This window comes from Galendromus occidentalis, unplaced genomic scaffold (genome assembly GCF_000255335.2).
Source record: "Galendromus occidentalis unplaced genomic scaffold, Mocc_1.1 scf7180000077086, whole genome shotgun sequence".
Lineage (NCBI taxonomy): Eukaryota > Metazoa > Arthropoda > Arachnida > Mesostigmata > Phytoseiidae > Galendromus > Galendromus occidentalis.
The window spans coordinates 1,021,460-1,086,158 of record NW_003805074.1 but is presented as its reverse complement, the minus strand read 5'-3'; the positions used below and the strand labels follow the sequence as shown (position 1 = coordinate 1,086,158).

Genomic DNA, 64,699 nt, shown 5'->3' with positions numbered 1-64,699 from the left:
GGAAGCTTCGACAGGGTGCGAGCCCTTAGTCTACAAGACTCGTTCTTGTTCCAATCGGCGCAGCAGCGGAGACGACGATGGAAAAAAAAGAATGAGGATATAAGAACAGCTCGTTGTGGACTAACGACCATTTTTTAACGGATTTTTCTCCGGCTCTGTATGTGGTCACTAGGTGTCGTTTCCCCCAATTCTTCCCGTGCACTAGTCTGAGTCGAGAATCGAACAGCGACGATAGTGGTGGCGGTCAGAACAAGCAGGCGCACCGATTCACAAGTATCGGGTGGCACTTTAATCGCCCCCCTTGAACAAAAAATTGAGAATAAGCGTCCTTGTTCCCCTCATCGATGTTTCCGATTCGGCTTCTTCCACGAGGACTCAGAAGCTCCCGATCGCGAAGACTCCGTGAGCGCGGAACAGAAGAGATCTGAGAATCGAGCTTTTCGCTCCGGTGGTCGGATTCGCTCGACAGCTCATTCCTCCCGGTTGAATCCGTTTTGAAACTGACTCTTTCTACCAGTACGAGCGCTCCCTGAGACGAGCTGTCTCAGTGTGGGGAACTCTTACTTGAGAGTTACGGATTCGGGTCGAGCGGCCGGCCAACGAGGATTCGGGGTCTAGATCGAGAAACAAGAGCAGGCTCGGGATTCTCTCGGGAGCCCCGTAATCTCCGGCATCAGATTTCGTCGACGGGAATAACAGCCCGGGAGCGGATCATTCGAACTTCAGGGTCTAGCGAAACACGAAACTCACGCGGCGTTCAGCTCGACTCCCGTGAAAAGCGGGATTCATCATTCCCCAGGGGAAAGCAGCGATGGAGACGAATGCCTCAGCTTCCACTGGCCTTGCGAGTTTGTCCTCACCGACCGACGAAGATTCGGTTGTCTTCATTCGGAATGATTCTGGACGGACATTCGAGTGTCGTCGTGCGTGGAGCGCTCGATGTCACAGCATTGGTTTCGCTTGGGGGAGCCTCGCAGGAAACACGACTGGCTGGACTGAGCGAGGTGACGAGCCCCCGGGGCCAAACACGGCTAACTCGGCAAGGTCGCCGCTCATTCGATGAAAGAGACTTTCAACATGAAGCTCCGGACCTGTGTATTTGCGTCTCTCAAGAAAATGACAGCAGACATCAAAGTCGATGAGAAAATATCTGTCTTGCGCGCCATGCAACACTCCCGGGAGAGATTCGGGTCCCATCATTGAGTCGATGACAGAATCTCTGAATGGCGAATGAAAATTGGACTGGAAATCTGGTTGCATCTATCGCAGCTCGAATGCGGAGCGAGTCATTCACGACCCACCGTTGACGTCAGGCGTGCCGGAGAATCTTTGCCGTCAACAGCGGAATGGCTTCTTTCGAACCATTATCATTTAATCCGAAGCTTCTTTTCGAAGAAAGAGAAAGCTATGCTTCCCCAGATACGGGCGTTCGTAGTCGCGGAAAGCCTCTGCTGGAATGGAGAGTTTCCCTCTCCTCCGACTGAACATCGCACAGTGGGAAAATATCGTTGAGAGTTCAGCGACAAATATCGAGATATCCCGCAGACATGTCCGACGAACGGCAAACAGGCTACTTCCTACGCCCAGCTTAGTCGGATCCATTTCTTCCGCGAAGAAGCGTCTCGTTGTGCTCCTTCTTTCTGTCCCGCAAAGGGAAACCAAGCCAAGGAAGGAAGAGCTCAGAATAAAACGACAAAAGATTTGCTTGGGCTGGTTACTACAGAGCTTCCCAGCTATACTTTGTCAATGAGCACCGTGGAAAACCCATGGAATAAAGAGGATTCTATTTTCTCGGAATTGTCGAAGCCATCATCTGATGTTATGAATACGTAGTACCACCGCTGGCGAATAAAGGATCCTCACGATCCACAATACTTCTGTTCGGTAGGTATATTTGTATCGAGTCCGCCAGTTTGCAAAAGAAGCCCCTGGCGGAGGCTTCTCGCTCACTTTGGACAGAGCCCCACAACCTTGAGGGGCCTCTGACCCACTTTGTGACGATCGAGCAGAGAATCCAATAAATTCTGAGCCGGGCCTCGCGACCCCTTTGACAACGAAGAAAATTCGACTCGGAGGAGCATCGAACAATCGGTCCTTTCTCCAAGATCGGCCCTTTTGCTTGGAATGGAACTCAATTACTTCGCTTCGAGTATCGTTTTTCCTCGACGCGCCCTCATAGAAAAAATGCTCTGAGGCAGCGGACACAACTTTCACGGCGAAATCTTCAGAATATCAGGAGTGATCGATGGGGATCGTCTCGATCCCCTCCTGTGTTCCGGATGGAGGGAGACGCCGATTTCCGAATACCTCTCACAGAGCTAATTGGAGGGCTATATCGATAGAGCCATCAATTTCTCAACGGATGGAGGGTCCGACGAGAACTTGCTTTGTCTCGGAAGATGAGTATTTAATACTCAAATATTTAATCGTGATTCCTTATTTTTCTTAATTATGAAGCACGGGCTCGGAGGAAAACGCTTTACATCCATTATAGATCAGAAGAACTGTTTGTTTACAGACATTATCAGCGCGATCGTGGTCTGAACTTCGGATGGCTTAACATCTGTCCGGTCAGTATTTTCGTCATAAGAGTGCCTTTCTCAATCGGAGTACTCTGCTCGGAGAGATAAGAGATATGGCATTAGATATGCAAGCGTTGCTCCATGAAGAACCAGATTGAGGCAAAGAAAATGCTTTCGAAATCTATTCCCATCTGACGCCGACCCCGTGCACGGATATTTTCTGCTATGTGAAATTTCCAGCTTTTGCTTTTGGTTCTCAGTTCCTACCCGAAATGCATCAGGCAGAGGAAAGCTTCGGGAATTCGAGAGGCAGCAGGGTGCAAGCGACAGCTCTCTCCAACTCTCATGATCGTATCCATATTCTTCGGAAATCGCCATCGCCATCCGGAATTAATTCGATTCCGGATATCGTTATCAGCTGGGGCGCTTTCTCGCTTTCAGTATTGTGTAAATATGCACATACTTCCGCATCTCGAGCAAGTAGTCCTTAATCGGCGGTCGACATCACCGCGAACATCGTAATTATCGTGTCCGTGACCGTCAGATGTCCTGGACATCCTCGAATATGACGGATTTCCATGTACGATGACCCTTCTAGGCGTACGAGGTTAGGTTTGCACCGAAGTCCCGCGGCTTCGACGAAAATTCATCCATCTCAATCATTCTGTCTCGGATCATTAGCGGGCGTTAGATATCCCGTCGGGCGAGCCTTTGCAGACACAATGGAGGCATGAAATTCCCAACATCAGAGTGACACTTTTCCTCAAGTCTGTCTCGTGGAAGGCTTGGTATCAGCACGTGACTTGTCTTCCGCTTAACCCGAAGAGATCTTGTTGATGAGGTCTTGTAGCGCCGCCACATTGACCGCTGAAAAGCGACGAGAACTGATGCGTCCCAACGCTCACCCTAATGGATGAGTAGAAGCGCGAATGAGTGGCCGACGGACCTTTCAAATAAAATCGTGAATATTAACATGAACATCACTGGAGCGAGATAATGCGCCGTCGCAGACAAGGGAAATATCATCAGCTCATCTCAAGATATTCCAATGCAAAGCTTCTCGTACTTGAAATCGTAGCCATCCGCGGGAAACTCTCGAGGAAATCCAGCTTTCCTATCCGAATCGAAATCGACCGCCACCAGCGGGCGTAGGAAAATGCAGGACGTTCATGAACGGATCAGTGTGAGCGAAGACGCATCACATGTCGTAACGAGTGAGCGAATGCGGAGCACGTTTTGGTACAAGTAGCGAAAGTCTGCATTTTCCGGTGATTACCTATGATCACGAACGCGCAGTGCCAAACAGAAGGTCGAGCACAACCGCAGAAATTATAGAAAGCACATGGCATGGACGCGCACACATGGGAATTCGCACACGCACACATTTGCACGAAAATAGACGGACTAGGTGAAGAAAAGTTTTTTAACGCGGATTTAGAACTCGGACCATTCAGCGCTTCACGCTTGACAACATTTCTCCAAGTCGTCAGCCGCAGAGCTACCACCGCGAAACACACCGGAATGCGATGCCATGCGGGTCGCGCCGAAAGCTTTTGCTATATCCAGGTGATCGAGTGAGTATTGATGAGTACTCCAGTTGCCTCGAGGCGAACTACAATCAAGCCGGCTCGGAGCGATACGCTCGATAAATTTCTGATATTTCGCTGAGTGAATGAGACAAGGCGTCACCGCAGGCTCGCAGAAGGGACATGAATAGTCGATGCACAGAAACGGAGGAGCTTATGAATCGTCCAGGCGCAAAAGCTCGGGCGACAGCAGAGTGACAAGCCGATGAGCGATATTTTCCAGGTTGAAGTAATGATTTTTCTATGCATGAATTGAGGCGCCCGGTGGACCATTGCCAGTCGCCACAAGTCAAGACAACGAGCCTCGGTCACCTTTCACCCGCGAAGCGGCAAAAATGAGAGCCGGCGGGGGCAACGGCAGCGAGAAATAAAAACCTGACGGGTTAACCTCTGCTGCCGGTGTCGTTCCATTATTATGATTATCAGTATGAAGAGAATCGGATTTGATTCACTCACTGAGCTGGATAGACGAGCCGCAAGCGACCACTGTGTGAACAATGACCACGATTAATCAACTTCATTTTCACTTCTCCCAGATAAGAGGGAAGAGACACTGCAGCGGTAGCTCGTTCTGTAGAATGAAGCCTGCTGAGCCACGTAGTCGATGACGAATTGATTTCATTGCTCCAGTTTGAGGAAATCCACCAGACTGAAGCTCCGGGAAGGAATTCCCCGAGGAACTTCTCCTCTCGAGTTTTTTTCTCTTTTCCCCCCCCACTCGGTCAATCTTCATGACACGTTTCGGAGGTTCAGGTCATCTGACAATAATCGATGATCGCCTAATGGCCTACGAAGCACTACCATTTACAAACGCCAGGGAACGATCGAAATTTCGACAATCGAATCGGGCAAACCATTAGGATAATCGGTCAAAACCCTATAAAACCCGTGAAGATCTCAAGGTTCCGGCTGCCCTTGGATTATCCGATCCACATTGATTTGGTGGTCTTTGGCAACTTCTCTCATTGTTGCTCGAGTCGCTAAGAGTTTCTGAATGCATGAAAGAAAGAAGACAAATCTGGGAGACAAACCAACAAAAGAACCATAGTGAGAACATGGGACCGCACGCGGATCGATATCACACAAAGTGTCGGGAACAAGGGCATCTACATCGCTTGGTCGACATTTGTGACGTAAGAAGAGAGAAAAATGTCTTATCGCCTATTCATTGTTACGCATGCATTGAAGTCGAACTGACCAAGCGGCGGTGTCGGGGCGGCTCGCATGGTAAACAGTAAGTCAATCAGTCATTCAGTCATTTGCACGTTTCAGGAGAAAGTTCGCCCGACGCGACTACGCGACATTATCTCGCCCGAGAATCACTACGATCCATGCCGTTGAAGCATGAGCCAAAAGAGCTCCTCCCTATCTGCGAGACGCGAAAGTGAAGCCGAGGCGTCCACCGTAACATTCGATACGTTGTATGGCGTAGGTCCGACGTTGCGCTAATCCTGGGCGCTTCACAGATCGAGTCATTGCAATTTTCCTCTTCCATTTAGCCAACGGGACAGCAATTTGATCAGAACGACAACAATCGGTATCGCGAGAATCCACGCCGCCAGTAGTCGTCAGTACTTTGGCGGGATGCGGATGCATTGGTTGCCACACTCAAGTGTCGCTTGCCAGGTGTATCGTCTATGCGAACGCCTGTTGCTTTACCTAATCGCGCGACGTTATTCCGCTCAAAGCAGACAAATCCCTACCCGAACAATATTCCACGGAGAATACCACTCCCAAACAATTGGACAACACTGATACCAGTTCACAGCCACCCGGTGAGCAACCTCGGAGAGGACATCCGATTATTGCGAGGCTCAATGATCGATACTAGGCGTACAGGGAAGGGATCGCAGTCCCGTGATAGCGCAGAGGGCCCATCTCGCAGCAAAGTCATGCTCTCCATATTCACTATCCACACGAAGGTTATCGTAGATACTTCAACATCTCCCTCGATCTGATCGTTGAAGTATTAGAAGGGTAACCCGAGAAGCCAAGCGCGCAAGCGAGAATATCTTGGTGAGTCTTTGTGCCCGAGAATCGGACCGCACGAAAAACAAACGAAGTTGCCAAAGCTCTGGACTTACATCTTTTGAGAGTTCTATCCGCGCACAGCACTCCGTCGAAGCCGGCGGCAACACAGAACACGACGACGAGAAAACTCTTCATGCTTCAAGCAGGTAGGTTCCGCACACAAGCATCGGCGACAACTACCCTGCGAAATTATTCTGCCTGTGAATTCTGAAGATTCCGAACGAACAACTCCGTCCCGAGGTAGATAGGCCGAGAACCGATAGGGCTCGGTCACTTGACAAAGCACACACCAGAGCTGAACGTCGACTCCGGCGCGGATTTCAAGCGCCTGCCGATGTTACAGCGGTTCTGACTACCAACGAATCAACCCACTGCCGCCTGCTCAAAGAGCGCCACAGCTTCTTATACCCCGTAGAGGGTAAGGGGTTCCAAGGTCTGTTGATTGTCTGCAGTACAAGACGCTATTACATTTCAATATATCAATGGATCAGTGAATCCTCCCCGTAGTTTCTCGAGCGCGATGTACAGAGAGCACTCACTCAGTCCGATGTTCGACATAATTCATAATATTTTCCCGAGAGAAAGTTGCGCACACCGGTGCAGCATGAGAAGCGGGCCGGACAGCGCAGCCGGTTTGGTGACTTACGCGTCGAGGTAAGACTGCTCGTGACAGAAGAAATACTTTCGCCGATGCGAATTTCGAACGAGCAGAAGAAGATTTACAGAATCACCCGCTAGATTATTATCGAAACAAACAACGGAGAAAAAATGAGAAGGCTGAGATCTTTTTCGAGTGAATAATACTGCGAAACTGCTAGCTGTCAACGTTTTTTTTTACACCATCAGGATAGTGGCTAGCCTTGTTGTTTTCTCCAACTCAATGGTGCATCTGACCGATACAGGGCCGTAATGTGCATCGAATGCGTCCTATTTCGGTATGCACGTCTTGAGTTCGGCTAGCTTTTCCGTCTCGTGGAGCACTCGATAATACTGTTTGGTCCGATGGGACGAGATGAGCGATGCTTGAGCCGATCCAGAGACGGGACTCTTCGCTGGGAATTCCAAAACATACGAAATGGATGAAATGCCGGGAATGAAGGAAAAGGCAAGCGAAACGGGGAGCCATTTAACCCCTCGCAATTCAGAATTGGGGAAGCTCCGATCCTCAAACATTCGATCTCGGGATTTAGCCGGTTTTTTTGAATCCTTGAGCTAGAGGATCATCTTCCGAAGATTTCTAATAAACTGTATACCTCCCACGCAGGACTTGGGAGTGTTTTTTCGACGTCGACTCAGCAGCCCAGTCTGTGAGTGATAGTAACTTGAATAGAACGAGCCCACCCACCATGTGTCATTGTCGATCCTCCCAGATAGATATGTCGTGTGATCCGATTGAAGCCATATCATTCGGAGTATTATTCACGAGAATTCGCAACGGAAAAGCTCAGCGCCACAGTCTGGGTCCGAGTCCCAGGATTGAGCTTATTTCGCGCAATGACGCGGATTGGAAGAACGACGCAAAGATCGGATGCATTTTCCTGCGGACCCTGGGCGATGGCGATTTTCAAGTCTGAACGGACACAGGGAAGGTGGAAAGCCGTCTAGGACGTCGAAAATTACATAAGAATCTGCATCAACCAATAATTCGTCATCCAACGCCACGGTTCGTCAGATTCCGGTCAAGTTCACTGAAGCCAATGAATACTATGGGCTGACGGGGCTTGTTATACTTCCTGTAGAGCTGAACTAGGATCGCCGACTCGTGGTCGAATACGGCGAAGCTGAAGTCTACGATGGAAGTCCGTGAATGAAAGTTCACGAGCATCTCCGGCCTGACGGGAGTGTGATGACGACGCATCGATTTGTTTCGGGTAGCTTGGCGCTCTTCCCCTGTTTTGGCGGCCGCTAAAATCGTGAACGTTTCGTCGGCTCTAGGGTATTATATGGTTCCAAGATCCATGGCGTGAATCAGATCCTCAGGTCAGGAAATTCACTCGTTGGAGAACGATACAATTTTTTTCAATCGTTCTGCCGAGAAAGTAGCATCAGCATCGAATCGAAAAGGTGTTCTGGCTCATAAAGTCGGGACATCCGGTACGTTAGACGCGACTTGAAAGAATGCTTTTCAGGAGATGACCTGTGTCTTCAAAGCCAGAGCAGCGAGTTTCCCGCCTAGTATTCTGTTTCACAATAATCAAGCTGAATACCATAACTATAGTGATAATGCCAACGAGGAAGACTTTGAGCAATGTCATCTTTGCGCTGGTCCGGCTCCGTGTTGAAGTGGCGCTGGTCAGCATATTGCGACAAGCTCGTTCCAGCTCCCGCAGTTTTGAGAAATCCGAGACTGTCCCCTCCGTTTGCGTGACTCCGGCTCGACATCTGATCGTCAAACCTTAGCGACGATTCCCAGGATTAGCCAATGCGCGATAGGGTCCTCGATGGTACTAGGAATGGGGGTCTCCAAGTCTCTACTCCTCCGAAGCTTGGGACTCGAAAGAATGGGTGACCGAAGACTCGGCGCTTCTTGCTGGTTTCGGACTATAGCGGCTACTTCCATCCGAACAATGATTAGGCTCATTTTCTGTTGTCTTGGGGACCCTCGAAAGCGACTTCTGAAACCTTGTATCAGGAAGCGTTGTTCTTGGACTACCCGAATGCCTCGATACGAATCTATGCATGTAGATATACTTGCTTGCAAAAAATATTCATGATCCATGTACCTACTGACGGAGGATTGTCAAGAATATTTAGGATCGCGAAAATCAAGACAAGCTCCGCATAGGAATCTATCTGATGTCCTTTCCGGGGGAGCATATGCGGCGTGCCGCCCCGCGCGAGTGGGGTCGGCATTGTGACAAACAGACGACCGCGTCAGCAGATTGACTTTTGCGAGTTTTTCCGCCGAAATAACCACGGAGCGGCACTGCGCTGCGCTCACCGAGCGGACACCTCCTAAGAACTCCAACAAAAATGTTCTCAACCCGCATGTGTCGTAGTTGAGCTGTAACAAGGCTTCGCGGTGCGTGGACAGTCAAGCGCTGTCCAAGCGCTCGGCCAGTTTTCTCGCGCGCCTTCACAGTGAGTCCCAGCGCGGCGGCGAGAGCAGCGAGAGCTTTTCTCTGGTCTGACTTCAGACAAACACAATCGGTTGTCGTTGTTCGCAGCTCGGCCTCCCCTCTGACCGTCTGCATATGTCTCCGTGCCCACTGTTCGCTCCGAGGAGATGTCTGATCCACAGTGCAGGGTTCTTTGGTCGGATGAGAGGCTGAGAGCTTACGTAACCTCTCCGTTTTTCTGCCGTCACCCCAATGCATCCAGTCATGCCCGTGACTATCTGGGCGTCCTAGTAGAAATTTTGACGGCAAACTGGTATGTCTTCGCTCACCGTGGGATGAGAAAACGTCGTTTCCATAATTGAGCTACTCATGCTGGTTCTCCTCGTCTATCAACGATAACGATTCAATCACACGAGGGTCAGCTGCGGGCGATCGCGGGTCAATCCTGGCAAAGCTACGAGTAACAGATTTTCCTCTCGTCTAGATCTACGCCGATGACAGTGCTAGGTAAATGCATTTCGTAGGTTCCTTTTCTCGGACGACCCCTGACGAGAAGGTATACTATATCATTCTCTGGGAAATCACTGGAAGCCCTTCGGTTCCACGTAACGGTATCGCTCGTGTGAACAGTAAATCGGAACAGATCTGATTCCGTTTAGCCAGTATCGCGAGTTGCGAAAGCGCAGAATTTCCTCAAGCGGTGTGTCGACGCTGGGAGCCGCTCACAAAAATGCTCCGGCGCAAGTCGCTCAAATAGAAACAATCTATTTTAAAAAAGTGTTTGGAAAGATAAAAGCATTAGCTGAGAACCACTGGACAAAATAGCTTCTCTTCAGAGAAACGAACACTTTTACTGGGAACAGCTGAGCTCTCAAGCCGGAAACTCCTGACACAACGATCACAATGGGAGAAGGTTCTTTTCTGCCCCTGATCCGTAATGAAACAAATCCAAACTTGCGGAACCGTGTAACACTCTCCGATCCTCGGGTTCACTTCGTAATTGCGCTGTGTTCGGGCTTTTACTAAGGATCCGACTGACTGAGACATCTGATCTGAATCCATTAGCTGTCAGAGCGAATCAGACACACCGGCTTCAAAATCGTGACACCACGCGCTCCCCAGAACCGACTTGATTGGCGCTCCGACGCGATGCGAACAAAGGAGCGGATCGATTCCCACTCTGTCATTCGATCAATGATGTAATCTCATCATCCTGGAATAATCTAACGCGCGATTCCAATGTCACGGCTGGCACTCAATGGTATTTGGATCGTCGAGGACTCGTGCCGGGCCTGTTGACTCGTTTGGAGAGCTTCAGTCTTTGATTTCGTAAGCATTGATGAGCTGCAGAAAAAAGTCGCACACGATGAGGACTTGCATAATTCCCTCAGTGATATTGAGGCTTCATCGAAAATTCTCGCTGAATGTGTGGGGGAAGAAATATCCTCTTCAAGGCGACCACAGTCTGCCTCTTCTTCCGCAGAACCGTGAGAAGAAGGCTGCCGATGACGGAGTTCACCTTGGGCATCTATCTCGATCATATATTAAACCGCCTTGCCATTCTAAATGCGGGCCTGATGAACTGATGAATTTGATCGAGAATCTTGCTCATCCTGCTCAAAAGCTCATCCTGTATCGGCTTTCTTCGAACTTCACGTTGGCTTCCACTATCCATGACCAGGAAGCTCCGAAGAGGAGCACGATAGCGTTCGCCCCCAAACGAATCCCGCCTTGATCAGAGCGGAGGAACAATCAGGCCGGTGGTCGGACGAGCGAATCGTCCACCGCATGCGTGATTGACAGAGAATGCGATATTTGCCTTCTTTGGAATTAGCGCGGCGTTTCACTCGTCAGGTGGTTCAGGCCACATACTCCCTCTAGAGTCAAGCATGACTGCGCTCGAGGATTCGATCGAAGGTTTTCGGGGAACGATTCAATCCTCGATTTGCTGTGATGGTTACTTGGTGCATTGGTCGCGAAGAAAATCCAAAACGTTGCCACACCGTTGGGAGTAACACCGTTTGAAGAAGCATGCGTTCGTTGACACTTTTGCATTATTTCGTACGGCGAACAAACTCGCTTACAAGCTGCTGAACAACAAGACACGTTACCAGTAGGCAGGCCGTATGGAAAACGCGGGGGCCGGCGTCTATCGGTGACGACGGACCCACCGAGGGTGTACATTAGCGATGAGAACTGTATTTATAATGGTCTCTCGTGAACGCCTGTGTGGTGGGCGTTCATTATTCTTCCCCAGGACGTCGATACGATTCGCGGCCTTCTCCTCCGAGCGTCAAATTATGTAACTCCTGAGCGCTCCGCTTCCGCTTCGGTCATCGATTGCCTAGCTTCGAGCTTTTTGGAAGTAGCTCGTTCTTTGGTTTAGTGCCCGCTTGAGCGATCAGGCGATTCTATGTCGCCGAGACGAACTCAGAACGTCAGACGTTCGTCGCGTCGTTGTCAAGGTAGTCAGCGAGGACGTTTTTCGGACAAATCCAGCTCCTGCGCAGCTTTCCGGAACCAAGCGGTGACTAGTTCAGCGTATTGTTGGTGTTTCCATTCGTGTGATAACAGGTCAGATATCTGGTGAGCCGTAACTAGTCTTGGTTATAGGGCGAAAACTCCGTGAAAAAACTTCCTGGATCGCAGGAGTCGCAGAAGTACCATAGAAATGGGCGAGGCTAATTCCGGAATCTTCCGCAGATCATTGCGGCCGCAAGACTCACGTTCATAAAAGAGCGAGCGTGATTCCGTCGTTGCTTTTCTGTTGACATGCTCTTCGTTTTCCCAATTCATTCGGGTGCCATTCCCGATTTGCATCGGAGATCAGGTTTCAGTTTTTCAGGTTGTGTACGTATACCCTAGAACCTTGATGTCCGAAATCGACTTTGCATGAGATAATGCCCAAAGAACCCTGACTTCTACGCCTGACACTCCTGCGGTACATAGGTATGATTAAGGAAGCATCGGAGGAACTTTCGCGGCACGGCGGAGAAACTGAACGAAAAGTTCCAAACAGATGTTCCCTCGCCGGTCTGCCCCAAACGGAGCTAGGAGCTCTCGCAAAGCGCTCCGTGTATATTAAACCACAGTGGAGCGAAAATTGCATGTGCCTACTTCCTCCTGAGCTCACACCACTGATCGTTCCTCGATAGCCGGGCAGGAGTTCGCGGATGTATCGTTGAGCTCGCGACAAGAAGATGAATCCATATTATACAGATGTCATTCCGTAGATATTCTGACAGGAGGACTGTCTCCATTGAACGGGCACCTTTGAGGCTTGGAATTCGGGAACCCGAGTCGCGAAGATCTGAACCTCGTCGCCCGTTCGAGTGAGTATGCAATACTCCTTGATTGATTGATTGAATGAAATATACTACTATGAGTGACGTACTCTTCTCCCCCGCCGGTGGACGGATTGAATGGACGGGCGGTCCCGAATAAACGAGCAGCTTTCGGATGGTCGAACGATAGACATGCCCTCCACTTGGAATAATCACGATAAGTTCACATTCGATGTCACGGATCAATGTACGGCAGTATGAGGTATATGAAAAAGTTCGACGATGAGAGAACGAAATATTCCGTTGTAATGGTGTACCGCTCGCAGGCTTTTGTTCTGACCTTGGATAGCTATACCATAGCGATAAAACTACATTTCTTCCCCGGACGAGGTCATCATGCAACATGCTATGACGTTGGCTTTGCAACTTGAGCGCAGGCTGGGAATGTGTTCGATGGAGCTTCTACGGGCGGTTGCTAACTGCACGTGAATCCCCCTCAAGGAGCCCAATACCAATACATCCTTATCACGAGGGTGTGCCCCAGAGAGAGGGAAGACACAGAAACCCTGCTCCGCCTGGGGATTATCTAGCCGCGAGGAGGGGAGATTCCAGAGGAAGAGCTTTAAGAGAGTAGTCCCTGCCTCTGCCTCTACCGAAGCTCTGCATGCAGCTTGGCGATCAGAACGTCGAGCTCAGACGGAGAGAGAGAAGAGGGAGCGTGTTCCTTCATCAGTGTTTTACTTAAGGAAAGATGAACATTCAAACGGAGCATCACCACCGAACCGTTTCGAACGGATGAAAAAACCAACGTGGCGTGAGGAGCTATGAAGCAGAGTTCAAGTGGGCGATAAATCGCTGTATGTAAATGGGTCATGTTGCGTCGTAAAGCAATTCCGATGGCGAAGTCGTCAGCGCACCGAATTCAGATTTCGGTCTTCGTCTCCAATCGTGCAGACTTCTGAGGCGATTTCGCGGATCCATGAGACATAGTGCGAGATTCGACTGTAGATTCCTGGCGTTGCGGGCCTCCCGCACCCGAAGCCCCAGCTGAGGAAATTCGATTGCGTCTGAATCCAAATCGAGTTCGCCTTCTCCGCGTTCGTGTCGCGGTGCAGACTCGTTTTATTCAGAAGGAAAATCTGCGTCTTGTCACCTGACGTACCTGACAACTCCAATTTGGGACCAAACTCTATTGCTTGCGTCATTCTCCATCAGAGGACCTCCCGAGTCTCCCTGACAGGCATCTTTCTGATTCCCGATTGCGCACAGCACCGATGGCGCTCGAACGATTTCAGGACCGAATTTGGATTGACCTGGAACGTGCGGAACAGAGTAATACATAAGATGTTCGACGAGAGCGATCGGGATGACAGCTCGGAGAATACCGGCGAGAGAAAATCTATGTGACGGGCTCCTCACAGTGTATCAAACTGGCTTTGACCAATTTGGCGATTCGTAAGTCGTCGCTTGTGCCGCCATTGCGCTCACTCGTCCTTCCCCAACCGCTAACGAACACTAGGTTCGTTCCCGAAGAGCTGTGATACAAAATAGTTCCAAGCATTTATGCTGATCCGAGAGTCGCGGGACGCTTGATACATTCTCAGAGAATTGGAGGCCGCAAAACTGTCGTTATCAAAGGCAGGCATTGGCTCACTTCGAAAGACAGACGGGTGACACGTGTTCGGAGAGATTGAGGCGCTCTTTCAACTCAAGCAAGGCGATGTCGTTGATTCCCGAGCTTGGAGAAAAATCAGGGTGCATGATACACCGTGCCACTCTCAGCTGAAACGACAGGGGTCGGCTCAACATGGGCGTTTTTAGGCCGTGCCAGAATTCCGAGAGCGTCTGGGTGAAGCTTCTCCCTCACGATAACCAAAGTACCCACTAAGATAATTCTCCAAACGAATACTTGGGCCTTCGGAGTGGATGATGATGATTATTATTACCTTCCTGAGGTGACTATTCACATCTGATTCCTTGATAGAATTGGAGCCGAAGAACGCAGTCAGGTCTTGCGGGTTGCTGCCAGAGCAAACGTGAGCAGCGGTCAACAGATACCTGGAATAGGAGTCACGATGCCATATCTCGAATTCTACCTCAAAAACTTCAGATTTCGTCGACGCACTATGGTCGCCGCTCCCAACATCGCAGCTGATATCAACCCTCCGATAAATCCGGCAGCTCCTCAACGAACGGGTAAGCTGTCCTATTCTGATTTCCTAAAACTGAAGAATGCATATACTCGCCGGAGCCTCGGGGGCGATCCTCCAGAAACATATGGAGGCCTTTCCGGGAGGAAGCACTCGATCATGGGCACGTGGTTGCGAACTCCGAAATTGAACTCTCCGACCAGTCCGGAACTCCACATCACCATGCGACGCCTCCGGCAAACCACACCACGTCGGCGTCTGGTCGTTACTCAGAGAACCCCAGGGTGCGCTCTGAGCCGGAACATCGCCGCGGTGAGTGTCTACGCCAATTATCACTCGTATTACCGACTCACCTATCGTTGAGAACTGTCGCCCCTCCGACAAGTTTGCGATCGGAATCTAGCAGCGCAGACATCCACGGGAATCTCTGATTTCTCGGCAAGACCGTGCCTCCGACAACTCGGCGACTGCGGGACTCGAGTGCTCTGCAATCGCAATCCAGGCTCGCGCGCGGGAGCTCTGCGAAGTCTACGAAATTTCACCGAACTTATTAAATTTATTCATGAGTTGAGGGGGCGTCGAGACGATTGCCCGGCGACAAACATGGGATCGCGGGGCGGGGAGCACCGGTGACAGATAGAGAAAACTGGCGCGGCGCCGCTCAGCGTGGCGTAGAGTAGCGATGACGGAACACATGGAAAGAGCAGCCTACTATGCAATTTTTCTCGTCCGAATCTCTACCAACCGAGAACGACGAGAAAAATAAGAGTCGCCGAGCGGTGCTGCATTCTGGAGCAGGTCTGCTCGGCTTCTGATCCAGAGCGAGTTCATATACCAGCCAAGTTGGGATTTCAGGTGTCGCGTTGTCAAGCTTCCGTATTATTTACGATTCGATTGTGCGAAAAAGTCTCTCAGACGGGCGGAATTCGCACCGTCGAAGCTGGAATCCAGCAATGGAGGGAGCCGGCTTCGAGATTGAATCCTAGTTATGTACCTTGGACCCTCAGATTCACCCAAGTCCATGAATGATTTAAGAACGTGGGGGAAAATATTGATATTTCCCCACCTTCCTCCTTTCCCATGAGATCCACTGGGAGGCGGAACAGGATTCATACTTAAAATTTTCTCCTAGGGTTCGAGCCCGCACGAGTAGTCGGGAGGAGGAATATTGGCGCAGATCTGAGTGAGAAGAAACGGTATCTAATTCTTCTCGTCATTTCCAGCTCCAATATCAGACAATGACGGGAGAATTCCTCACCGGAAAGTTTGAAGCCAGCAGCAGTTCTCGTCTAGTCCCCACAGCCTCTCGAGGCGGGGGGCGAAGGAGAAAGGAAATAAAAGCGATGCCCTCCCCTTCCGCCAGCCGTTAACAGAAGAATTCATTTTAACGCCAGGATGAGCTCTTTCCCCGATGCGGAAACGTCTTACGATGCTGCTCTACACTGTAGGGCGCGGACGGGCGGTCTGGTGGACGGACGGATCGACTTCCTGGCAGGTAGAGAACTTGGATGGGAACTGCTCCCGAGGCTTTATGCGGGTAGGTCGGAAGCCTGACTGCTGGCTCGCTTACCTCAGAGTGGCTGCTACACTACTTGCTCTACAGAGAACACCTGGAAGAGAGGAAGAAGGCTCGAGGGAACCAATATCAGAGTCGGTGGAGTCCCTCATCCGCCCTCGCAGTAGTTGAATTCAGTTCAGCCCAAAGATTCCGAGCCTCCGGTAGGTAATTCGAAAGTTGACGCCCCAAGAGCGCCGGATCGGGAGTCGGGAGCAGGGCGCGATGGGGAAAATTCCGCCTATCGCGACGAACGTTTTGAAAAGCGAGGCTTCTAACAAGCGTCACAGGAATGCACACGCGAGTCTTCTCTCCGTTTTTCCACTCTCTACGCCGACGATAGCGGCGGCGATACCCGTTGCAGAGGCGGTAGCATCGGCATTTGGGAGCAGATGTCGGCTCATACATAGAATCAAGAGCGAAGGAGCGAAGCGTCCACGGCTGGGCCGAATTCGGTCGGTCGGCCGGACGACGAGGAAGACGAGGCATGCTCTGAATATCGTAACCAATTTCCTCTTTCTTTGCCGCCTCTTTTGCCCCTCCTGTTCTTTGTCTGGTGTCGGGTCTCTCGCAGAACCCATCGAGTGAGCTTTCGCCGAGAACGATCGCTGCTCCGACTCGTAGTCGAACCCGAATCAAACAGCGCATCATCTAACAGAGGAGGTGAGCTGTTGGAACTGTCCCGCACATTATTTCAATCGATTTCACATTATTTCCGAGCGTGCTGCTCTAGGAAGATATTTGCCAGAAAGAGCTGCGAAATCGGCAGCGAGAAATTAACACCGAGTCCACCGCACAAAGCGAAGATGCGCCAACCTCAGCTCCTGGCAGCCATCCGATGCCCAGCCGCATCTTACGTGAATTATTAACGACCGTCGCAAAAAAGTTCCAGGGGGGTTTGGCTGTGCCAAACTGTCGAATTCCGTAGAACTACGTCGAATGCTCGTGGTAGAAGTCCTACAGTCAAGATTCGTTGGGTTGTTTATTCGAGAATTGTAAAAATTGCGTTGTGATAGCTGAAATAGGCGATGTGGTTGATTATTATTCGGAGCTGACGGATGCGTCTCGTGAATATGAGATCGGTGCATGCATTGGGATTGGTTGTGGAGGAAGCTGGGTCGGTGATGAGGTCTGTATCGAAGTTTTCTCGCATGAAGGTTGTGATTTGCTCTCTGAATTGGGGATTTTTCATATCCAAGTCGAAACCTCCGCATATGTATGATGAGGGGCTTCTTGTTATGGGATATATGAGAAGGGTCTATGATTTGCGTGTGTCCAACGAATTCTCTGATTTCCATGAAGGTGGAGTTTGGGCTAATATTGTAAGGAGGTGGCACTGATAAGGCTGGACTGATCAGCGATCACAATCAATTAGATTACGAACTGAAATCTACGAAGAGTCTCGGCCGTGAGCGACCGCTCTCGGAGACGTCTGTCTGCGAGAGTGTGCCTTTGCTATGCTGTCTGCGCGGCGAAAACCGGCGGCGAGGGTTCCCTACGTTCCATTCACCGGCAGCCGCTCCTTCACACTGTCAAAATATAAATGCAGAGGAGTGTCGTCCTCGGCTTATTGATCCATACATCCATATCCATCCATTCCATACCATGGATAAAAGCCGCGCGTCTGTCACGTTCGGGTCTGTGGCAGCTACCCGCAGGAGTGGTGCGATCGGTACCTAATTTCGACAGGGCATCCGAGCGCTCTTCATGGCCCCTCACCCCAAATTTGGTTCTGAAGGGTTGCATCTTAGTGCTAGAATTCGCTGTCAGAAACGCGGAACATGACGTCTCCGAATTGCCACAAAGCTGTCGCCGCATGCCGTGATTCAATTTGCGGTTCATTCCTGAGAGCGTTTTCCTTCCCATGCATTCGCCGCCGCGGCCAAAAGCGTCGCTGTTTCAAGCTTCCGCCTTCGCGCACTCAGGGTTAACCGCGGATGATCGCGGGGCATATCGTTCGTACCCCGACACACTCTTTTGTGTATCGTCCGCTCGCCGGGCATCCTCTATTATTTTTTCAGGACATTAGAAGAGCTTCAAAGTTTCAACACGCAGTCAGAGCGTATCGAGGCCTGAATTAAGTCCTAACGGTTAATCGAGCTCTTCCGGCTCCAATGATATTTTTCTGTTCAGTGTGCCCCAAGGTGTCTGTCTTGAGAATATTTTTCTGTTCCGTGTTCCTCGAAAAGTTTGTGTTTCACAATGGATTCAGCGATTGAAGAACCGATCGCCTCGCTCAGATTCATGATCTTTTCCGACGCAGGGAGCATTGAGGCAACGTCAACACAGAGGTACACTTTCAGCGGAGAACCGTGAACGGATTCGCGAAGCTGATCGCATGCAACATCGACAGAGGAGACGTCAACCGACAATCTCACCAGCACCAGACGCATCGACCTTGCGAGAGACCACTCTTTTGACGTGAAAACTTCTTTAAAATGCCTGTAGCCCGCGGTTAAAGAAACTTCGTCCTCCATGCAGCGAAATCTACCCCGCTTTTGCGGGGCTGAATCTCCGCTGGTAGGCATCAGATTATGACGAGGATTGGGTCGAAATATTGCAAATTTACGGGACATTGTGTTGGAATGTGTATGTGGAACCACCGTGAACAAGCGGTGCAGCAGTGTCAATCTCTTCTCTTCGTTATCTTCTCTAGATGGAATAGTATATTGGCGAAGTGCGGCGGGAAGATTCGTAGTGGTGCTGCGCACACCTTCCAACACTCCCCCTTGCGCAAAACCACGAAGATCCTTCGAAGTGGAGCGCGATCTCGAAGGCTCCCCCTCGCTTCAAAACCAGGGAGCTCATTCAAGGTGGATGAGGCACCCTCTGAGAAAATTCAACTTAGGTTCTACTTATCTGAAGTACTCCCATCGCTCGCGAAGTTCTCTGGCATTCCGCAGCACTCCGCGATCCAATTTTGGTCTTGTACATATAATCGACGGGTAGTGACAGCTCGGTGTTCCGCTGACTTTGATCTCTGTCCTGACCCCGGAACGGTCGGATATTTCCAGCTCCCCGAGCCCCCATCCAGTTTTCTCGAATTCCCGACGCTTCCCGAGCAGCCTTTGTCCGCGCTCCGAGCGCCTCTAACGCTCCCAGCATCCTCATCTACGCTCTTAGCGTCCTCAACGCTCCCAGCGTTTCCATCTGCGCTCCCAGCGCTCTCAACGACGCTTCCAGCGTTTCCGTCGGCGTTCCGAAAGAGGCTGGCGGGCAATTGAGCCGTGCCTCAGCCATCGCTCGATACTCCATTCCAACAATGCCTCAAATGGCATTGGTCTCCCATTTCGACCCTTCAGCTGATCTGAACCTGCCACACATGGCACGGGTTCATCATCTCGACCGACCATCTCATCACGACCAGCCAACGTATGGTCTTAGTTCAGTTGCCTCATCTTGACCCGCCACAAATGGCATTGGTCCCTCGACGTCCTTACCCGCCAAACCGAGCATTGGTCCTCCTCCGTCCCGACCCGCCACATTAGGCATTGGTCCTCCGTCGTCCTGACCTGCCACACATGGCATCGGCCCCTCATCCTGACCTGCCACACATGGCATCGGCCCCTCATCCTGACCTGCCACACATGGCATCGGCCCCTCATCCTGACCTGCCTACACATGGCATCGGCCCCTCATCCTGACCTGCCACACATGGCATCGGCCTCTCATCCTGACCCGCCACCCATGGCATTGGTCTCACCCGGACCCGCTACATCAAGCATCGGTCCTCTCAAGCTGTCCACCGGACCCGCTACCTTAAGCCTCGGTCCTCCTTCAGATTCTTGCCAAATGATTGACGAAACCCTGGTGTGCTCATCGAAGACAACATTCAGAGCTTTCTCGATACGAGATCTGTCTTTAGCTGTCATCGAGTCCAGCAGCAACCAACATCGACACGCTGTCTTGAATAGCGTGTCGATCGCTTTCCAGCTAGTCGTGCATTCACGCCACGTTCATTCTCGGGATTCGTACATTAACAGTTCTGAGTCCTCCTTGACCATTCTCCCGTTGGGCTCCTTTCCGTCACCACGCCGTGGTTGAGGAAATTTCTTTTTCACTCGGTTCACTTTTATTGATTTCGCATAGGCACTCGCACAGCCTTCGTCAACATTCTATCCTCAATGTTTCGACTCTTTCACACATGGTGGCCTGGGCCCATAACCTGTTGTGTATGTGTATGTGGAACCACCGTGAACAAGCGGTGCAGCAGTGTCAATCTCTTCTCTTCGTTATCTTCTCTAGATGGAATAGTATATTGGCGAAGTGCGGCGGGAAGATTCGTAGTGGTGCTGCGCACACCTTCCAACACATTGTCCCGATCAATTTTCGTCCGGAACTGAACTGAGGAGGAGGTTCGATTGGACGATTTCTGTCGAGCTTCGAAAACCTCTGTTAAGCCGTATGAATAATTGTTTCCTAGAATAAGGGGAGAATGGTCAACTCCAGCAGTTGAAAGGACGTAAGATTCTGATGTATATCGGTGAGGACATGGACTGTAAGTGACTCAAGACTGTTTGTCCGGGGAAAAATTTAGTTCGTGTGGATAGCTATCCCTTGCTCTGGTAGAGAAAACCGCTGCAGCTATGCAGGTTTCCTTTATCTACTTTCAGACCGCGTATCAAATAAGTTTCCTGCATTTAGGATCCTGATCGGAGAAGGATCTCGAACAGGGTTCTGAGTTGAGCTTAATTCGTCCGACCGAAATTGTAAACGGAGGTTTCGCCGAGATTCGATAGATTATAACGAAAAGTGCAGCTGTGTCTCCGAAGAAGGGTTCTTTTCTTGGTGTTAGCCATGAGACCGAACACAAGAACCATCATGCGAGAAAAGCCGAAAGCACGGGTAGCTGAAAATATATTGCGGTCAGAAGCAGTTGCGAAACGGCCGGAAACATGAACGGAAAGAGCACGAGAAACTCGTGCTCGTCTCCGTGCTATGGCCCACCTGAGGCCAACACTGAAGATCTTGGTGCGCTGACTTTGATACCTGAAGCTGGCAATGTGAGTCGTCAAGAATCGGGACATTTCATGTATGCATGCATGTATTTCTCCCGCTCATGAGTCTAATCATCCTTATAATCTTTGAACACCGAAAGTCTGATCACCTACTGCCAGCTCCATGCAATACACAATCACGTGAGACGTTTTCACGCGAACATGCGGTAATAGCTCGCTACTACCTTTCCGTTTTGTTTACCTGGGGCCGATGAGTGCACTCCGTGCGTCATTCCGCGCGTCTCACTTTCGAGCAGAAGTGAATCCCCGGCACCCGGACTTCCTCAGTGATTGCTGTGACACAGGCCGAATTGCCTCGCGACTTCTTGAAAATTATCCGGAAGGGCTGAGACTTCTTTCCCTGCCTGTACAGTCGGATGATATGGAATTCAGGAACCGTCTCAAAAATTTCCACTAGAACATCCGAAACCTCAATTCTGCATTGGCTCTCGCTTCCGTGGGGGCTCGACTCGCGCCGCCCGGGGGACGGGGACCTTTCTCTTACAAAATCCATGATCTCTATCATCGGATAGGAGCTTTATATCCTGAACCCGTCAACGCGAGACCCAACGGTCAAATCTACATCCTGGATACAGAGCAGGCTACCGACTCACGTCTCCAACAGAACAGCTAGTGTGATTCGAATACCGTGGGGACTTTGCGTTCTGTGTTGATTGCTGTCAATCCTTACGCCAGAGCGTTCAAAATGATGAGCGAAATCGAAGCAGCAGAAAATCAACTCGCGCTCCGAGAGCAACGACCTTCCCGAAACTAAGTATGCGCTTCGAGAAGGCGACTTCCCATGGTCTAGAAAGTCGTCCGTACGATTTGCGGACTGCAAACGAAGTCGCGGTCGTTTACGTTACTGAACACGACGACGAGCCTTCGCAGAGAAGTTTGGCGGTGCATCAGAGAAGCGGTACGCTGACCCACATATCTATCCTCGATGAACGATGCGATACGCTCGCTTACCTATCATTTTTCCCCACTGGCCAATCGGGTTGGCATCCGAATTTGATAAACTCGGAAAACGAGAGGATCACGCAGAGAGATTCCTATTCCTGTTTGTTGTCCGTGCGGAATGACGAGCTCAATCCACCGCTACATGGAAGAAAACTCCTGCAAGAATTTGTCGTAGACGCTTATGTCAAGATCGAGCAGAATCGACTCAGGTACCATAGAACTCATCAGAGAGAGCTCCGCAGCGACACTTATAGTGGATTGAGTGATCATTTCCGCGATGACGTGCTGGGATCCCCAGGAAGACGAATCGTTCTCCCATCTTCATTCATCGGGAGCCTTCGGAATATGCAGCGGAGCTACCAAGACGCGATGGCCATCGTGGCAAAGTATGGGCTGTCGGTCTGTCTGTCTGTAGAACATGGAAATATTTTCCGAGATCCATGACATTGCTCAGCGGGGGCGGGGGCTACCATTATCTCCGACTCTAGTATATCTTAACGATATCCACTCTAAAAACACATTCCTCCCCGCTTTTTGCGGAGAATTTAGCGCGCTTTGAATCATCGAGCCTCATCCCCACCGCTTCGATGCTACGCGGCGCTTACAGTTTCCAGCCATCCGACGCCTTACGAGTGGGACGGTGACAAACCTTTCACAATTGCGACACTTACAAGCCTCCACAATGCCGAGATTCGAAGGCTCGCAACCCAACGATTTTTTGACAAGGAACGATGACAGAACTCTTTCCTCCAGCTATTTCTGTACCGGAGACATTCTTTCGCCGATTTCCGTGTCTCCTAGTGGAATATTAAACGAATAACCGATCGCTAAGCGTATCCGCTAAGGTATGGGACCGTATTCGATATCGTTGTTGTCACAGGACGCTTAGCGTCAGCGACGGCATAGAGCTATGCAATCCGCAGAGGACCGCGACCGTGCTCGTCAAGCCAATCGTATCCAACATTCTCGGGCTAGACACCAAGCCCCGACCATTACTACTGGACCGAACGCATAAGGTCGACGTGAATGCGCTCTTTTTCACCTGGGACCGCTGTCAACCCCCTGCGTTTCATGCCGCGCCTCTCACTTCGAGGCTGAAGTGGACTCGCGTCACCCAGACTCCTCCGCCGTTCTGACGTTTCCCCGTCGGAACTGAAAGCTCTATTCGCGCATCGAAAAACGGAAGATGGTGATTCCATAAATCGTCAGAAAAATTTCCCCTCGGTGGGGAGGATATGGTCCTTTCTGCTTTAGGATACATGATCAGATTTACCATCGATTAGGGTTTCATTGGAGCGTTCAACACGCGACCCTTTCAGAGCTTAGGACAAGGAGATATGAATATATCGCTCCGATCGTTCTCAGTTCCATGAAAATGGATATCCAACATCATTTCGCATTATACTGCTCATAGACTTACTATTTTAGTGAAAAAGGGAATCACACCAGCGAGATCTGACCAGAAGAAAGAATCTATCAAGCCTTCTCGCGGAGAGCAATCGCCTCCTGCCGCTCTATCGGGAGAACATATTGCTATCAAAAGTAGCACCTTGTGCTTTGTGTGTGGTTTTAGCACATGCTAGACTTAAAGGGTAATAGAGTCGGCGGCATCTGATGCCTTCGTTTTCCGGGATCTGAAATGTGCCTGTTCATCTGTAGGCAGGTGTCCAGTTTTCTCGTCTACCGGGTAACGTGAGTATTGTCGCTCGATGCTTCGATCTCGCAATCGATCCGATCGTTCCCCGTTCTCCGAAAGCTAACCATAGGCGATGGATTTTTGCGTCTGGAGCTACGTAAAGGTCATAGAGATTCGGCGATCGTGTGAAGATTGAGATTCCTGCTGGGTGGTTCCTTGGCTTACGTAGTTCCCGTTGGGTGTCGCTCTCTGATTCTGATGTGCAAATGTTCGCGGGTCACTCTTTCGCTGACGTCATTTCCGTTGCATTTGATCACAAGAGTGAGCGCAATGGTGTAGTTCTACGCCAAAGCTCGTTTGCTCCTTCCGATTCCCTTCCACAGACTCTAGAACGCGAGACCGGACCAGGTTTCTTACGTTTCCAATATTTCACGATCCGGTGCGTTACTCCTTAAAGAATCGGGATGCCTCCACTCCGACCACGAGAATGATGGTTCCATTCCAGAAGACGGATGTTCTACTTGGAATAGTATGACTATATTTGCTCTTCCGGAGCATTCTCCTATTCAAAGTCTATATATTCCAGGTGGAACCACAGAGGGAAGGTGCTTGGATTGTCCCTGAAAGACGAATGGAGAACGAGACAGCAGGGGCGCTGGTTGCCGCGGGGGGAAATTGAGGAGATCCTCATTCAAATCGGAGTTGTTGCACCGGCAGCTCGCAGCGCTGGCGAACATTGAAATTCGATGACTTATCAACCAGAGCAAAAAAAAACTTTAGCCGCCGCCGCGGCTCTCCGATTATTCAAAATCGCGAGTCGAGAGCTAGTAATAAAATGCTGAAGGGAGAAAAGCATTTTTCCTCGTTATCAATCACAGATCACAGCTGGTTCGGAGTGCTGCCGAGGTCTCTCCATATCTAACGTGGAAAAAATCGCTACCGTTCACTTCGTCGCCGGCGGTGAACTCCGAGCGAGATGGCGCCGGACTAGTCGTCGGTCGACAAGCCACTTAGGCGGTCGTCCATTATCGTCGAATGCCGACGCGTCTCCTTTTTTCGTTTTTTTTTCTTACTGAATGGCGTGAACCAAAGAGCTCCGAGAAGGCGAGAAGCGAGTTTGACCGAAGAGCCCCGGAGCGCTTTCCGCCGATGTTCCGAGTCTCGCATCGGATACCGGGGAACTGGAAACTGCGGCAAGAGGCTGGGTTGGGTAAACGAATGCATAATGGCTCGAGCGTGGGAGTCATCTATCAATGCTGAGCAGGGTTAGAACGAGTCGTGGAAATCTGACGGGTGACATGAACCCAAATATGAGCCGCTGCTTTCCTCGAAGCGCTTCATTTCCCTCCTCAGCTATCGTACGAAAAATTTTCAGAATAAGCATTTAATAATCAATAACAGAATGAATTGGATCGCCGAGGCTCTGATAAGAGTTTTCCCTATTCCGAGAAACCTGAACACTAGATGAGTACTTTCGGCAGAAACAATCACCGGAATTTTTCACTGCAGGAACGATCCTCCTATGTGGTTCTTCCAGAAGGTAAAACCTGCCGGACAGCCGCCGATCCATTCGCGTGCATACGGAATCCGGGAAGAGTTCCGCGCAAAATCAGTGAAAGTGTGCGCGAAACAAGGAGAGTGACATCTCACCGAGTCCGTAGCGGGGCTTTTACCGAAGATTTATTATCCCCGTTTGCGGCCGCTCGTCGTACGCTATGGCATGATCTCGCTCCCGTTGTTATCGCGGCCGCTGCAGCAAATGGACGAATTTTGAAAAGAATTTCCTTTACCCAGAGGCGGTGTCATTTGAACCCTTACGCTTTATCTAATGTACCCTAATTGTACTTTGCGTCTTCTTCTTCTCGTTTGGCTTCGTTTCCTTCTGATTCCCGGTCTCTCTTTCATATCGTTCAGGCCCTCTGGCTTTTCAGAGCTTTCCGACTGTTTGCTGCTCTGTTCTCCGTTTCGTACGCTCACAGCCGTCGGTCTCGTTGATCCCCCTCGGTCCCACTTTCTTCAAGCGCCTTATCTCGATCCTGATCGGCTCGCCTCCGGTCTGCTACCGATCGGGCGGCTGGTCATGCGGCCTTCTCGGAGGAGGTTTCAATTCCCATTTCACAATCGATGAAGTCTCGAAGAAATCACTCGGAGGAACAAAATGAAGCGAGAAACAGAGAGATCGAGCAGGATCCTGGCCAGCGCGGGGCGTAGACGGTGAATTTCGACGTTGGGAGCCACACAGCTCTACGAAAAACCTCACCTAAGTGATCGGAGGTTCTGGCAGCTCGCCGAGCCTCGCTGATTCGGTTTGAGAGCACCGGAAAGCGATTCGAGGAGATTCGAGTTCCTCCGCCCGCAGCGGCTCCGCTTTCTATTCGCCCAAAGCCCGTCAGCCCGAATCTGTGTTTGCGCATTGCGGGTTGTTCTCCGGCACGCGTTCCTTGATGCATGCGATGCAGTAAAAGTTCCGATCGATGATAAATGGCAAGATCTAATCGTTGTCTGCGTGTCCCTCGCCTGCCTGGAAGTGGAATGAAGCAACAGACAGCAAACAGACCGAGCGTTTTGTCAGCTGCGGCGAACTGGAGTTTCCTAATCGAACACCGGGATCCGATTCCGCTTTTGTCGGTAAGCCTGCGAACAAGTGAGTTAAATGAATGCGAGCAGACCGTAGAGCGGAATCTGGTTTGGAGCATGATGAGACAGCATAATCGGAATTCCAGGCACCCGTAGGAATCCAACCGGTTCTACTCCCGGATCCTCCAGCTAGCAGCGATGTCGTGACGAGGAAAAACAATGAAATATCGAATTTATCGTGACGGTATACTCTTTTTCGGAGGAGAACCCGTCAGGAAAAGAGCTCAGCGACCTCTTCCTAGAGAGAGGGCAGGGTGGCGGTGAAATTCGCCAGTCGCCCTACGGGACCCTCTGTGGAAAAACCCGAGAACGCTTGAATGAGGTCGACAGGCTGAGAATTGAAGGATCTACTCCGGCGCTTTCTTATCAACGCGTCGCCCTGCTAAATCTGCTGGGTGTGTTGTTTTTACCTACATTGTCTGGACTTAACGTACGGGAGCCTTCGAGGCGTCAGGTCAGAACGCGCGTTCGTGCGTGCGAGGAACGACTGCCACGCTCAAATGGAGCTGGCTGTGTATGAAAAAGTGAGTGTGAATGACATCAAGTGCGAAAGTCAGAGCTAGACGTCACCGACACACGGGGCACGAGCACAAAAAATAAAGTCACCGGAAAAATGGTGAAGCGATGGAGAGTTCCGAAGTCGTACTTCTCTCGCGTGGGGGGCACCAAGCTCGACGCGAGCAGAGTGCAGTATCTCCGAGAGCCGGGATTCCGGAATAACCGGCTCCAGCGTTTCAAGCTCGGCTGATATAGGGCGAGCTATTCTTCATGGATGAGTATGAGTTCTTATGCCAGTATCTGACCGTGAACAGACACCGTAGACTTCTCACCTTCGACTGCCCGAGCGATGGTCTGTCGCTCGGTCTTCGATGTGGAGAGACCGATAGGCCCGCCGCACCAAGTGTCGGCTGCGTAAATCTGCGGGGCTGATTCCTCGTACATTTTCGGTGACCACACTGCCCCCCTTCCCCCGGCATTTCGTTCTCTTCCCTTCTTAGAGATCCGAAGCGGGGATTACGCACCCATCTCTCCCATATGAGCCGCGAAGGAGACACAGGGCGAAATTCAGACTCCACGAAGAATTGTTCCGGGAGCTCTCCAATTCGTTAGGGAGGGGAGCGCCTACCCAAGAAACCACAACTGATTGCGCAATTGGTTGATTTCTTCAAGGTCAATAGAATGGTCTAGTTCCGAACTTGGGGAAAACTAAGAGCATGTCGTTCTGTGGCACCAGGAAAAATACAATGAGCCCTGCCCCGATTCACCTGCACGAACGAGAATGTAGAATTGATGACTGCCACTGCCGGCATTAGAATTCGTGGACAGATACAAATACCTGGGACAAATTGTTCAAGCCGACCTCAAAATCACCGGACACGTTGAGAAAATTGTATCTAGGGCCAGGTCTGGCGTTGCCATACTCGCAAGACTGAGGGGCTGCTGCTCCATGACGCTCAAAAAAGCAGTATATCACGCGCTCATTGAATCCCATGTCAACTTCATGTTATAAATCTACGGTGGTGCACATAATCGACTGATCGCCAAAATCGAGAGACTCCAAATAAGAGCCTTGCGTTTCATTTGTAACTCAAGCTGGGATGCAAGCTGTGCTCCTCTTTACGAAAGAACGAAAATCTCGACTATACAGGGATTGTACGTGAAGCCTCGTCCGATTTAGGTACTCCCGTATGCCTAGTCTGAAGAGGCCATCTCACGAGTACCCCACCAGATTCAGTGAAGAACGATATTTATCTATCCCCAGACTTAAGGAAGACTTCTCCCGAAGAAGTGCTTTAAGGAACTTCATCCGCCTTTACAACAAATTGCCCACTGATCTGAAAGAGCTGTTCGAGAGCCAAACAAAAGAAGACAGGAAAAAATGTCAGAAGCAAATCAAAGAGCTATGCATAACGTTGAAATAAGCTGCCGTATTCCCTCCCCCCCCCCTTTTAGGTATCGACGAAAACAGGCGCGTCCATACGATTTTTTTTGAGGGGGGCCAGCCGATTCCTGGAGTCGCATCAAAAAGAGCAATTTCTCGATTTTGTCCGGAGATGGTGATTCTCGAGATAAAGCACGAAACCCCGTACTTACAATCATGACCATAAGTGAGGGGAATGCAGGAACTTCAGATTTTAATCCATCACAAATAGCACAACCATGGAACTATTCGAGTATTAATTTACTTACCCGAAACTACTTCACAAAACCATTTCAAGCTTTCTCGGATTAGCCGCCATGTAGTCCACAATCTCTTCAACAGTAAGCGGCATTTCTCGATAAATTTTCAACGACGTCAAGCCATCCAATCTCTCTCCTTTCATCGTACTCCGAAGATCTGTTTCCAGCAACTAGAGTACGCTGGAAGTGCGTCCATCTGACGACAGGTCGACTGAAAATCTTGGGGGGGGGGGGGCCATGGCCCCCTGGGCCCCCCTATGGACGCTGCTGGACGAAAATGAACTCATGTTTTCGGCGCGACTGTTCCACGGGCCCTAGTAGGCCCATCGCAGGCGCCATTTAGAGGTGTATCGAGAGGATGCAAATGAATAACTTTGTCAAGTTAAAAAAAAATGATTCCGGGCCTCGCGATCACAATCGCTCGCGATGAGGGTCGTCCATCAGAATAGCGGGATTCTGGAGGCCAAACAATCGCTATCTCAATCGATCCGGCATAAAGTCGCAATTTGTATGCAAACACGACATTCGGGTCGCGAGCGATCAGCGACAGCTCGGCAGCTTGAGAGGCCAGTGCTTACATGGTACTATGCCGACGTGGCTCGTCATTTGCAGGTTATATCCTACAAGCGGCCGCAAATAAGCGCATCCATGTCTGCGAGTACAATCACCGACACCCGGGTACCTTTTGGGGTCTGAAGCTTCCCGCGGAGGTTTCTGTATGTGAGGTAGACGTTCGTTGTTGGCGAGGTTCTTTTCGGTAGTCTGCTCCCCGATTTCGTACCTCCATCTTACTTGGCTTCCCGAGCTGGGACCGCTTCCTCGTTTGCCCGCGTTCGTCCCGGCGAGAGGGACAGTCCAAGGTTGCTCTTACAGTGCTCCAAGTGAAGCTTGACATGATACCGAACGTGACCACGGGACACTCGAAGTCAATATTGGTGTAAGGGACTCTCGTTAGAGAGTTTCGACACGTGCTCCGCAGATTATCAGTGCCATTCAGTGGAGAGCCGCCTCTGTGGAAGAGGACGCGACCGCTCACTCCGGCAGGTGCAGTAATACTATAATATTACCCTCGGAGTATTATTACCTAAATTAAATTTCCGAGAGGGGTATTCAAGTTTCATGATCACATGCTCAGAAGAATCGGTTCCGTCGAACTGTACGCATCTGCGCTGATCCCCGTGCCGGGAATGAAGACGCGAGAATGTGGTGACTGCACTGACGGGACAACAGCAATTATCTGTCGCTCAGTCGACTGAGGCGAACTTTCCGTCGAGTCTCGGACCGTCGCGACAGTTAGCAGAACAAATGAACGCCGAAGACGACTGATTCTTGCGATGCCTCATCTATCATCGTGCAGTCTGTCTCGAACTCTACGACGACAGCCTGTTCGGAAAGGCTCAACGTGTCGGTCCCCGTCGAGAACCGTCGTGCGAGTGCTCGTCCCCCCTCCCCTCGAATGTCTATGCAGTAGTCCAAATTGAAGACTGGTCTTGAATGAGCGGTATTCCGGGACCTAATCAAAACTCAAGCTCGGAAACCATCCAACTAAAATGAGACGCATCTCTGTGATGCCAAACTAGTTCTCACGGAAATGCGAACGACGCACTCAGTCAAGACCCCGATTTTCGTGCCGAGTCCCTCCAAGCTCTCATTAAACCATAGGGATGCGGAACGGCACGACATGAAAACCAGACCCCGACGAAGGCTCGAATCGCATGCAAGAGATAGCGAAAGCGGACGGGAAAATTTTTCCGACGTAAAAGCGTCGACTCGAGGCTGGAACCTTGACGTGAATTATTCGTATAGAGGGCCGGTAATTTATCTAAAGGTAGGATGGGAACGACTTCTCTCGCGGTAATTTTTCTCCGCTGCGTGAAATAGCACGTCGGAATTAAGTGGACAGAAGCCCTTGTTCGCCACCTGCAGCTACTCTGCTTGAGCTCACCGAGAGCTGTAATTCATCCTTGTTTCCGTCGGTTATCCAGCTTCGAACTCCGAACGGTCCTCTGGAGCTCTCCGAGATCCAAGTTCAAGATCGGCTCCGAGCTTCAGAGTTTGAGTGAGCTTTGCGCAAATCCGAGACTAACAAGGAAACACAGAACGGTAAGCTGATTAACGCCCGGCATATGATCGATGGATAGTCCGATAGATTAATGCAGGAGCCACACCGTCGGATTCGAAGGCCCCCAAAATACTAGGTATCTGGAACATCGCAGTGAAGAGTCCGCCGATGCTTAGACAGCTTCCGAGCAGAATTATTTACGATGTCTTGTCTGAGGAACACGGGGAGAGCAACGAAGAAACAGCAAACGGTAGGCGAGGAGAGAGTGAGGAATGAAAGAGCGGGCATCCGCGATTTACATAGTCCATCACGAGACCGTGCTACCTTTGGGAAGCACAGTGGCAACCATGCTCTGCCAGTATCATATTATACTGATGGAGTTCCGTCATCTTGGGACCTCTCTTGAAATGATGCCTTCGCCATGGAGTATCTGCCCCCATCGTTTCGTGCACACCGTGAACCTATAGACGAATCGACAGACGGGATCAGGATTAAAATTGCAGATTCCTCAACGATGTATCTCGACTGTGTCCGAATTTTCAAGACTTGGCACTCCAAGAGTTTCGCTGTCCCGCGGTGGATCCCGGAACATCCAACCATTGTTCCACAAACATACATAGTCAAAGAAAAAGGATTTCATCGAATGGTATGATTCGAGCATTTCATGGTCGGACCTTCGAATCGCTGCTTTTGTCAGGCTTCACCCTTTAGAGATCCGTGCATTCCGACGTCAGCCCGGTCGGCGAAGCAAGAGAGACCCACGCCTAAATTAGCGGAATGAGCTCGGAATCTCGTGTCGTGCTTGAGAACCAAAAAAGGGCAACTTCCACGCTCGCATGGGAGGAAGTCACACCATCGGCCTAGATTGTGGAACTACAACGGTAGACGCCGGGGCGGGACGCGGAACCGGTGGCTCGGGCGCAATTAGACATGTCTACAATAAAAATGCGTTTTCCCAAAGTATGCGACTCACGTGCGGAGCAATTGAGCGCACATGTACGCATTGAGCGCACCCCCCCCCTCCCCTCCCCGCCTTTCATGCGAGGTGACTTTGACACGCGTGGCTGAGAGTCTTCCCTTTCCGCTTCTAAGAACTGTTCCTCCTGCGCGCGAGTTTGCCTTGCCTGGAATCGATAATTGTTTCGAAAACTACAGATGAGCTCGACGACGGATCGCGGGTCACTGTTCCTTGCAAAACAGGCTCCGAGATGTGTTCGGAACCCGGCGCAAAATATTCATGTATGTAGAATCCACGGGAAGGTTAGCCCAATTCATTCTGATAGGAGACTGCTTTTGGTGTGGCTGATCATCAAGGCAGAGCGGGACTATGCTTCGATACCGCACCTACTTCGGGAGAATAGTTCTCACTCCCGCTCTTGGGATTCCCGGAGCGACTCCCGACGACGCCCAAAATACTCAAAGATATATAATAGCTGATGACAGCTTTGAACTGATTTAAACTTGGTGGGTGGCTCAAAATGAGCGCACTTCAAAGAAAAAATAGCGAAATATCTCCGCCAACTTCGAACGAGTCGAGCAGGTCTCTACGGGAAAGAGGATGCGGTGTCCCTCTCCTGCCCTTCCCGCTCGCGAAGCATACCATTGCCATGCTACTCCGAACTCAGAGCTTCCAAAGAGGATGACGTTGAGGGTACGTTCTCTCAGCAGGCACCCAGAGGAAAAGTGTTTATCAGGTGACGTTTCACTCCATGGAGAAGCTCAAACAACGCCGCGCCTTCTGGGGTTGCAAAGCTCTCGAGCCTCTCGAACCGTGATGACTGCGGCCTGAACTTCACCCGAGAGGATTCGCGTCCTCACCGCTTAGCCTGCAGGATTATCCATCGATCCAGTGGAGCATATCCCTGCCAGTGCCTCCCCCTCCCCCGGTGCATCCGGGGATTTTCAGGGAAGCCTTCGACGGAAACGGGAAGAGAACCTCCTCCCGGACTCCCATCGTGGATTACGCGCCGCTCGACAAGTTGTTGTGGTATTACGCCGGATGGATACGTGATGTGTGTTACGTGCGCTCTAGCAATGAGTAGGGTAACATAAGACGACGAAATCTACGCGGCCAGATGAGTGCGTCTGCCATGATGAATGTTGTCGCGGTCGTGCTTCGACTCATCCCGGGCTTTCTGCTCCTCATGGCACTTGCAAATAACACAAGCGGGAGCGGCAACAACAGGAAGCAGCTCAGTTCACGCACCGTGGCCACTAAGTACGGCATCCTGAAAGGCCTCATTGTGGAACCGGAAAGCCGTGGCAGCGGCGGCAGCGGTGACGGAGGAATCCGCGGCGGGGGCGTTGGCGGCGACCTCTTGCCTATCGAGGTGTTCCTGGGAGTGCCATATGCGTCTCCTCCAACAGGTTCGATGCGTTTCATGCCGCCCGGAACACCTCAACACTGGAAAGGAATTCGAATGGCCGACCGACTCGCTCCGGTGTGTCCGCAAAAACCGCCGGACGTACAGGATGAAACCGCGGCTCTTAAAAGAATGTCTCAACGCCGGGTGGAACATCTCAAACACCTCACGCCTTTCCTGACAGGAAACTCAGAGCAGCAGAGCGAGGACTGTCTGTACTTGAATCTTTACACTCCGACAATCGGTATGTGCGTTACTGAGGCTTAAGGGAGCCGACTCACTAAGGACTGGGTCCCGTTTTTAGACTACTGCTCTTTTCAGCTGGGAGTCGGGTAGAATAACCGAATAACATGAGCTTCAAGATGGTAACAAAATTTTCGTTTGGACAAAATGCTAAAAGTCCCTTAGCAAGTCAGCTCCCCCAATACAAGTGGAATATTCGGGACCGCTGACCGATCTGGGAGCGAACTTTTGAGAAGAGACGAAATTGATTGAGTTCTGATTTTTCGAAGAAGAATTTTGAAAGTTCCGGGAAAAAGAAATGCTCTAAACGTGGAGAATATTCCGAGGAGGAGGAAACTGCAGAACCTTCTGCAGGTTCTGCACTCTCAAGGAACGGGTGGCTTTCGAGATATTCGAATTGGATCTCTGCGCACTTCGGGTATCATCCCTGAATCTCATACGCCTGTATCGATCCGGTCGTATTTGAGTCGGAGATGAGTATCGATAAGCCGTGCATCGCAGAAAGGTGCAAAGCGTCGAATATTTCCAAATCAAGTCACGATTTTCGAGTTTGTCGAACACCTGTTCGCGTGACGACTATTCGTCGATGACAGCTGCGGCAACCTCCACTTCTCCTAGCAGCCAAGCGGCTCGTTCTCTCGTTCGTGAGTACTTCAGAATTTGGACTGAAGCAGTTTCCTCAATTGTCGCGAAAGTCCTGCCGGCGATTCCTGTCTGGAAGAGCGCGTATTCCAGCGTGGAACGGACAGTGGACTCATAGGCTTGTCGGCTCACTACCGGACCGACTTGCAACAGGAAACAGCCTCCTCCCGAGTTTTGAGCAAGGGAGATATTGCGAGGCTCCACTTTCCGGACCAACCGACAGCAAATGTTGCGCAAAGAAGCGTGCTATCTTTCTCCACCCGCTTGCAGGCAAGCAAACTCGCCGATCAGTTCGCGATGCCGGATCGTTCACCGGACGGTTACGTATAATCGGAACCGCTTTCCAGAGAGCCTCCCATCACACGGGTGGGGACGAGGTTTATATAGTTGGAAGACTCGCCCTTGCCCTCCGCTTTCAAGAATCGGGTCTCTCGCATTCGTCGCCGGAACAGACCCGGAAGCCCAGACTGGACCTGAAACTGGTGGTAAGGGGCGATGGCTCTGCCTGCGAGCGGAGCTCAAGATTCCAACGGCCTTGACCGACCTCCGTTTCCGCCGGAGTTTCGCACAGTCCGGTCTGTTTTCTCGCGAATTGATATCCTGATCGGCGACTTGGTGTCTCCGGGATTACGGCATACGGGACACGACGGATTGAGCCACGCTGCAAAAGCCACCGACGCAGTCCCGGCGTCCGACTCCTTTGGGCTCCGACAATGTCCCTCACACACGGGACGTGCTCGACAAGGGTCCTTCAGCAGCTAGATGTTCGAGCTGGCCACTCAACCGAACTTTCACATCGAAGACAACACCTGTGGCATTGTGCGCTGAGGCTCGGTCGGCTTCGAAGTAGTCGGCCGATCGGTCCGTCCGTGTAGCGTTCGTCTTGTTATAACGATTCGTTTTAGGCCGCTTTCTCTTCTTGCCAAGTTGCAAAATTTATAACGCGACTAAGATGCCCGGCGGCGACATCATCTATGGACTCATGCGCATTTTCCGTTATCCCTCTGTCTCGTGTCGGATGCTCACAGCGCTCTGAAGAGCGCACATCGACCATGTCCTTCAAAGACGAAAGGAGCCTCTGACTGTATTTCCTTCCTTTCTGCCGTGATTCCTCGGATCTCAGATAACCTCGCAGACGTTTGAGATTCGCTCTTCACAATTTCTCTATGAGTCTCGGATTTCTACATTTGAGAGCGGAGGGCCCGGGTGGGTAAAATACATGGGCTCGGCGTGTCTTAGTTTTCCCCGGGAATCCGCAATGAAAATCTCTCTCCGTCGAGGATTCCAAGAGCAGAATCTCCCGATAGGCTTGCGGGACGAGAGGAAAAAACGGTGACTCGGAAAGGGGGCAGCCACCCTCACAAGTTATATGGAGCCACGAACAACTCCCCCCTCGACATAAACCTCAATGACGCTCTCAACGACCGTACGATTGCGGTGGTGGCGGCAGCGGCAACGGTGGTGGTGGGATCCTTTGCGACAATTCCGAGCCGCCTTTCTTTCCCATTCGGAAAGTTGTGACACCGAAGTTATTCCCCCCGAGCAGAACAGACCTTCGAAGGCCCGACGCTTTCTATTACGCTCTTCAGAAGTTTCTCCTCGTTCACCATCAAGAAACACACCTGGGAGCATTGTTTCTCTCGGAAAGGTCTCGCATAGCTCATTCCACGAAATCTTGATCGTTCAGCTCAGAAATGATGACGCAAGCCGAGCTGGAACTCCTCTCAGCCATCTGTCACTGATTGTGAGTGAAATTTTGAGAACTCCGAGAAGCACGACTGACGCGAAGCACGCTTTTCGAGTACGCATCTCGATTGACAGTCATGCGTACGGACGGACTGCAGCCGTCGAAGCAGGAAAACGCTTGTGCTCCTCTATAGGAGAGCCACGTCGCTATCATCGGTTGTGACGGTAGCTGCTCTTACGCGCATTCGGACTACCACAGGAAACAACGATGAGATGATTCGAAAATCTACCATGCGAAACGAGTTGGGAGTTCTGGGATGGAACACACTGAGTAGTTTCGTTCGACATCCGGCTCATCCAGCTATTGAAACTCAACTCGCCTGCATAGTGAGGAGAGACTGGAGACGCTCGTTGCGAATAACATGCACTTAAGGATAACGAATTTTCCCGCTGAGTCACATTAGAGCAGCTCCGTCGAGTTTTCACACCCGTGTAGCACGGTCGTCGTGGATATCAGAAGTCATTTATTCCAATTTTCGATTCTCTTGCTCATTCGGCTTTCTCGTCGTTCGCGGGATTCTTCTCTGAGCTGTTCTCATGACGTTCGCTTGAATTGGTGCGAATGCCACTCCGGAAAGAGAAATCCCTCCTCGTCGGAACCGAATTTCGGAATTTACCGAACTGACCCACAGTTGGAAAGGATCGAGTCCCGAAAGCAAATGCTGCCTCGACATCGCGAATTTTCAGCTGGCGCCCTCCTTGCGATTCGACGGGGGTCACCAGCAGCCAAGAGTGGCTTCGAAGTGGGAATCCGTCCCAAGAAATTAAGCGTGCTTCCTGACCGGAGCGCGCGCCGATTCGATTTGAGCCTTGGTGTTCGGGGTCGGAATTACGCCAGCCGCCTCGTCGATAGCGAAAACAAACCGGATTAACTTCTCTCGAGCGTTCTCCGATGATTGAGAACTCGGAACTCGCCAGATCAACCGACTGGGAGGGCGACGACGCCGCTGGAAAAAAAATCCTCGCTGATGGAAGAATAAGAACCCCGCCGTCGACACCGACCTCTAACAAGGAGGAATAAACCAATTAAAATCTCTCAAGAAGTTCTTCCCGAGCAAACGAGCGACTGATTCACCGGTCCTTGGAATCATTAGAAGGTTCTTTGGTCTTGAGTATCGCTCTGTAGGCTTAACTCGAGTTGTAATAGGCCGTCAACCGCTCGAGTGCGGAAAACGGAAGTGACTCAGCTGCTTCTACAATCTCAAATCTCGTCTTGCGTTGAAGTTTTATTCAATCTTCCCGCTGTCCCGGATATTCAGGGATGGTTCTCCGTCTCCTCGCCGGATTCGAAGACCTAGAAGTGTGTCCGATTTATTGAGTTTAGGAATATTTACAGCGGATCAAATCTAGCTCTCACATACTCAGACTAAATGCAAAGCATACGAAAGGCTTTCACAGGTGATTCTTCAAAGCTTCTGAAAAGCTTGGGAGCATCTCGAGGGCTTGGCAAGGGATACTGTGTTCCGACCCGCCGTGGAGAATATATGAGAATTGCAGATTTGCATCACGTCTGCATTCGAGTGTGCGCAAGCGCTTTTTTTTCTTCCCGCGTCCGGCTTGGAAATAATGGAGAGCCGGGACGAAGATCCGGACCGATGCTCCGAAACTTAAGCGAGGCCTCCGCGCGAACCCAATTGCATAATGGAGCAAGTCTGTTGAATATTCGGAAGGAGGCTTTCTCAGTCGAACAATGAAAAGAGAGAACACACACAGAGCCTAGTCGGAATCCGAAGGGTGAGCCGCTTGAGGTTAGATGTCTGTCCGTCGGTACTTGTCCGTGTCCGCTCGTTCGACCGGTACCGGCTCGCCGCCGGCAGCCTATCGGTTCATCCGACGCTGTATGGATGGATGTCTCTTCTGTTTGGACGGGAGAATAGAGGACGGGGAATAGCGAGCGAAGAAATAGAAAGGAAGGACTATCCGATCCTCGGAGGAGACCCGAGGAAGTCGGAGCTGAGGGACGTTTTGATTTGAGGTTCCGATTCAGTAAACATGATAGGCGCCTGTCGAGTTCATACATCCCGAACTTTTGTGCTTTGAAAAGTTCTCTTCTTCTCAGTCGGAGCGAATCGATCCTGGAGATACGCGGAGCTTTCCTTCCGTTCCCATGTAACTGTTTCAGTGTGACGCTGAGTGCGGCTAAGATGATACGACTTTACATTGTGTGACGGCTGGGTGCAACCGCAAATGAATAATTTATGAATGCCCCTCGCTTTCCTCCCTGCTTCCCAAGGTTTTCTCCGATTCTCTATTCGGTCCGGGAATCCTCTAGAACATCGACGGGCACTCTCCTTGGGGCCAAAAATGCAGGTAACCAATGGATTGGGACATCACCCGTATAGGCAGATGATCCGATAAGCGATGTACCGATTCAGCGGAGTCCGCTATATTTATATACCTACTTCGTAAACATACTCCTCCGTGGATTGAGGGGGGAACATCGTATCCGCTCAGCGATCGGTAGAATGGATCTAGAGTTTTCAGTACACATTGTTTTTCGTCGAGATTTTTCCAGCTCGAGCTGAGGCCGCGAGATGACACCGCCACCGGAAGGCCCTGTGCACGCGGTTCGCCTCGCGGGTCAGCTCTCCCGCATCCTCCGGAGCTTTATTTCTCTTTTCCTCCGTCTTACTGCTCGCATCTGAAATGAATAATAATTGCTCGTCCCTCCCCTCCCCCCCCTCAATCGAACTTCTGAAATCGCATTCTCCGTCTCGCTTTCGGGGAGCGAAGAACAATGTCGAAGCCCCTCTCTCGCAAGTGCCACTGTTCACATTTCACTGTTCAGGCAGGATCCCCGTCCCTCCAACAACGGGAAGACGGGAGAGGTGCCAAGATTACGCGGTGTCGGAGCAGCGCCGCTGGTGAGATAGAAAATATTGGAAATGTTTTGAAAGATTCTCCTCTGTTGCCAAATCAATCAAACGCAGTTCTGGAATCCCAATACTAAGCGAAGTGCCGATAAACGCTCCAAAGAGACGCGGGGCGCTGAGACCGACTTCGCGCGAGGAGTGGATATACTGGGCTGCAGGAGTACGGGAGCGAACACGGCCCCACGGAGACGGAGGAATCCACTTCTCCTCAAGCTCGCATGGGCGAAGCGAAATGATCGGAGCTCGCTCTCGTTCTCAGAACTGACCAGCGTGAGGAGTGATGTGTGTCAGGAGTGGAGGAGTTCGTTCCCTCTGGGCATGCATGTGCGGGGAACGCGGAAAGTCGAAACGAGCGGAGAATAGTTTCATTCAGATCTCTGAGCCTTCTTCCAGATCGGAATACATGCTGTGTGACAGCTAGACTTGATATTGCCCCCGTTTTGATCAACTGCGTTGCCAGGCAAACTTGCCAATGGGAGTCGTCTGACGTCGGAATTTCACAGATTGTCTCAAAAATTCCGTGATCGGCGACACATGCTATCTGACTATACTCTCCTGCCTGCAAGACATGAGCCTTTGAGCTATCGGGTAGTCCTCTGGGAAACATCTTCAAGGGAGATCTTCTCCTTCTGAAGACTCTCAAAGGAAACGATGTCTGGCTTCTGCGGTCAGCTGTCTGCTGTCCTATCCTGGAGACATCGTGAGGCTCCATCCGTCATCCGGTCCGGACAGAGTCGGTACCAATACTTAATTCGAGATTGCGATCAGTAGGAATTCGACGACACCTCCTGGAATATGAGCCTCAGATTCTATAAAGCCCCTCAGGGTCAACCATCCGCCATGGACCGCTGACCAAGCTCCGAAAAGAGACCCTAGAGAGACGAGGTCTCGAATTTTTCAAAAATTCATGCAATTACTGCCATCCCGGCGGATGCTTCTGCAAGACGTTCCCTCGAACCTGCATACATCATGGAGCGATCAGACAGCACGGATCCTCTCTCCAGAACCTGCTGTCGAAGCGATCCTAAGCCTCGTTCTCACATTATACCACTCGGGGAAGTTCGATGATCGAGTTCAATATGGACCTCTCATTATCAGCATCTATGAGTGAGTCGGCGAGGAGGGTAGCAGCAAAGGAAAGTCAGGTTTCTGCTCAGCATGGGTTTTTTCCTCTTTGTTCCCAAGGGTAATAAGTAATAACTCAGCCGCATCGGGGCTGTCTAGAAATCGGAATAAAATAGGCTCTCACGGGAACGACCGCGTCTTATCAAATACCCGACCGAGTCGTGGAACTTTTTCTCGCGACGAGCCACATCGCAAAAATTATATCCATGGACAGACCCATACAACGAGAATAAAGTGGGCTGCCCCGACGATACTATTCGTAGTCGAAATCTGATATCCCTCTGAGGTGCTTAATCCCGAGTGTCGGACTGGGAACCTGATGCTCCCCTCCGTGTATCCTGAAAACTTGTGAGGAGCGGTCTGGGACTAAGGGTTTAGCGGGAATCCGCTTGGGATCTGCGTCCGGGGCTGTGTGTAGCTCTCGTGATCGGCGAGAGTGAAGGTCCGGTACGGAGGCGAAATACCTGTCTCTCATAGGCCATGGGAGGGGGCAACAGCCACGATCATAAGCAAGTGATGGCGAACGCGTCATACCGGGAGCGATCGGTCCGGCCGTATTCATCTTGCAAATTCTACATGGGATCGCATTCCATCAAAATCGAGTGATGTATGAGCTCTTACCGAATCTTCGAGTCACGAACAGAGATCTACTGTTCTGGCCGGAGTTGTCGCTGCGATTGTTGCTTCCCTCGAAGTCCCGGCATCTCTTGATGGAGTCCAGATGCCCACAGCAGGCCACGCAGAATGACTAATGCTCCCGTCAAGGAGAATATCCAACGTGCATGCATATACATGCATATGTACAAATGTATGCATATTGAAAAATGACTGTTCGATTCCCCACCCACGAACTACCTATGTGATTTACTACTCCTCCCTATGGCGTCTATTTGTCGCGACGAAAGACCCAGTAGTGCTTGATGGCGTTCTCGATTACCACGATTTTACTCGATGCTAACGAGGTATTGAGTGACAACAACTCGAGGTTTTCTGCCTCGAGTGCGTGATGGGACGACGTCATCGTCCTCGAAAGGAATGCCACCATCGAAGGTCCTCCACAAGGGTTCAGATTCGCTCCCCAAACTACCGGAGCCGTGGACGAGGATATTCTGTTTCGGCAGACGTTCCTGCGTAGCATATCTGGCCGCGAGGATTCCCTCTCTTGCCGCAGGCGGATGGCCTAGGAAAGACCACTGGCAGTTGTATCGAGAGAAGCGACCGGTTTCCCTCAAAGGACGAATCAGTGGAGTCATTAAATTAAATTCCCGTATCTGCGAGACGGCATTAGCATTGCTGGCAACCCTAATGGGAGCAGAGAATTCGGGCACGATCTCGAATCTTCAAGAAATCGTTGAATGTCTGCGGGAAGGGGCGACGTTTCGGCGAATAAGTTCGTCTACCGGTCGATCTTGTCTGTCTCTGTCGGGTGTTCGAAGACTGCGCACGCTCGTTCGCTCGCTTGTCTGTATGTGTGCCCGCCTGCCTGCCTGCCAACCTTCCGAGCTGGCTGGCCGCAGCGCCTAAACGAATCACCCTAGCAGTTGGAGCAAATTTCCTAAATATATTTAGAAACTTTCCCAGCGTTCCTTGGACTTTTTTGCCACCGTGTTCGGTGTCTTCTCTGCCAGCGCCGTCTGCTCCTCGAACATTCAAATTCCGCGGACTGAGCTCGACAAGCTGTTCGCTCCGTCGATCCCCCTCTCGCCCACCCCTGGTTTTCATTTCCAGCTCCCATCCAGTCATTCTCCCTTCTATCGTACCGAATAGATTCCCATCTTTTCTGATTCCGCGATATCTGACCCTACAGGGGAACCAAGGGAAATGCCGGGATCCAGATGCTCTGGGGTTCCGAACATCGCGAAAGATGCGACCCCACAAAACAGCTGCGCCGAAATCTTGCACCATTGCTTGAATAAAAGGCGCTTCATTCAGAAACTGATAAACTGCGGCTCCGAGGTATCTGAACGGTCGTCGGCTGCTCGTAGCGACTTAAAACTCGAGGGTGTCGGCAAGATTGGGCTCGATGGAGAATTTCGGGGGAAAACTCCCAGCGAGCTAAGTAGCCGGCATTGTGACACAGTCTGATCGAGGAGTTCACTTTCTCGAACAACTGCTCCGCTTCGACGCTGTTCGGCACAACAAAGCAAGTGCACAACAACCGCCATGAAGTGTCATTGTTCTGCAATGTAGTATGTTGTCCTCCTGGCACCCTCCTCCATTTTCGCGGCAGCAAGCCTTTCAATGGCTCCAAGGCGGATGTTTGTTTACCGCACAACTCCATATATACACCCTCATAGCCGAGGGCAAGCTCCCGGGACGGCACCGGCGACGTCGTTGACGGTTTCCCGCGAAAACTATTCCTAAGGTCCCCGAGTCATTACACTAATGAGTCCATTCCTGGCCGGGTTGCATTTCTAAGACGAAGTTCGTCTTGGCGCCCGGGGGTGGTTGGTGCTTCGTCATCTTCGGAGCCGAAACCTGATGAAGAAAACAGTTGCTAACCGCTCCAGGAAAGCGAGCATGAGGTGCCACTTTCGCGAGCGAACTATTAAGGTGACAAATCCAATAACCGTCCTTCCTTACGCTACCGTGAGTCGTAATCACTTAGCCAAAACAGGAAGCGATGACATTGACGCTGATGATGATCACGATGCTTCTGATGGAAAAGACAAGCGAGACAGCGCTGAAAAAGGAGAGCAGAAGAAAAGCTCCAGCTCTGGACACATAGACGAGCTGTGTTTTGTGCAGCACAAAACGTTTCGTTCCCCCAATGGAGATAACAAAAGATTTCTCTTTCTGCAAAAAGTCCGCAAGATCATCGCGCAGAGGCTGAGCATTGTGTGTGCTCGGTTACGTGTCAGACGGGCGAGAAAAATTGTGCGAGTGTGCGGGCAGCCGATGATCGGCTGATCGAGTCCGGCCACATGATGGTTAACGTCCTAAGACAGTAGTGACAAGCTCCCGACGGAGACGTCGACGACGATAGCGACAATGGAAAAAACGGCTGAGCCATACATGGAATCTCACCGAGTGGCCAGCTGAGAGGGTTAGGGAGCAATCGATCGATCGCCAGGGGAGCCCACCCTTGGTCACAGATGGCTTGCGGCGGGGCGATCACGCTGAGGATTCTTGTACCGGCCGACATTACATGCGTCGGAGACCGTATTGTATGTGAGCGGGAAAGCTTCCGTACAGATACACGCTCCGCCTCACAAGTTCCCGCTAACTGAGCCACTGAGCGATATAGAGAGTCCCACGTTTGTTTCGTGCTGAGTTCCATGCAAGGAAAACGATTTCCAGACGTGCGTGGTCTCCGCGGGCTACCTCGCAATGTCGTGGTAAACATGTACGCCCCTCTCGAGAACGAGTCCGAATAAGCGAACCGAAAACAGTCTTCAGAAATGCGCGTGCCACTGCACCGTAATTAAACCCCCGCAGGTGAGGCGCTCGAGGGGAGCGAACTTGATTGACCGAGCAGCCCCGGAGAACACTCCGCTGTGCGGTTCTCCTACAAGCTTATGGACTCGAATTGAACGGGATGTCCCTGGCGAGAATGAGAAAAATCTGTATACCAATAGCGCGTCATTCACATTATATTATACCCGTCTCTGAATAGCTCTCTCAGGCTACTTGTTTCGATTAGAGGATCGCTCGCGTCCGCGATTTATGATCACTGACGACAAGCGAAAGTGAAGAAAAGCGACGAATGGGAGATGAGTGTGTAGCCTCAGACTGCGGGTTGAATCCATGCGCCCAGACAGGTGTAATACGGCGCTCCCCTGAGCTTCAGGATTTGCAGTGAAGAATGGGAAACGGCTGTCGGGAAGCCAAAGCTGCAGTTTCGGCTTCTCTCCATTGCCCTCCCGTTCCCCACATCGCTCGAGCGGAAAACCCGCAGCGGGCGGTACGAATGTTTGATGAACGTGAGTCGATCGGCAGTTTCTGGATAACCCCCGCGAGACTCTCAAGACACGGAACGAGCCTCGAGATTCACCTGAGCTCGTACAATAGCTTAGCGTCGACGGCTCATTTCCGCGAGAGATCCCCCTGCTCATCGACGATTCATTCGGACGGACACAGAATCTCTAAAGCAGGCAACTCTTCATCATAAACTTTGCGCAGAATAAGGGAATGAATAAGTCTAGTATCTGACGACAGCCATTAGGAAGCTGTTGTGGGAGCCCATTGATTTCTAAAAATTCTCTCTGTTCCAGGGGATCGGAAAGGAAACATCGCCACAAAAAATCGTCTCCCCGTAATGGTCTTCATTCACGGAGAGTCCTTCGAATGGAACTCCGGCAACGCGTACGACGGGAGCGTCCTTGCTTCCTATGGAGAGGTTATCGTCGTCACTCTGAATTACCGTCTCGGAATTCTAGGTTCGTTCAGTTAGAAACGAAAGATTCGACCCACTTCAAACGTCGCACCGACATCATTATTTCCCTTCGACCGTCAGCCCGTCGTTCGGTAGCCCGCTTGACAGCGCGGTTGTAAATGTTTCCCACAGGAGTTTGATTTGGTACTGGAGGCGCGCAGTGTTGTTTGTGGAAGCCGATGGAAAGGTGGATTGCGACAACTTTGCGGTTCCACCAGGTTTTGGGCTCTGCGCATTTGCGAGTGAACGAAGTCAGACAAACAGCACATTCAAGCGAAGAAACAAAAACCTACGAACACGGATGTCTTCGCAGACGAAGCGTTATTTGGCCTTAGGCCATTGATCCACTTTGCGAAAGGCGAGCAACGGGATCTCGTTATTGTGATTTCGGCTGTACGATCGAGCCCCGGTCGCGCTCGGGAACCACAGATAGAAGCGAGGAGTGAAGCTGGAGAACAGCGCCACACGAACAGAGCACCGAGACCTGCCCTTGCCTGCCTCCTACGTCCTCCGTAAAGGAAAACTCCTACATGCACATTCACTGAGTGCGGAGTGAGCGGACGCACGCATGAGTACTCGTAGAGATTCGAAGCGTCGTCGACGACTCGCGAAAACTACTGTTCAAGCCGGGTCCAACCCAGCTCCGTAAAATTTGATCACTTTCTGAACAATATTGAAAGCAGATACCCGGCTGAATAAGCGTACGATGTACGAGCAGCGCCTGCGTCCATCCTGGAAACTCAATCTCCAAGCTCGTAGAGGACAGAATTTTGAGTTTATTTACTCGACGGCTGCAAGTATAGTCCGAAACTATGGAGTGTGTCGGGTCGTTCCCCAACCGCGAAACGAGGTTCCCAAGCGAATTATATTAGCGGCACTGATGACAGAGAATGATTAATTCAGCCGGGAGAAAGTCCCAACTAAGGAAGTGTCCGAGATAAATGAAACCATACATTGACATGTTATCTTGTCGCTTTCGCGAATCTTCGATGCGCTTTCTCCGTCATTGAAATTCCCCGTCAGGACTCACTGTTGTGGAAGGAGACGTTTCCGTAGAATGAGGTCCCGGAGAGGGAAGTCTCTCCACGTAAAAAAAACCATAGAGCTCCAGGATCTTCGGGGGGAAAATCTCGGGCTCCCGCAGCTTCTTCGACGACGTCAAAAATTATTGCCGATGAGCTCCAATCTCCCTCTTTGTTTCCCTCTTCGCCACAGGAACTTCACTGCTGACTCAGTGAGTGCCCGAGGAGAGCAGGAGGTTCAGGATTTATGGGGCAGAGGGATTGCGTGAGTCGAACGAGAAGCTGTCTTCGAGTTAGATTCCTCTGCGAAACGGAATTTCGAATCTACGTTCATTACAAACGGAAGACCCCGCAGGAAAGTTCCCGAGAATGAGGATAGTTCGCTGTAGCCATCAATGAACGGTTATCGGGTCACGCTCCGGGAGGCAGAGGAGGCTCCGGATTCCTCATGCGGGGCCTGAGCACCGTGGCTAAGTAACAGCGAGTATCTTATGGATCAGTGAGGAGCACAGGCTTTTAGTTGTCTTCTCTGCCAGGTAGTTGATCTCACGGGGCGTTCTTCGAGCCGTCTCGGAGTCCCGCTTGTTATTCCGGTCGACGTCGCGCGGTGACGTCTCTATCTGACGAAGCAACTTCTCGCCCTTCGGCGAGTTCGGAGTGTCATTCTGTCTTTTCTTCAATAGACCAAAAAAGGATACTCACACGCTTCCGAAATAATCAAACGCTGGGAGTGAATCTGTCTCTTCGAGCGGATTTCCGGGAGCAAGAGCGAACCCGCTTGTGGGAAGCTGAGCATGGCGGAACTTCTCTACGGATCGGGTCGGAGGTCGAGGACATCACACGAAAGACAAGTCGTTCGTCACCGTGGATGACTAAGTGTGGGTTGACTCTTCATCGAGCGACCATCTCAGCCTGGTCTGTTCTCTTTGTTCCCACCGCTCCCATTGTAAATAGCACACGAGACGCAATTTCCATGGAACGATGTCTTCGCATATGCGGTCGGTTCCGTTTTCTTCCTGTCTCATCAAGGGAAGGGTAAAATGACAAATTGTGCTGCGTGTTCTCTGTTCGGGTATCTGATTCACCGGGCTCCCTGATTCGACCCGGTTCAGTTTTTTCCCGTGACGGAAGTAAGTTCCCGTACGAAGGCACACGCAAACTCCTTCGTTCATCATATTTCGCTGCCGGCAGAGCCGGATCCTCGATTTGGAGAGAATAGCTCAGTTACCCTAGATGTCGGCTACGGTAACGACTCACCGAGTACTCAACCCACCCACCCACCGAGCGAACCGACCCGCCGACGGCGGCCTCATCTCGACCGCGGGGGAATCCGCAGCCAGGCATACACCTTTCAGCTTCCATTTGCTCCACGTCTCATCAGCGGAGAGTTATAATGTGCAGCCATTCGCGGGTGGCAACGTTCTCTTCTAGCGCTATTTCCACTCACTGTGGCGTTCAAGTGCTCTGTGCTCTCATGAGCAACAGCCACAACCGGAGCTGGGAACAAATCGCGCATTCTAGGATTCGCGGGGGAAGAAGCAAAAAATTGGCTAGAGCTCCATGAATGGAACACCGCCTCTGGACCAATTAGACAACTTCTACCATTCGGATTTTTGCTCGCGAGATCATCAAAGGGAAGAGTGAATCCCAACTCTCGCAGCCAACCGCCGCGGTTATGGAGCAAACAATGCAATACCGCGAGGGATTCCGTGCGAGGCTGACTCGTCTCGATGAAGCCGCGGAGACGTGGGACTTCATCCGAGATGAGGAGCCCCGTTCCGCGGATGACCATCCGGCGGTTGCGCCGCCCGTCGAGGCTGTCCCGTCGGTAGTCATTTCCGTCTAGATGATAAATACGAAATCTTTGAGGAGGTCGCGAAAAGTTTCGAATGACACAGCATGCAGCTCTGCAACAGGAGCCACTTGACGCTCGACACGACACAAACGAGAATCCCTACATATACGAGTCGGGTATTCAGTCAAAAAACACCCTCGAGACATCCGACCTGCGAAAATCTACGGCTTGAGAGCAGCGCCGTTGGCAGCAGCAGCAAAGAAGATTTACGCGTCGTGCGCGTCGTAGAGGAAACATCAGATGTTTACAAGTGTTCCGACTGAAAAACTCCGTGTCCTTGTCAGAGGACACCTGGAGGTGTTAGCGTCGGGGCCCATCTAGCTAATGCGATTTCGGTGATTTCCAGGCTTCTTGCCGCCCATGGAGAGTGGAGGTCGAGGCGCGAACAACGGTCTGCTGGACATAGTCGCAGCTCTCCACTGGGTCCAAGAGAACGTCATTGAATTCGGAGGAGATCCCGGGAACGTGACCGTGTTCGGCCATGGACGAGGCGCGGCGCTCGCAAATCTGATCATGCTGACCCCGATGGCACGAGGTAAGGCTTTCGTTTCAATGTAGCAGCAATCATGACATCTCGCATGAAAGACACGAGAAAGATCTCGATCTTTCTCTCGGTTCGAGAGAAAGATCTACGACCGGGATGTAGACACAAATAACATTCATCAAGTAGTCCTCTGACGGAACAATCATTATACTCGGAACGGTGAAGCTCGCGGCGCGAGGGAAGGCTCACACAGCGCCCAGGACGGTCCCACGCGTGATAAGACGTAGGAACACGTTGATTTAATTCCAGGTCTGATACAGAGAGCCATTCTGATGTCCGGCTCGGCACTAAGCCCATGGGCGATGGCCCGAGATTCCGTTAAGTACACGAAACTTATCGCCACTGAGCTGAATTGTCCACTCGAAGACAACCGAGCCCTTATCGAGTGCCTTAAAAGCCGGTGGGTACCCATGAGTTCTGTTGCTCGCTTGCCCGCCCGAGGGAAGGCATCTGACGACGACGTCTTGGACAGTAACGAAATTCGATAGCTTCATACGAGAAAGAATTCCGGACGTAGAATATGTTCATGACAAGTGGATTGTTTTTCTTCCGCAATTCTCAAGATCGGCTGAGGACATCGTTGCCGTAGGCCTGTCCGCAGGCGAATATCTGACAACATTCGGACCTGTTGTCGATGGAATCGCTATACCCAAAGAACCTTCGTTACTTATGGAAGAACACGGTCCGAACGCTCTCTTCAAAACATACGAGCTTCTCGTCGGCATGGCTGACAACGAGGTACGTGTTCATTTCTCCCCCCGCCCAGCTCGTCCCCGTCCCGTTCCAGGAATCACGCAAGGAACTGTCTGAAGATGCCCAGTTTGGGCAGAACTGGTGACATGCGGATTTTGGTCTCGATTGGAGCGTGAAGATATCCTGGTTCCGTTTGCAATTCTCCCCGGGGGTTTCCTCGCCTTCCCCAGGGGAGCCGAAAATAGCTAGTGTTGTCCCGTTCTTGCGCGTGCGAGGTATTTTTACGCGGCCCGCGAAGCGAGGTCACAGCCCCCAATTACTCGTGCGTTCATCCAGAGCAGCAGTCGGCATGCGAGGATGAGGGGCCGGAGTCAGTCATTGTTGAGTAACCGGGTCTGTCTAATGAGTCGACTCAAGAGTATCTTCCGGGTATTAGAGATACTAAAGTTTCATTCTCGAGCTGGACGATGCACAGGGGCCGCAGCAATCGTTTCCCAGGGGTGTAATCAGTTCGACACAATGGGCGGAGCTTGATCTGCTGGGTGATATCGGCGGATCTTCTCGATAAGCATGTGTGCCCTCATCGACGCGTCGGTGACATTTTGGAGCCTCCAGAGTCCCCTGGCTTATTGTCAGGATATGTACATATGTATATATACGCTGTGGAGGATTTTCCTCACATCGGTGATGTCGGCGAAAAAACATTATGAACAGCTGTTGGTCATGGTAACATTCGCGTTCCGCCTCCAAGGAACATGAATGGTATTAGTCCCAGGCGCGAAATTCAAAGATAGCTGCGGAAACATGCACCATCATCGCCTCACTCATCGGGAAAAGCGTGATCGTATACGCGTGCGGGAAACAAACGTGCCACCACTAATTGTTGGATTCCAAACCGCTATGGGGATTTTTCGAAGATGTCGGCGTTGTCCTCGTGTCGCTGGTGTGTTTCGGTGGCCGGAGATCCCATCGCTCGTCTCTAGCGATGTTTTCAGAGCGCTATCGACGTGCGCAGTGAGCGAGAACTACATGATCCCACCTGATCTAGGATAGATGTTCCTTGCGCCTCTTTCTCCGAGGATGACTCCGGGTTCGCGCTTTGACAACCTGAGACCTGGGATGCCGTGGAGCTCAGCCCGACCCTGATCGATGCCAAGTCCGGGCTTTGAATTGATTCTGTATCAAGGACCGAGATCCCTGAGGACTCGGACCTCGCCGTAGAGACCGTCAAGTCTCCGTATCGGGATACAACAGCGGCCGCGAAGTCGGCGGACAATCGTCGTAAGGCATTTCCAGTGGCAATACCTTGATTGACGGTTGATGGGATTCTATATGGATGGAATCACTTGTCAAGGGCGCCTCTCCGTTTTGAAGGTCGCCGGAAATGACTCCTCGCGGTCAGGGAGGAGCCCGGGTTTGGATCGGGATGCTTGCTGCTTGAACTCCGGAGGCCCTTCACATGTTTGCAGCGAGGAGATGTTCAGAGAAGCAATGATTGAGGACCCCAGACATGATTCACAAAGATATTCTGCATCATAGAACCTCGTCGACTTGCCAGAACCCTCCTCTGCGTTTCCTCAGTCCAAGTACTCCGGTTATCCCCGTTATCAAGTAAGCGCCGTCGGCCCCAGAGCAGCTCCCCAGCGTATCTCGCGACCGTCAACGAGGCCATCGCCAACCGAGCCAAGATTCGAGGTCCCTGATCAAAGTCCTTTTTCGGGAGACGAAGCCATTATGTCGATTTGCTGAAACAATCAGCGAGTCAACTCATGACCACCTTCTTGAGCGTGCGTCCGACTTAGGGGCGCTGATGGACTGATCATTGCATCCGGATTGCGTGCCGGGGCTGACTCATCAATGCTACTGTAGATGACGCTTACGCAGAACATCGCACTCCGTGGGCATTTGGACCCGAATAAATTAGGGTCCGAGTCCGATACCCCTACGAAGTCGTCGACACCCACTTTGAGGGAAGCGGAATAAATGAGTCAACTCGACTGTTCGGACATTTTATCTATCAAGATCGAAACCGGCTATGCATGTTGTTCCCCTCAAAGGCCTTGTTATCAAGCCGAGGTAACCCGACTCAATTCCGGATCAAGTTTCGGTCGGAATCAGACATCTGACTGAGCTGGAAACAGAGGGATGATAGCGAATCAGAGAATATCTCGAGGAAGACGGAAAAACTCAGCGCTTCAGTTCACTCATGGTGATGAAACAACTCTTCACGAACGTGAATTCGAGCGTCATCCAGCAGGCTCCTCCGCTGGATTGGCTCATAATTAAAATCAGAATCATTCTGGTATCGACTGCTTATCGACTGCTGGAGAGCTGGCTTCATGGCACCGTACAGTTCGCCGTAGAGGCGATACGATAAGGATTCCTCGCAGCCCCAGGATGGATTTCAGTCCGTTTCGAATCGAAACCGAAGCTGCGAGGTTCTACGAATATTCCGTGAAGCGGAAAGAAGTTGAGAAACAGCGACCCTCAAACGAGTGGGGTAACGATAGTCACTTGTTTGAGGACTGTTCTGATATTCTTGAGCAATGGAGCGAATAAAAGCTCACCGCTCAAACGCATACCTAATGAGACGTCGCCGCTAACGTGTGTTTTGACGGCCCGCAATCAGGAATCGGAAAGGTGGCGGCGCCAATCATCCGGTCGCGATCCAAACAATATTTTTACTTCGAGCTCTTGGCTCCCTCCCCGGAAAAAAATTGGAGGCAGGAGTGGATATTCGCCACTCGAAAAAGCCCGATCAGAGGGATCGGGTGAAAATTCCCGGAGCTCAATCTGCTTCGGCGAGCAGAGTTTGACGAGGAGCTTCGACTCCGCGATGCTGTACTTATCCATCCATGACGCAGAACTCTCCAACAACCACAAGCGGGAACAACTCCGTGGCGGTGGGGATCTGGAGATTACATCCGAATCAAGACTCTCAAATTCTTGTCTGAGGCGTTTTTCTCGCATCCAGGGCGGACACTATTTCTCCCATCTTGAAGAGGTGTACGGTATCGACGGTGATCAGAGGAAGAAACACTTCCGAAACCTTGTCCGAAACCTCTACAGCTACCACAGACAAGAAATTTTCGTGACCGTCTTGAACGAGTACACGGACTGGACGGTTTCGACTGCCCCCAAGCCGAGCAGGATAGCACGAGGTGAGGATCTAGCGACGCCTGCCAAGCAGAATCGATCGTTTTGACCAAGCCGCTGTTTGTAGCCGAACTCATTGTAAATCGTTCCAGAAACCGCTGAAGCTTTGGGGGATGCTCTCGTGGTCGCGCCGCTTGTCAAAACGGCCAGACTACACGCGAAACTGGGAGGAAAGAGCACGTTCATGTACGTCTCGGAGCATCAGCAAGAATACAACGACCACTCGAACGCTGTCCTCCACGAGAACGATCTTGTGTACATTTTCGGGGCGCCGCTGGTGGAATCACAGCTGGGCCCTTTCGTAGGCAACTATACTTTAGCTGATCAAACACTCGCACAAACCTTCATTGAGTATTGGACGCAGTTCGTAAAATCAGGGTTCGTATATCTTCTCACTGGATGTTGTGCTCTCTTTCTTCCTCTTACTTGGAGGCAACTCCCATGCCCGAGCCTCGTTCCTTCCGGGTTCGGGAAGAGAATCAGAGCGACGGGGGATCTACTACGAGGGAGGACTTCAAACAAGAATTCCGTGAGATTCCCGACGCTGAGCCATTGCTTGTACCTCACAACATTTTTCAACAGGACTCCAGCGCTCGTATCTAGTGAACCGACAGAGTTCCCTTCAAATACTCAAAACATAGCTCTTGACGAGAGTCAGGAGTCTTTTTGGCCCAAGTACGAGCTTTCGCATCAGAAGCATCTCGTTCTGGGCGGCAAACTCGAGGTGGACGATCATTACCACGCTCACAGACTCGCCCTGTGGACGAACCTCATCCCTCTGCTACATAGGTGAGGCTCGATGAGAAGTCTTACGCCGCTAGCAACTGAATACTTTTCTGTTTGAGGGTCTTTCCTCGAGAGTGCGCCCGGATGGCCCGTCGGCGAGCGGGACTGCTCCGGCGAATCACACATGTCAAGATATTTCCCTTATCAACAGGCCTGGAGGTCCGGAGGTAGACACGCTTCACCACCAACTCTCCGACGACGAAACGCATAGCGTAATGCATCCACACCTCCAACACCAGTCTGAGGGCGCTATACGTCATCATCACGATGCGGTTCACAATGCAAAAGTTAGTAACTCTTCGAAGAACTCCTCAACTCGAGGAAGCCTCTCGAAGCATTCGTTTTTAAACGCATGTTCCTCGTGAGGAGCGTCCTCGCTCGAGCTGGTCGAGCTCGGGGGCTCCCTGATCTGGAACCTGATGTAGGGTCATCAATCAATACCGAACTTGAAGTTCCGTCTTGGGTTATTCGGTATACATTGCCGTATCGAAAGCGCAATCAAGCTGGGATGCTAGGCGGGCTCTGTCCCGGAGCGGATTCACAACCTCAAACGGGGCAACATCGACATTCTCGTTAATTTCTATATACATATGTAGACTTATTCAATCATACTCTCGTCGCAGAATGGAACATGAGCTGTTATATCATATGAGCTGTCAGCGACCAATCGAATACTCTCTCTGCTCTAATTTGCCTCAGCTTGATCGATCGATATAATTTCCTAGGGATTTCGCTACCGGATTCTGTACATCAGGGTATTTCCCAAAGGAAATCCGAGGCGAACGCGAGCAGGAATATAATGAATTTGACTACTTTGGGACGAGGCTCGAAGTTAGCTCACGGTAGTCTCGTTCCACAGGATACGACTCCTACAAGATCTGGATTCGGATTCGATTCGCTACTGGTCCGGCAAGGCATGCCGTACGCTTCCGCATTAGGCGTCACGGTGGCCGTCGGCTGTTCGTTGCTCGTCCTGAACGCGTTGATCTTCGCAGCTGTATATTACCAACGGGACAAGACCGTCAAGCTATTGCAGAAGAACGGAGTACGGTCGAAGGCGAACGACCCTACAAAGCAAGCGGTCGAGTCCGAAGAAGGAGTCCGCAGCTCATTCCGCAATAAGTGCCCGGTACAGGAGAACAAGAAATCGCGAGAAATCGCGCAAATGGAATCGTTGTGCCATTCTCATAGCACCACTCTCTGTGGTCACCACCAGACTCATGAGATGCACGAGTGTCATGAACATCAGCATTTGCATCAGCTGACGATGTCGGAAGTCATGAACGCCCCCCAGGTATGAATCCAACGAATTGTTTTCCACCGCTGTGGTGTTTTCGAGAGAAATGGTGGGCACGAGACCGGAGGGGACATCTGGCGATCTAATCATCAGCGACCGCCTTCTCCACAACGACGCAATTCTCGTCTTTCGCACTCACAGACGTGGAATTTCGGCTCCGTGCCCGGGGTATGTTTTATTCCATGCGTCGACGGAAGAAACCGATGGGCTGCTGTAAAGTCCGAAAAATATCTAGCGACATTTCACGCCTCTCCCCTGATCACGAGCGGATAAGAAAGCGAAAGACTTTTCTAGATGAGCACATCCACCGCTTAAAGTACAAACTTCCGAGCGACGACATCTCAAATATCGACCGCGAGCACTAACAGAGAATGGTTCTCTCGAGCTTTGTCGCGTATCAAGAATTCCCTCTCGACAGGTGGTGGGACTGAGTTTGGAAAAAACGGACATCAAGGAGAACGTCGCTGGAGAGCTACAAATGCCGCCCGATCTCACGAGAATGACCAACTTTGAGCATTGTACTGCCCAAGCCATGAGCATAAACCACTGCAGTCCAGGGCTGCCGACTTTGGGCCAAGGCCAAACTCAGCTGACAATTGATGGAATGCTTGGGTAGGTATCGATTTCTTCGAACCGACGACTGGAGAATTTACGCGCATGGGAAGTTCCCGGGACATGGGCCCAATAATAATCGTTCACGTGTATTCCAGTAACTCCGTACCGTTGACGGTGATGAGTTCGAGTTCGATGGACGACAGGCACGTGTTATCGATGAGCAACGGACAGAATCTGGTCTTCTCGCTGCCGGGCATGGGCGCCGATAGGGCGCTCGATGTTGGCATTATCCTCAATCATTCTCAACAACAGCATTGACATTCGGAGCCGAGGCAAACGAACGACGCTCTATGGGCTACTACAAGTCGATGGCGAGCGACGTAGACGCCTCGGGTCTTCTCTGGTCCTGGCAGCCACCTCGAAAGTTACCCACTAGACTGCGATGTGCGTAGTCGAGTCCGAAGCAGCGTTGGTCGAGTGGCGGACGACACCGATCCTTGCTCAAGCTGTGGACAAGCACTTGGGACTCGATTCAAGCACACGGAATGGGAACAAATCGAACACTCTGCCACGACTGACCCACAATCAGGCTATGTAGCCAAGAGGTCTCCACCGATTGAATACTCGGGTCGAGCAAAGTATTTTCCATTCGGTTTGAGAGAGGCAGAAGCTCAACCTCCCGGACTCCTACACCGTATGTGATGCATCAAGTGTCGCAAAAATCGAGAATTACGACATCGCGAACTTCCGTGCGATCGGAGTCCCTAATCAATCACCTGCATACCTCAGAAGGAGAGAGATCAAGCTCTCGAGCCAGTAGCATCCCTGTGAATATTTAGTCAGAGTATTAGAGATTCCTATCGTAAACATGAGCCCCTGTTTCCCGTCGATCCGGAATCATCCATCCCGCTGTCACGGAATCCCACATGTTCTCTCTGGGGAAGAAGCCCCGGCTGAGAAATTATCGACGACATCTAGAACGTGCGCGGAATGAGTTCTCAAGAAGTTACCGTAGTCTTCTCACTACGAGCTGCGTTCATCGAGTCCAGGAAGACTCCGAATTCCCGAACTGAGTTGCTGACGACTCCTCAGTGATTAGCTTGGAGTGTGCTGATGAGAAAATATGGTCAACGTCCAAGCCTTCACCGAGGTCACGTCGCAGGGTTAATTCGGAAGTGGCACTAAGCGTCTCCGACCGTACGGAGTACATACTAATATGTCTTTTCCGTATGAAGCCATCGCGTTTTTAGGACCTGTGTACATTGCCGTCTCCTCATCAGGTGTCAGGGTATCATCAGTTCTTCGACGGTCGGTCACGTCAGTCGATCATCCGCTTCCCCGCTAGTTCGTTCGTTCGGTCGCTCGCACGCTCGCTCCCTCATTCGATCTGCGAAGCAGTCGCGGAGAGTAGCGACCTAAGGACGGCGAACTCCCGATGGAGCGATATGTCTCGGGTTCATCTAGGCCTCCTTAAGAGCGCCCGAAAAACACCCATCCAGGGTCGGAGGAATCGGAGAGTATCTGACGATTATCACCTGTACATTAGTTATTGTTAAATCATGGATCGAATGGTTGGTTATTTGATTCGTTCCTCCTCTGGAGATACGGAGACGATGTGAGTTCGCGAAAATATATTGGATTTTCTGCATAAAACAAATCAGAGGCTTATTTTTTCTCAGTGTAGCAGTATTTATATCAATCCGCGCATCTGAAGGCTCGAAGCGCGGAAACTGATCATCGAGAGCAGCGTTCCGCCACCCGAAAGCTGCTACTTCGCAAAAAAAATCTACGAAAAACTCAGCGCGCTGCTTCGATTATCATCGGCAAGTCCGACGGGGCTGTAGCCTCACATAGTTTGAGCCGTTCAAAGAGCCGAGAAGCTCCGTCATCAGCGAGTTGTTATTAAGGCATAATCTGATCACGATTTCCTGCAGCGAGCTTCATTTCGCGTGGGTTGGCGCTTCATTCCTGAGTCATTAGCGTTCATTTCTTTCAGTATTCTCCCGCTTCCGACGAAGAAGCCCTGTCAGGACAGACCTTCCAGCCTGCTGGGTGAAAGTCGCGTTTTGTTGCGATCATTACGTGGGCAGAGATTTCCTCGAGGGCACTTGATTCTGATTGATATTCCAGTTAGTAGCGGTGCATCTCTTTAGCATATTGTCGCGATTGCATTCTCGTTTCAGTCCGACCCACCTGACCGAGCGGAAGGATCGGCGTCGAGCCCTCGTCCGGCCTCGACAGTACCGACTCCCTCCGCTGCTTCGTCGGCAGAATTCGCGGGAAATTGCTACCATTTCATCAGTACCCACTTGAGATGGCGGAAGCATCGTTCCGATCGCCTTTAGAGCCGCCCACTTGCGGGGTTTCGTTTTCGCACTGACCGATGGGGAACTTGAGAAGAACGACCCTCTGGGTACTTCTGCGAGAGAGTCACTGTAGCGATTTCTCGACACTTGTCGTCTTCTTCCAGGCGAGAAAGCTCCTCTCCTCCTGGTTTCTGAGGACTGCGGGAATGTCGATCTCGCTGGCGAGTGTTTGGGGGTCGTATCGAAGATCAGAGCTCGCGGATATCTGGCGCTCGAAACACTAAGAGTCTCGAGGCCGGCATGCCCAACATCGCAGACATCGTTTCAATTTGATTGCTCAGCTGATTCAGCAAAAGGTTCCAGGCTCCATCCTTCAGAGACGGAGGGCTACACTCGTAAAACAAGCCGACATCGAAACGTCCCGCTGGATTCCGTCGGACACGGATCGGACGCTCGATTCGTTAAATGCATTTTTGCAGGACGGCTAGTCGTGGTTCTCCGGGAAGCTTCTGGAATCCGAATCGAACGATTGTTTACGTTTGGAAATCGCTGACTGTTTTTCCTCGCTGCTGTTGATCCAAGCAAACTTTGACTTGCTCGCGTGCGTGCTTGTGTCTATCTGTATGTTGTTGGTTCATCGCCAACACGATCCGACCTCACCCGTGTGCACCGAGCGAATCTGATTCGTCGATCGAGAGGGCCTTCAGAGGTCGCCGAATCAGCATGCGTCCACCGCTGTGCTCTTCCCGAAAGGAAAAAACGGCTGCCGTTGATCCTTGTCACAAGGTCACCAAGTCGTGATCTGAACAGCCGAGTCGTAAAAAGTACATCCTCTTTCTCGCAATAATGATCGATTCGCTTTCGCAGGAGCGATGTTGGAGGCTTCCGAACACGAAGATGAAACGCTCGTCGTACGTAGTCTACTCGACGGCACACTGAACCCGACCGGATATTTAGCGAGGGCGCCGAGCGGAAGAACGCGAGTCAGCCTCACGTGACAAATGAAATCGAACTCCGAATCGTGTCGGAAGGCCTGGTCTCGCAAGACGTCCGTGGCTGATAATGAATTTTGCGAAGAGTCGACGCAGCATTCTCAGCATCCAATCGGAGTTGATAATGGGGTTGGAATGAAGGACATCGGGGGGAGCGATCCTTTGATTTTCCTTTCGGGAAAAATGACGAGTCGCGAAGGAATGAGAAAGCGTAAATAAATTCATCACCGGCGCGTGTGGTGGGGTTTTAGGAAAAATTACTCTAATTACCGAGAGAGTCGCACCCCTCTTCAGTAACTGAGCTGTTGTTTTATTAAGCGCGACATTAGAACTTCTTGATCGTACCGCGGCGTGTGCTCCGGTCGGCTCGGGAACGAGCGTGAGTCTGTCTATAGTTGAGTCGGTATCCGTCTCCTGGACGGGAGGCACCCTCACCGCCCACCTACTCATTCACCTACGGTCGCCACCGGTGACTCGCCCGCCCGCCCGGCTTGGCAAACCCGCGGAACACTCATCGGCTGCACGGTCGGGTCATCCAATCACCGGGCCGAGCAATCATTGTGATGAGATTTGCTCAGTGCGACAACTGCTGATAAAAGAACAGCGAATCAATGCTCTCTCTGAACGGAGTCGACTCCGATGGAAATGGAAAAGGAACGGGGACCGCCATTCGGAACCTTTGATGAATCGTCCTTGTTCGTTCTGACAAATCACGGCCTTTCGTCCTTGCACACGCTGTTCGAGACGCGAGATGAAGTTGCTTTGTAGGAAGATAAAAGAGGACTGAATCGGAGGTCCGCTCCGTCGAGCTTCCCGGAACGCATACTCCGTTCAGTGGAAGGCTAAATTTCAGGAGCGATAAGCGTTGCGCCTCGCTATAAGGTTGACGGGAGAATTCGCCGGAATCGCAGTCCGGTATGCGTCTTCAGGAGTGACCCCGATGCGGCGCCAGCGGGTCGAAATTCCAAGAAATCAGGAGAGCTAAAAGCGCCGAGGGTTGCATCTCCGAGCGGGACCGGAACACGTTGATGGCAAGAAACATGTTTCGGTGGTGGTGATGCGTGTGCCATGTGAATACATTTTTTCCCCAAGGTCTCGCTCCGAAGAGCTGTCACAGCTCAAAAGTTCGCCTACCAACGCCCCCGATACACCGGCATAGGTGCTGTGGAGCCTGAGCTTCCCAGATTCCTTGGAAATTTCCATACGTACAACATACGTTGACAGATGCAAGGGACATCCGATGCTACATTGGATGATGGTTCAGGGGAGAGAAGAAAATGGGAGCCGGGGGCCGGAGGACGCGCTTTGGCTGAAAGGCTGTGGGTGTAAGCGGCGTGGGACATGGTGACGTCCAGGAACGAGGATATGAGCTTGACGGTTTCTTGTTTAACGCCTTCGACATGAATCAAGCTCGTGCGGGTCCGCGAATTTCATCCTATCCGTGCATAACTCCGTCAGCGAGCTCAGCAGCCGTCAGTGGCGCCGGTGATTTATGCCCCGCGATGCTCGCTCCATAGCTTTTTCCTGCCGAGGGAATTGGCGTTGTTGTAGCACGTCGAGGGTCCCTTGAACTTATAAACGACGCGAGATTCCGGATGAACCAGGCTTGCAGCACAATGTTCGGTAGAGACCGAATTACGTCAATGAGCGTCGTCACCCCGTATTCGAATTTTCCCTACTCGAGCATCTGATTCGAGCTATTGTAGTCGCAGGGAGCATCGCTCAGAACTCGGGTCAGAACACGACGGGATGCGAGCCAGGTTTGACTCATTCCCTCCACTTTAGAGAGCCTGATACAAACATCTATGTGGATATGCTAGCCATATTATTATATTCAAGCGGTTCGAAAGGTGTCGCTGCCGATCGGAGACAGCAAAGCAAAATATTCTCCCACTCCAGAGAGGGTCTTGAATCATCATCTTCGGGCCCTGTCGATCCAGGTTCTGGCTCGCAGGATGAGCTGGGATATCCGGGCGAAGCATATTTCCCTCCTTTCGCACCCTAGCCGAGAGCTCTCGTGAAAGTTGGAACCCCATGATTTTCGGTTAAGCTACGATATGGATGCCAGGTTCAAGGAATGTCTGCTCCATCTCGCTCCAAAAGAACCTCCCCGGGAAAATACGCTCGCCCTTGGGCGCAGCGACTATTTCCAGGATTTGAATTTACGGCTCCAATCGGTAGGAGAGCTCCAGCTAGTCTCGGTCCGAATGAGGAGTCTCGGGACGAGATGAAAGTTCCCTGCTCCCCCTGACCGCGTTTTCCGATCGAGTCTCGATCAACATATGACCTACGTATCTTCTCATATATCCAATCCGACCCCAGGAGGAGCATCTCCTCTCAAACAGCCGTCCCGAAATATCTCGTCTGCGAGTTGCGTAAACTAGAGGAGTTCCACCAAAGAGACTTCCACGCGGAACACTTCATCGATTTTGATTCTGGAGATACGACGTTGTCCGTGGACGTGACCCTTGATATCCAGCCTTGGATGGACTGATCAACAAGTTGGAGATTTGTGGATGCGCTCGATCGCTTTCGGATACCGCCTCCTTGCTGGCCACTACTTCAGGGAGGCTACACATCCTTTCAAAACAGGATACTTCGGACATTGATTGGGTCAGCGGGAACGCTCTCTCTCCTGGGCTGATTAGTCTATGGAACCTCTCCCCGTGATGTACATGGATATATAAGCGCCGTTCCAACTGTAGCGATCCACGAACTTGCACGATCTCGAGAGCGTTCTCCGGGATCGTAGAACGGCAGGCGGAGCAGAGGCTGACCATCCGAGGAATCGCTTCGCCGGTCCAAATGATGCGCATCAGATTACCCGTCGTAAAAATCATGTGGTTCGAGACGAACCTCCGTCTGAATGATGATGAGCTGAGAGTCGCATCTAATGATGTCGCGCAGTCTCCTTAGCATTTCAGGGAATCCCCAACCGAATTCAATCAACTATTGATCGATTGGTAGCTGAGTGGGCGGCGAACCTCCCGCCACAGTGTAGATCTTCGGCTCAATCATGAGGAACTCACGAGAGATGTTGAGAGATGATCCTTGTCATTCTGTCGGGAGGTGCGCAGCGTGTCGTCTCGGACCGTGCTGTGGATTCGCTATCCCTCGGTATTCCACTTCCGCAATCGAGACGGGGTACTCCACTAGTTCGGTACATTCGGGAGCTCGTGATAGCGAAAGTCCCTTACGATGTCAATCCCTTCAAATCAACTCGAACGCTCGCATAGCTGAGGTATCTTGAGAGTCGATAAACGGAGAAATCAGTTCATTTCAAGAACAAGAGCATCATCGTTCTCATGTATCCCTCTGGCAAGAATCGTTCTTTCAAGCTCGACAGGAGCATCCCGAGATTGCTTGTTCTGAGAATTCTAGGGGCAGAGATTTCGATTTCGACAACAAGCCCCGGGGAAGCTCACAAGAGGCAGAGGTCGGTAAATCACCGGTGCGAGTCGACCTTCCTCGGAGCGCACGTTTGTATTGGTGGCTACCCCTGTAATATCTGAGGCCTTTTTTGTGACGTATTTGTCCGAGGTTCGGGATCGCGGAACAGAAGAGAACAATCCTAAAGGTCAGATTGGTTTCTGCGTGAGCCTGTCACTTTGGCGATCATCGCTGAACTCACTGTAAATATTCTACCGTGCTCTGTTCTTTTCTTGACGGATGGGGAAGATGCAAGGGCAGCCTCGTACACACGAGCAGTCGCCAACGAGGAGGCTCGAAGAATAGCCGAGCATGCTCTCCAATTAGAATGTTTCCGGTATCCTACGAGCTGGGTCACATTCCTTGGAAGCAAGCATCAGAAGTTCCGATAATGCACTGATAGGGCATCGCATCCGAGGTCGTATTCAGGCGACGAATTGACTCGGATCGATCGAGATTGGAATCTGTGAGCCCCGCCGGCGACAGGCATTGCATCCTTCCTCGACGGAAACTTTCGATGAAGAGCCGCCTATCGCTCGAGGATCGACGTTCTTCGAAATACGGTTATGTTCACGGAGAGGTAGTGGCCCTTTCGGAAGATATGAGAGACGCCGCACAGATCTTTCGGATATTTGTCGCTAGTTGACAATTATTCGATCCGGCATTGCGTCGTGTCCACCGACTAGCGAGGCTTTGAACATTTGCCCTCGCAGCCGAGAACCGGTCCCCGACGGTTGAAAACAGAATCGTCATGGAAAACGCCGCTCTGTCGTTCTCGTCGCCGAGACATTGAACGCTCATTCAAAAATCATTCCTTCAAGATTCTCTCTTCGTGTGTCGAGTCCTCCTCGATATCGCTGCCTCTCGTTCAGAATCAAGAGTAATCCGATATTCGATTGTCGAATAAAATCATTTCCCAATAACTTTCTGGGCTTCCGACTGAGATGCTCTGTCCTAGATTTCAACCGAATAAATCAACTTCACTGCCGGTCGTAGGAGTGCGCGAATCTTATGCAGCGCTCCTCGGGAGCAACCAACAGTTGCGTCTGTACTTTATGCCTCCGCTGCCGTCGCGTCGTAGCCTGCAGATTCATCGAAATAATTTATGTCGCGAATTCGCCGCCGGTCCACCGTCATTTGCAGCTGACTTTCCAGCGACTCCCTTCAAGCTCACCTACTAGTTATGCAGCAGACACCAACGCATCCAAAGAAGCTCGGTTTACGTTTTCCTTTGCGGAGGCATCGCAGCATGAAGATGCTATTTGCGACGACATTTTCCTCTGTTTGCGACGTGATCGGAGAAAAATTATCTCGACAGATCGGAGCCTCGTATAAGGGACGGAGACCGTCGGACAGCGGTCGCCGGAGCAGCCTACGGACAGCTGATTTCGGGCTCGATAAATATTTATCTGTGACAAAATACCGGTCGAATACGAGCCTCAATCTCGCTGTGGAGGATGCTGACCGTGCACGGAAGAATTCACATCATGCGTCAATCCCACAATCCTGTGACGACGGCAAGTTCGGTCGTAGTGCGGAGATCCTGAAGCCTGGAGTGAAACTCTGCGAGTCGGGGGTAGTTGAGAGTTGTTAGACTTCGCACCCTCGAGCAGCTCAAGGACTCTCCTTGTTTTCCGTTCCCGTTCAAATTGGATTGCTGTGAGGGCACTCGCAGACAGCTCGGAGGATCCCGATTGTTTTGAGATCTTCATCCGCCGCTGAAGACTTCGAATCACTCTCTCTGTCGATACCAATGAGCTGCGGGCCGCTGCGCACGCTTCACTCCTGCGACCATTTTTCCGGCTTTATGCGCTCCGAATGATCTATGGAGATGAGATTCTCTTGAGAGGATACACGCGACAACGGCGGCGGGAGGCGAGCTGATAGCAACGAGTGAGAACCAGTTTTCATGCACTCAAACACTCGACCGGCGACGGCGGGCCCACGTGCACGCGCGCTCGGAACGAGAACATGTCAAAACTTTCCGATCTAACAAGCATCGCCTTTTCCGTCGATGTCGCCGTCTCCTCCTCTCCTTCAACAGACGAGCGACATTCTATAATGTGTAGTTTCTGTCGATCTCCTGCCTTTGCTGCGCGCATCCGAGATCTCAGCGAACTCCATGTGTTCCGCCGCGTGTCTGTCCACAGTATTGAAAAGATGTCTTCGAAAACTCAGATTCCGCCGGCATCGAGCTACCGTCTCGATTTAGACTCGAGTTCGATTTAGGACTCGCGTCCCATTATCGGTACCGCTCCCGAGAACTCATTCGAGTTCTATCTGGCCTGCGTCTTATCTGGATTGTGCTCGTTGGATCACCAATAACCGTCGCCGCGTCCCCGCTAGGTTTCGCCAGGACGGAGAGCCTCTCGAGCCCACAGAAATCGTCCGATCTCCCCATCCGCTCCTCTCCGACCACTTGTTTGTCGTTTCTAATTGATTACACACGAATTCAATGAGTTTCGGAACTTGCCGTCCGCGGACCGGCGGACTGTAACCGAGCGGCAGCGACAACAATATTCTAGGGAATCGACCGACGACCGGTACGTTCAGGGAGCGCCATAGCTGTTGTAAAGGGAAACCTGCGTTCCAATGAAGGAATTTTCATTAGGATCAGCGACCGCATCGTCTTGAAGCTCTCTCTCCTCCTCTGCCGTGTGGCTCCGAACATGGAGGAGAGAAGAAACAGTGAAAACTCATAACTCTTTAGGAGCAGAATAGCCCCGCATAGGCGGCAGTCTTCGTTCCCGCGGATCGAAGAAGGGGTGAGAGCTCGGGGCTGACTCTACCGCACGGGTGGGAACACTGACGTGAGACAGTAAAAAGCTCCCCGGAAAAAAGCTCCTTGGGTTCACACGTTTAGCATGAGGCTCATGCTCTTAACAAGGCTCGCTCAGCGCGCTGAAGTGACTGAGTGGGTACCTAGTTCTATGAGGTAGACCACTTGCTTTCGAGTCCGGACTCTCCGGTAAGGTCTGAATAGTGCCCTCAATGGTAATTCGTCCGCGTATGGAGTTGCAGTCGGCCAAAGTGCGGGGGACTGGAAACAAAATGCAGTTTCCAGTCTTCCTCGTCCCGCTGCCGCCGCAGTAACCCTTCCCTGGCGAACGTAGCATGCGTCGGATAGAGCCACCAGCGGTCCGCCGATGGACCGGTCCGACGAGCTCGTGAGGAGCTCTCCAGTGTTCTTCTCTCAGAAAGGAGGCTACTTCTTTAATGGAAGCAGGTGGCTCGATATCAATGCCTTCAGGGAACGCGTCACTGGGCACTTCTGGCCGCCTCGTATTATTCCCGCATTCCGAATCGGCAAATGTACCCATGGATCGCTTAGCGGGTCGCCGGTGGTCGAATTCGGCGCGGAAACGCTCACTCGGTAATGAAAACATTGAGGCCACCGCACAGAATCAGTTGACTCGGTGAGTATCAATAATTTAACTCGATTGGCTCCTTTCTCAACAAAGACGCCCCTTGCTTAAACAAGCCTTCAAATTGATCCTGACGTTACCCGGACCTGACCCAATCGAAAGTCTTTCCCTGACCGTGGTCCGGAATAAGATTCTTCGTCGGCGAGCACGTTTCTCCACAAACGAAACAAGCTAATCAAGCACAGATGCACTAACCTTCCAACGCAATCCAGACGAACTAGAGCCACAATCAAACCTCGGGTCCTTGCTGGCTCATGTTGGTTCCCCTGAACTCTTCTTAGCGTCGTCAGATTAGGAGTTCCTCCGTCGAGTCTGAATTTCTAAGAGCGGAATTCAATGGGGCATGCGATACCGCAGATCTCGGACACTAAACGCGAAGACATTCGATCACCACGATCCCGGATGCTGAACCGTAGGTGATTCAACGGTCGCCAGGAACTCAGAGCGAGATGTTTACGCGCCTAATCCTTTGATAAGAACCACTGATGAGTTTTTCTCTGCGCGAATGTCGGTCCCGAATTGGAGAGGGAATATATTCCGTGTCGCTTTTGAGTCGCGGCGTGGCGTGGAATGTACGAGTGACGACTCGGCCAAGGTGGAGATAGCTTT

The 64,699-nt window shown here is 51.4% G+C and overlaps 2 protein-coding genes across 2 annotated transcripts; one reads left to right on the top strand and one right to left on the bottom strand.

The window, feature by feature from the left end:
- Positions 1 to 13,390: 13,390 nt before the first annotated feature.
- LOC100902057 (trypsin-1-like) lies at positions 13,391 to 27,362 on the bottom strand. The gene is made up of 7 exons (XM_003740793.2): positions 27,251 to 27,362; positions 14,986 to 15,160; positions 14,429 to 14,540; positions 14,137 to 14,264; positions 13,902 to 14,017; positions 13,645 to 13,795; positions 13,391 to 13,529 (listed from the first exon to the last, which is right to left on the bottom strand). The coding sequence occupies exons 1-7, from the start codon at positions 27,360 to 27,362 to the stop codon at positions 13,391 to 13,393; spliced, it is 933 nt and encodes a 310-aa protein (XP_003740841.2).
- Positions 27,363 to 33,059: 5,697 nt separating this feature from the next.
- On the top strand, positions 33,060 to 53,386 carry LOC100901908 (neuroligin-4, X-linked). Its single transcript, XM_029110729.1, has 10 exons — positions 33,060 to 33,270; positions 43,870 to 44,034; positions 47,254 to 47,442; positions 47,701 to 47,851; positions 48,015 to 48,189; positions 51,119 to 51,305; positions 51,393 to 51,678; positions 51,883 to 52,089; positions 52,238 to 52,373; positions 52,946 to 53,386. The coding sequence occupies exons 1-10, from the start codon at positions 33,084 to 33,086 to the stop codon at positions 53,384 to 53,386; spliced, it is 2,124 nt and encodes a 707-aa protein (XP_028966562.1). The 5' UTR covers positions 33,060 to 33,083.
- The last annotated feature ends 11,313 nt before the right edge of the window (positions 53,387 to 64,699 follow it).

What these genes read in the sequence shown, in the direction of transcription:
- LOC100901908 (XM_029110729.1), top strand. Translation starts at nt 33,084, where the DNA reads ATGGCCGACCGACTCGCTCCGGTGTGTCCGCAAAAACCGCCGGACGTA. An exon ending in GCTGACCCCGATGGCACGAG is followed by an intron (nt 47,443 to 47,700) that starts GTAAGGCTTTCG and finishes ATTTAATTCCAG; the next exon opens with GTCTGATACAGAGAGCCATT. An exon ending in CTCATCCCTCTGCTACATAG is followed by an intron (nt 52,090 to 52,237) that starts GTGAGGCTCGAT and finishes CCTTATCAACAG; the next exon opens with GCCTGGAGGTCCGGAGGTAG.
- LOC100902057 (XM_003740793.2), bottom strand. Translation starts at nt 27,362, where the DNA reads ATGTACGAGGAATCAGCCCCGCAGATTTACGCAGCCGACACTTGGTGC. An exon ending in TGAATAGTCACCTCAGGAAG is followed by an intron (nt 14,265 to 14,428) that starts GTAATAATAATC and finishes CTGTCGTTTCAG; the next exon opens with CTGAGAGTGGCACGGTGTAT. An exon ending in TCACCCGTCTGTCTTTCGAA is followed by an intron (nt 14,018 to 14,136) that starts GTGAGCCAATGC and finishes TTTGTATCACAG; the next exon opens with CTCTTCGGGAACGAACCTAG.